The sequence below is a fragment of the Pinus tabuliformis genome, chromosome X (assembly GCF_031772625.1).
Source record: "Pinus tabuliformis cultivar Carrire ecotype Pingquan chromosome X, CPIR1, whole genome shotgun sequence".
Lineage (NCBI taxonomy): Eukaryota > Viridiplantae > Streptophyta > Pinopsida > Pinales > Pinaceae > Pinus > Pinus tabuliformis.
In genome coordinates, this window is record NC_142308.1 from 1,476,397,129 (window position 1) to 1,476,469,217 (window position 72,089).

Below are 72,089 nucleotides of genomic sequence, written 5' to 3' on the forward strand. Positions count from 1 at the left end.
ACGCAGGCTGCAACCTGCAAAGAGCTACAACTCTTTCTCGTTTTCCAGACTTCTCCTGGAAGGGAGCTACAACCCCCTACTTCTTTTCATGAAGAATCAAATGATCAACAAGTATACAACAGATACAGTCTACTACAGATATCAGATCAGTTATTACAGAAACAACCCAGAACACCTTATGAACAGAAATATACAGTTAACAGATCATCTTAAGACAGGGACGCATATTTTCTTTCTGTGGCCTGCGACTGGACGCAGTATACCTTATGCTGTTCTGCGTGCAGACGCACTGTTCCTTTTTGCTTGTCTGCGACCGACGCACACATCAACACTATCGCGCCGCGTCTTTCGCTTCAGAGACGCACCCAATACCACAGTCGCGCCGCGTCCTTCGCTTCAGAGACGCACCTGATCCTTTACTGTACTGCGTCCCGGCGCACTTTCCCTTCACTGAATCTGCGTCCCTTTAGATATAGAAGATAAGAGGACTTCAGAACCAACCCAAACACTCAGATCCACAGATCTGATCATGCGCCATATAGATCGTAGTCCATTAGAAGATTTACCCTTAAAGATATGGACTAGATCTCACCAAGAGATGATCAACCAAGATGATGCATAATCCAAATGAACTCCTTTGCTTTATATAGGCAAGCTTCTCCCCAAAGCGTGGAACAATACCACGAGCCGACACCATAGAAACACACAACCGTCGGCTAGATACCACACAAGAAACCCCCACGAGCTTTTCTCTACCTTGAAATGTGTGCACTGGGCGGACGCACCTTCTGAACGGCTGGCCAGCGTCCCTGGACGCGGGTTCTGTATGGTATACCTGCGGGGACGCACTTGCTGAACAAATTGCCTGCGTCCTTCTTGATTTACCACCTGAAAGAGTTTGCCATCAAGGACAACACCTGAATCATAATGCCAACAAACTCCCCCTTTGGACTTGATGGCAATCACATAATCTTCAGCTTCATCATTCCACATAATCTTCAGCTTCATCATTCTCCCCCTTTGACATCAAGGGCAAAGGGTATGCTCCCCCTATGCTCATGCTTCTCCAGATCTGTAACCAGAAATCCATCATGAAGGAGACAGAGACATATTGCAGCTTATTTCAAAGATCTCCTACTCCATAATGCCAACAATGCATTATGTGCTCCCCCTGAGCCAATACCATCAATAGGAAGATGATCAATAGTGAGATGATGCATCAACAACCCCCAGCTTTTGCCTGAGGTATTCAAAAGTGTCCCTGGGCAATGGTTTGGTGAAAATATCAGCAACTTGTTCCTTAGAAGGAACATACTCCAACTTGACCTTCTGTTCAAGTACTTGTTCCCGGAGAAAATGGTACTTGATTGGTATGTGCTTGGTTTTTGAATGCATAACCGGATTCTTTGAGATGCTGATTGCACTTGTGTTGTCACATAAGATAGGAATAGGAGGTGTACAAGTGATTTGATAATCCTGCAAAGTCTGCATCATCCAAAGAAGTTGGGTGCAACAAGATGCAGCCGCAACATATTCCGCTTCAGCTGTAGACAAGGCAATTGAACTCTGTTTCTTGCTGAACCAAGATACCAGTCTGGGACCCATAAAGAATGCACCACCACTTGTGCTTTTCCTGTCATCCACGCTTCCGGCCCAATCTGCATCTGTATAAGCATGAAGAGTGAGATCTGTATCTCTAGGATACCATAGGCCATAATTTTGAGTCCCTTGAAGATATTTGAAGATTCTCTTTACTGCTTGAAGATGAGTCTCCTTTGGATTTGCCTGAAACCTTCCAACTATTCCAACTGCATGCATGATGTCTGGTCGGGTACCTGTCAAATATAGAAGACTTCCAATCATAGATCTATAGGTTGGTTGATGAACTGCTGCAGATTCGTCATTTGCACTGAGACTACATCCTGTAACCATGGGTGTACATACTGGTTTTGCATCTTCCATGCCATATTTCTTCAAAATCTGCTTGAGATACTTGGTTTGAGATAAAAGGATTCCTCCTTTCTTTTGTTGGATTTGCAAACCAAGGAAGTATGTCAGTTCTCCTAGCAAGGACATCTCAAATTCTTTCTGCATGACTGAGGCAAAGCTTTGACTCATAGCTTCTTCATTACTGCCAAAAATAATGTCATCTACATACACAACAAGTATTAGTAATTTGTCATTTTCAACTTTTATATAAAGATTGCTATCTGCTGAACCTTTTGAAAAACCTTGTTGATGAAGATATTTGTCCAACCGGTAGTACCAAGCCCTTGGAGCTTGTTTGAGACCATAGAGAGCCTTTTTTAATCGGCATACAAGATTTGGATCGTTTCCAAGAATGAAACCATCTGGCTGTTCAATGTACACTTCTTCATCCAAATCTCCATTCAGAAAAGCTGATTTCACATCCATTTGAAATACTTTGAAGTTCTGACAACTTGAGAGAGCAAGAAACATTCGGATGGCCTCAAGTCTTGCAACAGGAGCAAAAGTTTCTTCAAAGTCTATTCCTTCTTGCTGTGCATACCCTTTACAAACAAGTCTGGCTTTGTTTCTAATTACTTCTCCATTTTCATTCAATTTATTTTTGAAAACCCATTTTGTTCCGATAACATTCTTATCCTTTGGTCTAGGAACCAGCTCCCAAGTGTTGTTCTTTTCGATTTGCTCAAGTTCTTCATCCATTGCTTTCACCCAACATTCATCTTTGCATGCTTCTTTCACATTTTGTGGTTCAGTAGAGGAGAGTAATGCCAAATAACTTGAAGCTTCTGCAACAGTTCTTCTAGTTTGTATACCTGCTTCTTTTTGTCCCATGATCTGAGATTCTGGATGGTTCTTTTGAACATATCTGGATGGAGTCTTTTCTTCTATTCTTGTTCTTTCTTCTGCTTCTTCGTGAGGTCCGTCTTGAAATTGTTCTTGCGGTTCTTCTTATTCATCATTCTGTCTTTGAGGGTAGCTTTCATCTTCTTCAATGTCTTCACGATGTATTTGCCTAGGAATGTATCCTTTCTCATCAACCACTACATCAATGCTTTCAACAATTCTGCCAAGTCTTTTATTGTAGCATTTGTATGCTTTGCTATGTGGAGAGTAGCCAAGAAGAATTCCTTCATCTGCTCTAGGATCAAGTTTGCCAAGCTGCTCCTCAGTATTTTTGATATAGCATTTGCTCCCAAAGATTTTGAAGTGCTTTACCGAAGGAGTTTTACCACTCCAGAGCTCATGAGGAGTTTGAGTGCTGTTCACTCGGACATTTGTCTTGTTGAGAATAATAACTGCCGCATGTGCAGCTTCACCCCAGAAGGTTGCAGGAGTTCCTGATTCATCAAGCATAGCACGAGCCATTTGCTGGATTGTTCTGTTCATTCTTTCCACTACTCCATTTTGCTGAGGAGTTCTAGCTGTAGAAAATTCTCTCCTTATTCCATGTTCATCACAGAAATCGAAAAATTCATTTGAAGTAAATTCTCCACCTCTGTCGGATCTGAGGCACTTAATCTTGTGACCTGATTCATTTTCAGCCAAGGCTTTGAAGGATTTGAATTTTTCGAAAGCTTCATCTTTGTGCTTCATAAGTCCTAACCAAACAAACCTGGAGAAATCGTCAATAAATAATATCAAGTATTCCTCTCCTCTAGGTGTTCTTTTTCTGAATGGTCCACATACATCTGTATGAACTAGCTCAAGAGGCATGCTGGCTGATCCTTCTTTTTCTGGAAAGTTAGTTCTAGTCTGTTTTCCAAACTGACATGATCTGCACATGGTGTTGTCAGGAATTTTGATATCTGGAAGATCGCGAACTGCCTGATATTTGCAAGCTTTCCTTATTTGTGAGAAGCTTAGATGTCCCAACCTTCGATGCCATAACCAGTGCTCTTCATCCTTGCTTAGATAGCATTGTTGTTGTTCTTCATCAAAAATGTATAGATTATTTGAAGTTCTTTTTCCTTTGAGAACTGTTTTACCTGTATCAAGATCACGAACAAGACATCCATTTGATCTGAATATAACCTCGGTTCTTTGATCACACATCTGGCTTACACTTAGAAGATTATGCTTTAGTCCATCAACAAACAAAACATTTCCAGCCTTAACATCTTCTTTTAAAGGAGCAATACCTTTTCCTTTTATAGTTGCAGGAGTATCATTTCCAAAAGAGACTTTCTTTCCCTTTTCTAAATTAGAATAAGATTCAAGTTTTTCTTTATCACCTGTCATGTGCTTTGAACATCCACTGTCAATGTACCATAGATTTTCTTGTCCTTCTGCATAGAATGCTATCCCACATCTTTCTGTTTGAGGTTCCTTTATTTTCCATGTTTTGGTGCCTGAGGTTTGTTCCTTTTTTGTTCTTGTACCTTTTTTTCCGGAAACCTGCTTCTGCATTCAACATCTTCATGTCCAAAATTATTGCAAATAGAGCATTCAACTTCATTTTCAAGAACTGAAAAATTGTTATAGGTCCTTTTTGTAATCCCTGTCATGCTTCTTTGTTTTTGAGCTTCCCTAGTCATGATTGTTTTATACGCAACACATTGGGCTGCTTTGTGACCAAAGTTATGGCAAGAAAAGCATTGTCCATTGAAGAAGTTTCTGCGATTATTGAATCTACCAGCCGACTGATTGTAATTTCTATTTTCATCTATTCTTGAACCAAATTGAGAAGATTTTACCTGTGGCTGGCTTTTGTTCACCCTTAAGCTGGATTGCCCCTGATAGTTTGAAGTTTGTCCCTGCTTTACCTGATGATCTTCCTTGTGTTCTTGCTCATTTCTTCTTGCAGCATCAAGATAACTTTTTGAAGTGGAAGCTTGAGAAGTTTCTCCATTGTAGCCCAGACCTGTCTTATTTAGTGGAGACCGCTGCACACTGATAATCTCATTCAACGTTTCAGATCCTTTGACAAACTTGAGATTAATAGTTTTTGTTTTCTCAATTTCTTTTCTAAGACCAAAAATTTCACCTTCTAATTTTTCAAGATGTTTTTCCTTTTCATCAATCTGAAATTGTAGAGTATCAATAATCATGTTCTTTTCTTCTATACATCTCTTGAGTCTAGTAATTTCATCATAAAGGTTATCCACATCTATAGCATCCTCATAATTATCATCTTCAAATGCCATTAACAATCTATATTTGTTACCTTGTTCATCTTCATCACTGTTTGATAAGCCATCGCTATCTTCATGGGTGTAGTAGCTTTTCTTATTTGTACCCTGTTTCTTGTTCCATCTAACTGGTTCCTTTCCTTTATCCTTATAAGAGCATTTTGCAGCATAATGACCTACTCTTCCACAAGCAAAACATTTGAAAGGTAGCTTACCTCTGAACCTTCCAGAACCCCTTTGAAGATTTCTGACAAAGTTTGATTCTTCTTCTTCTTCTTCTTCTGGAACATGACTTGCTTCATAGTGATCTTCTTTGCCTGATGCTTTAAAAGCAGCTTCCCTTCTGTCTGATGGCCCTCCCTTTCTCATTTCATAAGCAGTTAGAATTCCATGCAGCTGAGACATAGTGAGAACACGGAGATTTTCCTTTTCTTCTACTGCAGATACTTTAGATTCAAACTTGGGAGATAAAGATCTTAGAATCTTTTGAACTACTATAGTCTCTTTTATTTCTTCACCCAAATTTTTCATACAATTAACAATCTCATCTACCCGAAGAAAATAATTAGCCACACTTTCATCATTATACATCTTGAGAGTCTCATATTGAATCCTGAGAGTTTGAAGTTTAGCTTCTTTTACCTGTTCATCTCCTTCATAGCTGGTGATCATTTTGTCCCATATCTCTTTTGCTGATTTGAAGTGCATGACCTTCATGAACTCTGTTTGAGATATACTTCCTAATAGAGTACTGACTGCTTTTGCATTTGTTTCATACTGTTTTTTCTCAGCTGGATCTGTAGGAGTAACTGAAGGAAAGGCATAGCCTGATTCTACAATGTTCCAAACTTCTGTACCAAGAGATTGAAGATATGCAGTAACTCTTACCTTCCAATAATTGAAGTTTGTTCCATCGAAGACGGGTGGCCTGATTGATGCTTCTCTCTCGTAGTTGCTCATGATGATCGATCTACCTTCAAGCGATCAAGCTGTTCTGAAGGACCTGCTCTGATACCAATTGTTGGAAATAATACTGAGAGGGGGGGTGAATCAGTATTATCTAGCAATTTACCAAATCTTCCTTATTTGATCTTTTGAAATATTCTTGCATATCAGTACCATAAAACAATGAGCATGAATAAAGAAAATAGACAGTCACACCGAAGAACACAAGATGTAAGGTGGAAACCCAATGCGGGAGAAAAACCACCTGCTGCAATAATGTCTCTATCTTCTTTCAAGAAATTCTTTTTACAATGATTTTGTACTGGTGCAGTCCTTTACCAGCACGCAGGCTGCAACCTGCAAAGAGCTACAACTCTTTCTCGTTTTCCAGACTTCTCCTGGAAGGGAGCTACAACCCCCTACTTCTTTTCATGAAGAATCAAATGATCAACAAGTATACAACAGATACAGTCTACTACAGATATCAGATCAGTTATTACAGAAACAACCCAGAACACCTTATGAACAGAAATATACAGTTAACAGATCATCTTAAGACAGGGACGCATATTTTCTTTCTGTGGCCTGCGACTGGACGCAGTATACCTTATGCTGTTCTGCGTGCAGACGCACTGTTCCTTTTTGCTTGTCTGCGACCGACGCACACATCAACACTATCGCGCCGCGTCTTTCGCTTCAGAGACGCACCCAATACCACAGTCGCGCCGCGTCCTTCGCTTCAGAGACGCACCTGATCCTTTACTGTACTGCGTCCCGGCGCACTTTCCCTTCACTGAATCTGCGTCCCTTTAGATATAGAAGATAAGAGGACTTCAGAACCAACCCAAACACTCAGATCCACAGATCTGATCATGCGCCATATAGATCGTAGTCCATTAGAAGATTTACCCTTAAAGATATGGACTAGATCTCACCAAGATATGATCAACCAAGATGATGCATAATCCAAATGAACTCCTTTGCTTTATATAGGCAAGCTTCTCCCCAAAGCGTGGAACAATACCACGAGCCGACACCATAGAAACACACAACCGTCGGCTAGATACCACACAAGAAACCCCCACGAGCTTTTCTCTACCTTGAAATGTGTGCACTGGGCGGACGCACCTTCTGAACGGCTGGCCAGCGTCCCTAGACGCGGGTTCTGTATGGTATACCTGCGGGGACGCACTTGCTGAACAAATTGCCTGCGTCCTTCTTGATTTACCACCTGAAAGAGTTTGCCATCAAGGACAACACCTGAATCATAATGCCAACAATCAGCACATTATCTAGAGAGATGACTTAGAAATCGTCAGTACCTTGAAGTCTGCATGCATCAATGGCAGGTTTCTCGCCTTTGACGTCAGTTTACATCATTGACTTTCGATCGAAGGATTCCGTGAAATGTTCGACATCAACTCATTCATTCACATCTCATGGATTGTACTGGGTACTTTGAGAACCATTGACATTACTGGTGGTCTCTCTCACGCTTGTTAACAGTTTACATCATCGACTGGTAATCAAGTGGTTTCTACCATGTTCGACATCAAATCATTTAATCACATGGCTAGAATCGTACCAATTCGGGAAGTAGAAGTGAAGACCCTGGATCTAGTTTCTACCATCCAGGCTGCGAGGAGTTTTGTATTCATTATCTATGTAGACTAATCATAAAAAGATGGTTGCGCCCATACTGTGTCTACAAAAGTCTATGATTATGATGTACTACAAGATCATTTCTGTATCAGAGTAGTTTAGTCTGTTAGTTAAAGTTTTTATCCGAGTATGGGAATGCCTACCTCAGTGATGATATAATCTTATCCATGTATTTTGTGTTGAAAATTGCAGGTTCCAACCAGGTTCTCCACGAGATAATCCTCGAAATGATAAAGCGCTTCACCCTTCCTAGATAATACAAAACCCTAATATATTCCAGGCTTCGCACTTTAGGGGGCAATCTGTTACACTAAAAAATGTCACCATGGCTATTTACAGTCGGTATGGCTCAATCAACAGTCATACTACCCTTTTGAGCAAGTCTTATGCCTCTACTATTCATATCAAACTCCAAGAAAGAGAGAAAGTCTTTATAGAACATGTTTATCTCTGGGTACGCAGGTTCTCTCAAGCCTTGCCTGCGGGTACGCACCTTTTGTTCATAAGGTCTGCGTCCAAGGACGCTCTGTATCTAAAGGGGCAGGTGCGTCCCTCTGAAAAGGTTAAAATGCGCAAGTTTTATCTTCAAAAACTTACTTGTGGTCATTTCTAGAGCATTCTAGAAGATTCTTGGATGAGTATTGAGCGCCTCCAGATGGTTCATGCACTCCTATCAAAGAGGAACTTATCCCATCAATAAGGGAGTGATCCCATCCAAGGAGGGGATTATCCCATTGATGGTGGACCTGATTAACCTCCTCTTGAGCACTATAAATATAGGCATTGGGCCAGAAGGAAAAGAGGTTGGAGCTATACATTTTCTTTGGGTAAATGCTACAGGAATTAGGACTCCCATTTAGAACCTTGTGAGGAGAGATTGTCTTTGCTTGATTCTACTTGGAAGTGGGTGAGCTTTGTCAAAGTAGAGGAAAACCCTTGATGGACCCTGGGAGGAACTTGCACAACACCAAGGCCAGGTTGTAAGAGTTTCTTTGTTTCGTTATTAATACAAACTGGTTTATTTTTCTCAATAGCTTGTGTTAATGAGTTATTTCATGTGTTCCTTGGTCTGCATGTTGAATATATGTTTTATTATATGAAATGCAAGTGCTTGGTAATTGTTTGATTGTTTGTGGTTGCAGGAATAGATGTGAAGGAGGAGCTCATCCGGATCGGCAAGGACGGACTACAACAACAACGTTTTGGAATAAGGTAAGCCTAAACACTTGTAGTTTTCATGTTTTAAAAGGTATATTTAGAGAAAGATCACTCCATTTTGTCTTGTTTGTCGCTAGAGAGTTTAGACTCCTAGGGAGGTCAGTTGTGTCCGCACAAACGACTTTTTCCGCCACGACAAATATCATATTATCAGATTAAAAAAAAAATTGAATTTTTTTTTTTTTGATAAAGCAGTTTAGTTAATTTCTAACTTTATTTATTGGTTAATTATTTCTAATAATTGGTTTTAATTAATTATTATTATAAATTTATTGAATAAAATCATTGTTTGAATATTAACACATAAGAAAAATATTTTACAACAAAAGTGAAATAATGACACTAATCTCATACATGTATGCACACATATATGTATGCCCTTTAAATATATTATTTCGTTAAATTAATCTTCATTATACAAGGGCTTCCTTCTTAGGAAAATGGCCCTCCGAGGAAAAGTATAAACAACAAAACCTAGAGTTATTCTAACTGATCAAACCCTCTGTAAAACTTCTCCTTCAATATTGTTCGTTGTTGGATCATTCTCCCTTGCTATCCCTTGCTCTTCCTCCTTAGACTCTACACACTTGGATGAATATCATTCTCCACCCAATCACTGAGATCTCACTGTCTTATTGTCTTGTTCCCTATAGATGTGTCTTTTCCATTAAATTAGCCTTCTTTTTATAAGTTTGAGGTATTGGCCAAATTCACAACCCTAGTCTGCAAAGTGATTGACAATTGAGATTAGATCTCAACGTCATTTGACATGAACAATTGATATTCATTTATTTCACCAATGCAAATAACATTTTGCATTTCATTAGATTAACTCACTTTTTCTTGTAAAAGTCATTTTCTTTAATATTTCTATTAATTAAAATAATTGTTAAGGTTATATTTCCTTTTGGATGACTTCCACTCGTCAAGACACTTAAAATTGTGTGGAAGTACTTGTTTAGTGCTACTATCATCAAAACTCCCTCTTGGTGAGGAAGATACTTCTAGAATAACCATATGTAATTAGCTTCCCCTTTGACCTTGGCTAAAATGTCCCATGCATCATCCTTCAACATGGATTTCGTCCAAAGATCTTTATTCGTTGCCTCCTCAATGATGTTAATCATTAATCTTAGGTAGTTCAAAAACCTTTTAAGAGGCATGCTCTCCTGAAATGTGCTCCTAGGAGCCCCCACATGTTTCTTATCATCTCTTAATGTCTGCTCAAACCACCCGGGTCGTCAAAAGGAACTGGAAGTAGCTACTATCTCCTCCCAACCTAAAGGTTTAATCCCTAAATTGGAAGTCTCTACATGTTGTTCTCCCTTATGAGCCTCATGCTCTTCATCCTCTGTGACTACTGGTGGCAACTCATGAGACTTTCTAGATGCCAAGTTCCCCCCTAACTTAACATCTCTACTCAAAACTGTCATCCTCTGTGTTGATATGAAGATAATGTAAGGCTCCATCTTTGTCCTCTTCTCCACAAACACATGGAAGTATTATGGGAAACCAATGATCCTTAAATTTCCTATCTATTGATCCACTCCTATGAATTCCTCAAGAGTATTTTCCCCCAATATCCTCTAAGGACTCATGTTTTACACATATACTATAGTGTTGCATGCCTTTTCCCCAAAAACATAGATGGATCCTGGTCACGTATCATTTCCTTGGAAAAATCGATTATGGATCAATTCTTTCTCTTCACAAGCCCAATCTATTGAGGGTTGCACAAATTTGTCATATCCCTCTTGATCCCTACCTCCTTGTAGAAATCCTTGAAGTCATTGGAGGTGTACTCTTCCCCATTATTTGACCTCAATACCTTGGTTTTTCATGCTTATCTAGTTCTCAGCCTAAGTCTTGAAATCCTAAAATCCACTGAAGACCCCATCCGGTCTTCATGAAGAAGATCCAAGTTTTATTGGAATACTTATCAATAATAATGACATAGTATAATTCTCCTTGCATTGATTCCATTGACATCAATCCACACACATCTAAGTGACTTAGATCCAAAATCCCCTTAGACATACTCTCACTAGAGGAAAAAGCATCCTTAACATTCTTACTATGTACACACCCTCTATAAACACCATACTGCTCAACACTGAACATTGGGACACTAGGGACACTCTCTATCAATATTAGCAATTCCCCATGATGCAAAGTGTCCCATCCTCTTCTACCACAACCTGCACAGGTTTTCATTGTCATGTACCAAAGCCTAAACAAGTTTTCCCTTCAACCTATATAAGTCTCCCTCTCTAACCCGAATGGACACTACTATGTTTGGGCTAATATCCTTTGGATGAATGAGCACTTTCCTACTCCTAAACATTACCTCATATCCTTTACCCTCCATCACTAAGACTGAGAGAAAGTTATTATTCAGTCTTGATACAAATAGCACATCATTGGCTTCCAAAGTTCCTCCTAATTCGAGCTAGAATGATTCCCTCTCACTTCTTAGATGCAATACCATACAATCACATGTAACTATATGGATGAATTTGGTGACTATTTTCTATACCCATGTGCTACGTCATCTCTTGTGTGATTGCTTACTTTTGGTTGTGTTTTGTACAACATCATATCTCGTGTATGACATTGAAACTACAATTTTTTGCATCTATTGTCACCTATGTTGTTGTACTACATATGGCCACATATGATTCCTTTTATCTTTGCCTTCTACTATATAAACATCACCTCATTTCTTCCTACTTTTTTAGTATTATTATTTCCTCAAAAGGTTGGTCCTACACTAACCCTACAACTCTTGTATGATTTTCGGCTTCTATGCATATGTGAAGTACTTCATAAATTGCCCCCTTAGAGAGACAATTTTGATACCATGTTAATTTCTTACCCGAGCTTCTGGCTAATTATTTTCTACTAAATTCCTTTCTATAAATTATTTACTTTAGTAGATAAACTCAATAAAAGAATTGTTGCAATTTTAACATGTACATAAAAGGTAACAACATAAGAAAAATAATGACACCAATCTCATACATATGCACACATAAATATTTTCCCTTTAAATATGTTGTTTCATTACATTAATATTTAGCATATTGATGAGCACCAGTATTACAGCAAGAGTGCTACAACTCCTAGGGCCACCAACTTTAGTTTATCAACCCGGGGTTTGTACAAACTTGGAGGTGACAGTGTTGTATACACAAGTAAAAGTGATTGGTCTGCTCTTTGTCATTGTTCAGATCGCGATAGACCACTAGGGTTTTTCAATCCAGACTTTTATGGATTACAAAAGAAGCTTGATTACTAATGAGGGAAAGAGAAATCTACTCTAAGAGAAAGCTTGTTTACTACAGTAAGGAAAAAGATTGAAATCAAATTCTAAAAACACACCATTTTCTAACTAACTGCTAAGAGGCTATGCTTCAAAGGAATGCTAAGTTAACATGTATGCAATCCTATTATCCTAAGCATGAAAATTCAAAACATCAAACATTCTACTATTGTGCATATAAATGACTAAAACAAATATGTTTTTCTTTTTGTCCTTTTTTTATGCGAAAGTGTGCAATCTAATCTCTTTTGGTGAGGTGGCATGTGGCTTAGGGATGCTGGTGAATGGTTAGAAGGTTGGTGAGACTAGTAGGTGACATTTTCTAGCTTCCTATAAGCTTTTCCCTCAATTCGGCCTCAAAATAGGTCACTACAGGAAAATCTACAAGATGTCCTAATGCGTTCTACAAGATATCCTGAAAACCTACAAGATCCCCTGTATTTCTATAAGATACAACTGAGAGCAAAAGGATGGGTGCTGAAGGTGATGGAAGGTTTAGGGAAGGTGGTTGGTGGATGGAATGAGGCAAGGGAGTGCCTAGGACCACTTCAGAACTCAAAACCAAGGTTGGGAGATGGTTGAATTTGCTCAACAAGATTGGACAAGTTTCCTTGTGTAATGACGAAAATGGTGAGTGTTTTAGTGAAAGCAAGGAATGATCATGGATGGATGAAGTTGGAATGAGGTTGTTGAAAATGAAATCTTTCTCTACTTCTGAAACATCTGTGCTGCATCAAACATTGACATTTACCCAAAAATCATGTAAACAAGAAGAATTTCAATGATCTAGGAAAACATAATTTCATGGTCTAACTGCCTACTTCATGCATGAGGAAAACTTGCAGAATAAGATGGAACATGGATGAGATATAATGTAAGACTGAATATAGAAGAAATGATAACTAAATCCTACTCTTGCAAACTGATCAAATGCTGGCCTAAGTACAGAAAACCCTAAATTCCATGAGAAACTAGAATTCTGTCTTTTTGGGGCTGCATAGGAGTTCTTTCCTCAAACCATGATCCCTAAAGGAAGGAGTGTTGAAAATAGCAACAATAAATTCTAAAAATAGAAATGCTATAAATAGCATTGCTATAAATAGCATCTCAGATACCAGTGTTGGAAATAGCAACAAGGAATGATAAAATAGAAATGCTAAAAATAACATTGCTATAAATAGCATTTCGGGATAGATTCCAATTTTAATTAGTCCCTGAATTAAAATTCGAATTTGGTCTCGGCAGCTATTTGAAAAATAATTAATTAATTCATCTTGAGTTAATTAGTTGGGGAAAATCAAACATGAAGTCTTTGTGAAGACATGCAAGAGTTATCCCTTTGATTGAGGAAGTTATCCCTTATTTAAGGAGATCAGGATGAGTTGTACTTTGAGTTGTCATTAGTTAGCTCAGTTGACTGAGTTAAGTCTAGTTAGATTAGTTCCAACAGTCTGTGGAACTAATTGTGAGTTTAGTTAGTTAATGCATGCATGCATGTAACTACTGCACTTCAAATAACTGAATATTCTCTCATAAATAACTCATGCATGTCAGTTCAGTCAGAGACCCAGTTGAGATCAAAGGAAGGGACAATGTACTCTCAGTTGGAGGAATTTTCCTATAAAGGAAACTCATCCATGCAGAAGGAATTATCTCCTTCAGGACTATGCAGTTACTTTTGAGTTTAATGTGTTGTGTGAGAGCTAAATTCACACAGGTGGCACCATTAGACCCTAGGAGAGACTGCGCAAGGAAATAGGAGGCTTGGAGGGTAGAGGAGAAGGTTTGTAAGAAGCCTTTGACTGTCTATAAGCAGCAAAGGGATTGTGTTGAGAGCTGGATGGCTTGTGAGCTGAAGCTTTGTGTAATCTGAACATATTTTCACTTGTATGATAATACAGATAGCGAGGTTTTTAGCTGAGGCTTTCGCTAGAGTATTCTTCTGTGTTTCATGTGTGATTGAATCTTCTTCTTTGTTATATGTGTTCTGTTTGATCTTGCGCAAAATCGATTAAGCTTCTGCAAGTTTAATTGTAGAAGTAGATTAAGTATTTTTCTTTAGTACATTGCATAATCAATTTAATCTACAGTGAAATTTCTACAAGGAGTGAGGCAAAAACCACCTATTGATAGCTTTTTGATGTTCCTTTATCTCTTCTAAACTACTATTAAAGTAAAGCACAAATTGAAGTAAACTAATAAGCAAACTAATCATATCTACACTACTTGCAATGAAATAATTCTAAAGACAATTCAACCATTAATCTATGAAATCAATCTAAGCATATAAATACAAGAGGAGGAGCCTTTGCTATTAGAGTTGGGCCCTAACCCAAGAGATTTATCCCTCTTAGTGAAATCAGTGCTGGATCAAGGAAATGCTCATTCTCATGATCAAAACAGAAAATTACAAAACTTTTCACGATAACCTTGAAACAATTAACAAAACCTGGATTGACAATAAATGTGGAAGGGATTGAATCTATAACTCATATCTGAAAACCAACAATAACTTCATCGCAATAAATATAGCCATGATCTTATACACACATTTACATAAGGGTATTGACCTATAGCGATCTAGCATTTTTGGATGGTCTAATTTATTATTAAGTGAATTCAGGTTAGGTTAAGACTTCTAAGGACCTTACCTATCAACCAATACATCCAAAATTTTTGAAAGGTTCTCCCCCAACAATTCAAAGAAATCCAAATCAAATTCAGTAAACCACCCATCTAGACTAAGACACTTGTCCTTTTGAAAGCACTGGAGTACCCTCGAAAACTCCTCCATTGTATTTTTTTTTACAAAAACGGTTAGTTTTTATTTGAAAATCGGCAAAACAGCTGCCGAGGGCTTAAACATTGATACTTGAAGCAAGTCGGCGCTGACGACAAACCTTTGGTCTTTGATTTTTAGAAGCCCAAAAGGCAGGATTAAGGGGGAATTTTGTTTAAGCTGTAACTCCTTCTTCACTAGCTCTTCTTGGCACCTCAGCATGTATTTCAGGAGCTCAATCTCCCTCTTTCTATTGTTCCTTTTCTGCTCGTTCCATTTTTTCTGTTGTTCCTTTTCTGTTGTTCCTTTTCTGCTATTCCTTTTCTGCTGTATTTTCTGCTATTCCTTTTCTGTTGTTCCTTTTCTGTTGTTCCGTTTTTTTTGTTGTTCCTTTTTTGCTATTCCTTTAGATCGGTAGAAGAAAAAACCAAAGGGAGGAAAGCTCTGGAAGATCCTTGTTACAGTCGGCAGGGACAGTAGAATTGGTTTTTGAAAAGCCTGCTGAATGATTTACACTATGATTGCAGATAGGGAATTGAAAGGGGACTTGCTTTGTTCCAAAAATGCACCTTGGAGTTCCACTGCTTTTGCTTAGCTTGCAGATAGGAGACCCACCGTGCCGGAATGTTGGATCAACCCGTGAATCACTGCATTTTCTTTTTGAAATGTCTGGCGGATTGCTATGTCGTGATCTAGAATACCAAGATCGGTAAACAGGCCTTGAGGTGGCCCTCTTGAACTCCCCAGCACCTACCCAGTTGCAGCAGAGAGTTCCTTGAGGATGAGTCTACGCCACTTAACAGCAGGCAGCTCAAAAGGTTTGACCCCGAAGCTTTGGAGAAGCTGAACCAGTGAAATACAGAGGCCCGGAAATCTCCAGAATTAAGGAATGTTGCAGTTCAATTCAACCTCATTGACTAACAGGGATCTCCTGCTCTAAATAGAGGCTAGGTTGGCTGCCTCATCCACCTGAGAGTTTAATTTTCTCAGCACGTGATAGAAGGATATTTTGTGAAACTTGGGCAACACTAGTCTGATTTTTTGAGGATGGGGGCTAACTGCACCTGAGAAGGGATCTTTTGAGAGTTCATAGCCTGAATAATTAGTTTGGAGTCTCCAAAGACTGAGATGGAGAGTAGATTCCTCTTAAAAGCCAGAGTTAGACCTTGCCACAGAGCTAGAGCCTCCGCTCTATTGTTTGTTTCATGCCCCAGACCCCAAGTAAAGCACAGCTCAGTTGAGCCACTTGGGCTTAAGATAACTCCACCGCCACCCGCCTTTCCTGGATTGCCTTTAGAGGCCCCATCGAAGAAAAGGCAGTGGTCATCCAAAGCAGATCTCCATTTGATGAATTCATGTTCTTCCAGACGAATTTCCCAGTGAGAAGAGGCTTTAGCAGGAGGAATGGGTCTATTCTGATGATTAGGAACAAGCTCTTTTAACCATTGATCTTCCTCGCTGTCCAGAGTCATGCCATTTCTTATGGTGGGTTTGGTTTCTAAAGCCTCCCCCAACAGGGCTTTGATCTTAGTGATAATTCTGACCGGGTTGCAACTCTCCTCCCTAAAAATTCTGTTGTTCCTCTCCAGCCACAGTTTCCAGCATGTGAATTTGGGAATCCACATCCAGCCAGTCTTGAGAAGGTTTTTTTTGGAGAGACAGAATGGGGATAACTTGGCCCAGTTTCGAAGAAGGTCCTGAATATTTCCTAGAAGCTCCATATTGTCAGGTCCTAACATCAGGACACCCCTCCAAACTTCTTGAGCAAAGGGGCACAATAAGAACAGGTGGTTAGCCATTTCTTCATCCGAAACACAAAGAGGGCATCTGGAGGGACCTACCATAGTCCAGCAAAAGAAGTCAATTTTGGGGATAGCAGGAAAGCACCAGATAAATTTCCATTGAGTTGGCTCTGGGGGGACGCTAGGGACAACCATCAAACTTTTGTAACCTTCTACTGCTGAGTAAGAGCCTGAAAGAGAACCCCAGCCTCTTTTGTCCTTAGAAGAGGCCTTTAAGGGAGATTTTCCTTAAAGCAGATCCAACAATAACTTGGCTTCACCATCCAGCCAATGAGGGACCTCCCCCAAATTCCAACCATCCCATAGACTTTCTGCATCATTTATCCAATTGGATATGTCCCAAAGGGTTTCCAGATTGCTGGCCTGAAGCCAAACTCTGATATTTTCCAGATCTGCCATCTAATTCAAGGGCTGATCTCCAAGAATCGAGTCTTCCAAAATTTTTATTTTTTTCCCATTACCTGGGATCCAATAAAGCTTATGACTGAAATGTTTCATAGCTGTGAGACAAAGTTTGAAAACTGGGGATCCTTTGGATATTCTAGGAGGCTGGTCCAAACACCTCAAATGCTACCCATGGAAATATTTTTTCCACAGAACTCTCTTGCTCCAACTAGGATTCCTAGAGACAATTTTCCAAAGGAGCTTGGAGCCCAGAGCAAGATTTTGGGTTGCCAGATCCCGCATTTGTAGACCTCCTTCCAAGAATGGCTTCTTAATTGTGTCCCAATTTACTAAATGGAGCCTTCTTTCATTATTTTTCCCTCCCTCCCACATAAATCTTTTAAGGAGGCCATCCACTTTACTGATAAAGGTTTTAGGAGCTAGAAGAATGGAATTATGATAAACCGGGAGACTTATGAGAACATATTTCATTAGGATTACCTTCCTAGCATTATTCAAACATGAGGCTCCCCAAGCTTGTATTTTGAGTTTTAGCTTGTCTAGCAGGGGCATCCAGTGAGCTACCTTAGGATTTGATTTGAAGATTGGGATCCTAAGATACTTAAATGACTCAAAGGTCAAGGTTCTTTCCATTTCTAAAAGCCTTGCTATGTCTGTCAAATCCTTGGTCGAGTAGTTCTAGCCATAGATCGTGCTTTTTAGAAAGTTAATCTTGCTGCCTAAAACCTCCCTATAAATGTCCAGCTCTTTCTTGAAGGTTCTAGCAAAATTTATGCTAGCTCCTCCTAGTAATAAAGTATCATCAACAAACTGGGCATGATTTATGTCTTTAACATTTTGAGCCATTCTCAGGCCTGGCAGAGTTTGGATCTGTTGACAGTAGTCTAGCTGGAAGCTGAGCACCGAAGCTTGAATGGCGTAAAGAAGCGGGGACAAAGGGCAACCTTGTCTTAGCCCCCTCGAGGCCTAGAAGAATTCCGTTGAATGACCATTAACCAGAGGCGCTATCCAAGGGGAGGCAATGCAGGCTTTCACCCAAGTTATGAGAGCTTTTGAGAAGCCAAATTTCCCCATCACAGAGAACAGGAAATCATGTCTCACCCTATCAAAGGCATTTGTCAAATCTAGCTTAATCACCATGCCTTTCTCTTTTCGGTGACAGCTTGAATGAATTGCTTCTTGCACCAGCACAATATTGTCAAGAATCTTTCTCCCTTTTATGAATCCTCCTTGGTTTTCAGGGATGATGCTCGGCATAATTTTCTTAAGACGGTTGGCTATTATTTTTGTAATCAGCTTATAACTTGTATTACACAAAGAGATGGGCCTGAATCTGCTGAAATCGGTGGCGCCTTTGTCTTTCGGAATCAATGCAAGGAAGGCCGAGTTGGTGCTGCCTCCAATCTTGGTACAAGTCTAAGATTTATGGATCATTCTCAGAAGGTCTTTTTTAATTGTAGGCCAGCAAGTCAGATAGAACCTTGCTGTGAACCCATCAGGGCCCAGGGCTTTATCCGGATCCATGCAATCCAGAGCATTTTTAATCTCATTCATACTGATCGGAGCAGTCAGCATGATATTGTCGGAATCTTGGACACAGTGAGGAATAAGATCAATCAGATAGGCTTGAGAATCAATAGGAGGGTCTTCTGGGGCAGAATAAAGATCTTTGAAGAAGGAGTGGGCTACTCGCTTTATGCCATCAGAATCTTTAACCATAGTGTTTTGATAGTGAATTTCATTTACTATTTTGAAGTGCTTGCGTGCTTCAACTTGCTTATGGAAGCAGCTTGTATTTTTGTCTCCGGCCTGTAACCAAAGATTTCTGGACTTCTGTCTCCAGAAATCTTCTTCATCCCTACTTGCTCTATGGAGGTCTTTTTGCAGCTCTACTTCTTTTTGAAGAAGGATTTGCGTTATATTGGAATTCTCCATTATTAATTGGTGGCTTGCTAAGTTGTCATGCATCTCCTTTCTTTTGGCAGTGGGCGTTTTCAACCTTTTAGCCCACTCCTTGAGCTCCTGTTTAAGTCTCCTCATTTTTTCTTCCCACACAAAGAAAGGGGAACCTTGAACTTGCCGGTTCCAGGCCTCGGTGCCCACCTCTTGGAATCCTTCTTGATGAATCCAAAGAGAACTGAATCTAAAGGGAATGGGGCTAAGATTTCCCTCAAAGGAGAGCTCGAGCAGAATGGGTTTATGGTCAGAGGTGTAGTTCGGCAGAATTTTATAGGTGGCCATTAGACCACAAGTCAAGAAGGAGGATTGGACAAGAAATCTGTCCAGACGAGCAGCAATGTGGCCTGGGCCTAACCTTTTGTTTGACCAGGTGAATTTCCCAGATGTGGGCTTGATATCCTCCAAATCCCAATCTAGAATGAGGTCTTCAACCCATTCTCTAGCTAGGTCCCTAACCAGGGAACCCCTCTTTTTCTCTTTTGCAGCTAGCGTAACATTCAGATCACCTACAATAATAATATTTTTTGGATTGTGCAAGAAAAGATAGGACTGGAGCGAGTCCCAACAAATTTTTTTCTCAGAGGGTAAAACCGGAGCATAAAGATTGAACATACTTACTTGGTGGCCAGATTCTTTATGGAGGAGCTTAGTGAGTAGCCAATGGGGGCAACATTCTTCGTGAATCAGATCATATTTGGAGCTGTCCCAAAAGGAGGCAATCCCTCCAGAGGCGCCTCTGGCACTGACTGCTCTCCCTTGGCCTTTATGCCAGAAAACTTTGCTTTCTTGGAGGAGTAGAAGGTCCTCCAGTTTTGTCTCCTGGATGAGAAGGATTTTAGGCGAGTACATCCTCACAATGTCTTTCAGAGCTTCTTCTTTCAACTTGCTGCCTAATCCTCTGCAATTCCAGGAGACGTATTTCATTATTTACTAGCTTGGGAGGTTGTGGCTCCTTTTGGAGCCTTACCATGCTTGCGCCTAGATCTGGTATTCATCATTCCTTTGAGAGTTTTCTGAGAACCTTGGAGAACATCCAAATAAGTTTTCTCCTCTCTCTGTTTCTTCTTGGATTTTCAACCCTTGGATGACTTGATAGGAGTGACTTGCGAGCTATCTGAATCTAAGACTCCATCTTCTGAATCTCCCTCAGAATCGGAGCCCAGATTGATGTGCTCCTCATTTTCTTCTTTTTCCCCTTGTTCATCCTCTGATGGAGGAAGAGATGACTTTGCTTTAGCTTCTTTCACTTTCTTCGACGGGTCTTCTGGTTCCTCTTGGATCCCAATGGCATCTGTCTTCTCCCCAGAGGAAGAACCCTCTTTAGGAACTTCTTTGGCTTTTGGTTTGGGCTGGGGCTTCACCAATGGCCCTGAATTTTTCTTCTCAGTTAGTTTTGGGACTGCTTTGCCCTTTTTTATTTCTTTCCATCCTTCTTCGTCAACTTTGTCCCCAGTTGGAGCTTTTGGGCAATTTCTTTGGAAGTGTCCATGTTCGTGACAGGTTCTGCATTTGAACGACAATTGCTCATAATCTAGTTTTTGATAGTGATGCCATTCTCTGACTGTAACTTTTACTGCTTCGGGCAGTCCAGCTTCCAGATTGACTTCCACATATATTCTTGCACAGGTATATTGACCCTTGTTATCTGCTTTGTCAATGAAACGGCTGAGACCATTTCCAATCTTCTGCAAGGTGTGATAGCTCTAGCAATGGATCGGAAGATTGGGAAGCTGAACCCAAACTGGGACCTCTTTAGGGGAATCGATTGAGGGATCAAAGTTAGGGGTCCACTTATTAAGATACAGATCCTGATTTCCCATAAAATACAGACTGTTTCTGAAAACCAAATCTCGATCTTCTTTGGAGGTGAACTCAAAAATGAAATACCCTCTTCCGACAGCATAGCAGATCACATTATTTTCCAGCTGGGGCCTCTAGTTGCATTGAATCTAGTCATATGTTGTTTTTGTTGATGGCCATCATCCCATAAATTGTCCTGCCAACCCTCTGTCAGCCAGGGCTAGGGCGATTTTTATCGGTTAGTCTTCTGGCAGGGCGATCTGAGGAATTTCCTCCAGATTTTTGATAAATTTAGGGACTTCTGGAGTCAAACATTTCTTCCCTTTCTGAAAAAGCAATCTTCTGAAAGCTTCTTCTAAAGAGATAGGCGGGGTTGGAGAAGGCTCCCCACCGCCTGCCGCACTCATGGCGGCGGCTATGCTCCTCTGTGATCACAAAATGCTATCGTTGTGCCAGCAACAACATTGGCCGGAGAAGAGGGGCAAAGCCCGATTGCGGGGATGCCGAGAGGGGAGGTTGAGAGCCCAGCAATAGGGGCTACCAGGTAGGAGGCCTGCAGAGGGCTACTGGGGGTGAGGAAGCAAGGGCACGAGAGCTCCAGATCAGAATGCGCGCGATCCCGAAAACTCCTCCATTGTAACTAATAAGAAAATGTCCTCATTTTCCACTTCCTCAATCATTCTAGGGAAAAAATAGATCGCCTTTAAAATTTCATTGATATTGGCCCTCTCATAATCCTTGAAGATGTCTAGGAAGTGTGAACACCTAGAGCTACTAGTCCCTTCAATCCTCTAACTTTTTCCCCCTCTAGGTCCTTCAATTATCATATAATGTTTTGGCACTTCCTAAGTTTGTGAATTTGTGGAAAATATTAGTGTTCTAGTCTCTTGAAGGCATCCATGTGGCTCTAATTTTAATGTGGGAACCGTTATCCTTGTCCCAGAAGAGCCTATTTTTCTAAAATCGTAAGTTCTTGGTTTTCCATAAAACCTATTAATCAAACAAACCAACAAAATTATCCTTATATAATACTTACAGACTATGTTCCACTATCTTGAAATGTCCCTCTTGGGTCTTGAACCTTTATGCTACCCAAGGCAACAATTTGTTTTTACCAACCTTAATGAGCTTGTCAATTATATGCAAGTTGAATCCTTAGAATGCACATCAATGGATTTCCAATAAGACTTCACTATCTCCTAGAATTCACCATTTTTTTTAACACTAGGGATTTACTTATATGGATCCTTCAAATTTTCGTCTTCCATACCTAGTTCTAGGAAAATTGAAAATTTATCATAGCACCGTAAGGTATCCACCCATCACCTGAAACTTGTTCACTCGTCCTAAAAATCAAGATTTACTAGAAATCTATCCAAAGTACTCAGTGACCCTACCCATCCTAGCTTTGTCGTTTTTCCATGTGCACTTCAATTCTAGTGGCTTTATGTCTACCCATCTAATTTTCTCATAGCAATCAAGAAAAAAATCAAGCAACCTTTTATGGTGAGCGGTTGAACCATAAACCTCCCCTCTATTAAGTGTAAGGTTAAAGTCTCCACCAATGATCAGATTTTTTTCTTCACCCACTATGCCAAGAATAACCTCAACCAAAAAACTCATTTATCGTCTTAGAGGCCATAGACATTCAACAAAGTCAAAATAAACAAAAAACTCTTACACCAAACCTCTATAGAGAGTCCTAAAAACACAACAAAAGAGTTGATTAAAGAAAGGTTCAAAGACGAGTTGGTGATAATTCCTCCTGAAGACCCGTTCACATCCAATGTAAGAAAATCCCAACCCACCAATAATTTTGTCAAGTCTATCCATGCCCATATTTTTTTTATATAAACAACACATATGGATTATTATAATATAACATCTGCTTGAGAGTCAAGTTTTTGGCCTGACCCCCTAGGTCTATAGACATAAGCTTCACAGGGTAAACCCGACAAGAGTTTTATCTACTTTAAGAAGCCCATATATGAGTCATTATTTACCATGAATCACTTCCTTAGTTTCTCATTCCTATGTTTTCTTCAGAGTCAACTTTTTTCCTATCCAAGACCCCCTAGCTCCTTTTGGGTGTCTTGCCCTAATCCTCCTAAGACTTGGGATTCTTACAAGGTCATCTAAGGCATAAGGTGGGAATGGCCTCCCCCATGAATCCTAGAAGCATATGACCCTTCGAAATACTCTTCACCAAAAAACAAACCCCCTTAGCACTAAGCCAAAATTCTTAGTCAGGTTTACTATTAAGGGGGCCCTGTCATGTAATTTGACACCAAAATCCAAGTGTCTTATATGGTTAGGGTTAACTGGCCCTAGCTTCTCAATGCAAAGCATGTCTACATCACCCCTAACTTTAGTAACTAATGTCCAAAAACAAAATTTGAATTTTAAGAGTAAGATGGAGAGGAATTACCGATGCAAATGTCATTTGTTGCCATACAAGATCTAGATTGCGTAGTTGTGATGCCAAGAATTTTAATGATCCTAAGGTGTTAAGAGGGTTCCCCACCAGATCATCTCAAGAGCGAGATTCCATGCCCAAAGGGATTGAGATGTCCGCAACCACCAAATCCTATTGTTGTAACATATGCTCTCCCCCCTTCTCGACAAAATCCCTACCTAGTCTTTCTTCATTTCCAGGGTTAGATGACTTCTCTAGGAATTCCTTCACCTTTGTATAAGGAGATAACCCTTCATCCTAATGGACCAAATTTTATTTTTGAAAGTGATATCAAAATATTGGATTATATGGTCATAGGTATGGCAATGCACACAATAGAATATGAAGTTCACATAGCCAAGTATCTATGTGTAGATCTTATTCCTTATCACCATGTCCAAGGACTTGCATAACCCTTGATTAACATCAATTTTGACCAATATTTTTTCTACTAAACTGATATTACTGGATTTATAACTATCATAAGAGAGAATTAACTTACCCAAAGTATCCCAAATATCCTTCAATGAGAGGTCCAACCAATGTTCGATCAACAAGCTTGACAATTTAATCCATACCCATGTAAACTTCATAAATTCATCCTTTGCATCAAAACACAAGTACCATTGTTTAAGGGATATATATGCCCTATCCAAAAACCAATATTCCTTTAATAGCTTGTGCGCATCCTTATCAAATATGAAGATAAACCCTACCTAGCCCTCAGTGAGTTGATGAAAAATTGGCCCATAGCCCATAAAAGCCACGTGGTTTTCCTAGATCCAATCATTTAATCATCTACTGGAGAGTCTTCAACCTATGAATTTTCCTACTAGCATCTTCTTTGCCAATAACCCAAGCTAGCTGACGTTGATGTCATCTCCAATTACCAAAGAAATGTCACCCTTGCATGATTTTATCACCCATTTCTTCTTTTATTTGTAAGCTTCCCCACCATGTGGAACCTCACCACCCCAAAATTTTCCTACCAACACTTGAGACCCAATAATCCCTATGTTTGTCTTGTCTACTCTCAACACTAAAATTCAACCATAACCTACTATCTGTGGGCAAGGAACTCCCTTCGAGCTGACACCAGTAATGCTCTTACATAAGCCATTACTACTCACTAGCAAGGTGCTTAGGACCTTGTGATTGTCATCGTTCCTCCTCAATGTGTTGACAGGAAGAGATGTTGTACATGACCACTAACCTTCAATAAATTCCACATGACCTTGTGCCAATGAATTGGTTGACTCTCCACCTACCACTAAATATGGAAATGGATACAGAACAAACCCTAAATAACTATATTTGAAATCTTTGAAAACCAATATTTTAGTGCCACCCATGGTAACCAAAATGTCCTCCATTAGTGAGCTCTCCAAATAATCGACAAATTGGAGGTGGTGGTCCATGTAAAAGTTGTATTTCTCATTACTACCATCTCCATCATGTTTGATTGTATTGCATGGTTGGGCGTTCCATCAATTATCTAATATTACACCAAAATAAATTCGTTATTATTCCTGTCGTAGTAGGATATAACACATTCAAAAAATGCGTTGACCGAAATTCTTTGAATTGGACCAAAACATTAAAGCCCCATCTGTAATGTTAACCTTACAATTAAAAAATAATTTATTTACTGGATTATTTTAAATCTATTTTGTTAGGCTATGATTGGTTGGCTTCACTATAGTATTATTAAGTCATGATTGTAGACTTGTACTTCACCAACTTTAGCTCATACTGTTGACTCCAGCATGAAACATCATAGAACCACATGATTATTTACCGAGGATTAACTTGTCGCATCACATGACAGGAAAAGACTAAATTACAATATAGTTAATAAACCAAGGAATTAACTTGTGGCATCTCCTTCACATGCTTTACAACCTCTTTCACTCTCTTTAGACCAACTGTACTTATTTCACCTGAACAAGAATTCATTCTGAGTTTGAAGGCTTTTCTGCAATGTAAGTGCTTCGAGTGGGAGATGTCTTGAATCATTTATGATGTCTTTTGGAGTCTTACTCTCAAATTTCAATCTCCTGCCTGCAGCAAGTACAATATCAAGAAATCTCCTACATGCAGCAAGTACAATATCAAGCAGGGGGAGTTCAGGGTTTGAATCCCTAAATGAATGTAGATATTTTCAAAATTTTCTCTTGTTCCAAGTATTGTTGTGATTCGCAACATGGAATCCAGTAGCAAGAAAGGGCCATTCGTGTTGAATTTATTCACGATGAGGCATGGAGAAAGGATGGACAACTACGATCCGGAGTGGATTCACTCGGCATAGAGGCCCTGGGATCCTCCATTGGCCGACGCTGGCAAAATAAATGCTCGGGAGATGGGCGAAACCTTGAGAACACAGGGGTAGAATATAACTAGGGTGATTTGTTCCCCATTCTTGCGTTGTATTCAGACTGTGACCGAGGTCGTTATAACTCTCTGCATTGTGCTAGATCAACCCCTTGCCATCTATCCTTCTAATGTCAAAGCAACGAAGTTTGAATATGGTTTTCTTTTAGGTTTCGCTTTGCAATGGCATATTTATTGAAATTTTGGTAGGCTTAAGTGCATTTAGTTCGAGTCTATTCTTTCAATGTTTATTAAAGATTTTGCAAGCTTTTCAAGCCAACAATACAAATATCAAAATGGTGAATTATTTCCATTGTCAAATAGAGGTTTTCAACTACAAGTAAAATTAAGAAAGTGCAGGTGCAATGTCCTTAAGTGTCATGTTAAATTCATGTTGAATATTTTGGAAATTATCCTTTTTTAATTCAAAAATTTTAAATGTTATATATTTTGGTCTATTTAATTATTTTGTATTTTCGAATCTTTATTTAAATATTTTACATTTTTAAATTTATATTCAATTTCAATTTTTAAAGTAAAACAATTATAAAATTACGGCATAAATTCTCAAATAACATATAAAATTATATCATATAAAAAACAATATCAATTAATATATATTAACTACGGTTACTAACCACATTTCTTAATATATTTATACTAATTTATTAATAATCACATCTTAATTTTGATTCCAAAATCTCACTTTTAATTACACTCGTTATATCTTTCATGTGAAAATGTATATTGTTAAATGGTTGAGATCATGGACGAACTTCAACGATGACAATTTTGAACAATATACTTGTGGACTAGACTGAAAATCCATTGATATAATTCCCACCAACTTGATAGAATTCCCACCAACTTGTCACAAAATGAAATGTTCTTATTCAAAAGTTATAAATGGTATCAACTTTGTTCATCATGAGCATCTTGATCATTAAATACTTGAAATCACAATCTTTTAAATATACCTAATTTTCATGCAATATTGTGATGTAATGGTAAACAAAATTACTATTATACATTATTTAAATTACATTTTTTAAAATTTCCCCAAATTCTCCTTTTGAATGTAATGTTCCACTTTGAATTATAATTTAAAGAATTTTATTAAATTATCTTAGTGAATGAACCATTCCACTTTGAGAAATATGGAGGAAATTAAAAAAATGTAATGATTAGCTAAATTATTATTTTACACCACTTAGATTACATAAATTTTAATCTAGATTTTAAAGATATTTTTTTCAAGTTAGTGAAATAATGGTTAGTTAAATTATTATTTTATATTTTTTAAATGATATTTTTAATAATACTTTATTCATTTTGAAAAGTTATAAGGTAATTAATGCAAATGTAAATTTTTTATATATTTTTTTTACAATATATTGGAATCTAGTTATGTAAATGATGGTCAAATTGTACTAGTCAATTTTGCCTAAAATCAAATAAAAATTAATATCTTCAAATAAAAAATCACAATTTAAAAAAATAAAAATAAAAATCATATCATCTAAAATTAATAATGTGATTGTGCCTAGTATTACAACTTCAACATTTTCTTAATTTATTAGTTCGTTTATTGTGCTAGATAAAAATCTCTTCTTGAGAGTTAATTTCACTTAATTTAGTTTGTTTATTATGTTGGATAAAAATCTCTTCTTGAGAGTTAATTTCACTTGTGCAAAAAATATATATTTTTTGTTCATGTTTAGTATATTTAAATATATTTGTGAGGCTATCTTTAGCATATTTGAATGTTCATCTTTAGCATTTGTATTTGTGCAAATGTAATATTGTGTAAAAATAGAATTTGATGTGATATATATATATATATATATATATATAGTTAGCCAATTTCCAATGCAACATAACAATATATTTATACTATTTTTTTTATATTCTCTTAATGTAATAAGGTAGAAACATTTTTTGGGTTGGAAGTATGGTTTTAGGATTTTGCCTTTATTGATTTATATTCTAATTCAACTATACTTATACTAAGCAAGAATACCTACAATGTAATCCTTGTTCAAATATAATCAAACTTCAATAATTAAACTAAATGACAAAAAATCACTAGCTATACAACCTTGTTTGATATCTTTTTATTTCATTTCATAATACCTTAAAACCATTGAAAAAGAAATATTAAATCAATAATTTAAATAATTATAAAACACATTATACACCACACTCAAACTTGACGTATAAAATCCAACATTAAACCCACCAGTCATCGTTGATGCATGGTTATTCATATCGCTTCCTTATGGTCTTGTGGTCCCCTCACTTAGCCGTGCTGACGTCCCCAACTATTATAATACGCTCCAACTTGGATTTATGTTACCCACTTTTATCATAAAATGTTCAAATTTACTCCAATCTTCTCCATTTTATAAAATGCAAAGTCGTTGATTGAAACTTTGTAGAAATAAATGTATGTATTGGTTGGTGGTCTTCCATTTGAAAATAAAATACTGTGGGTGGTCTTGTGACTAGAAAATAAAAAACTGATAGTGATGATCGGTGGTCTTCCGCTGATAATTATACAATTTTCTTTTGTATAATTATTATAATTTTTAATATAAAATTAAAATATTAATCATATAAATTAAATATTGTTTTATTATTTATTCCTAATTAATTAAATAAATGGTGATTTTTTATTATTAATATAATTTTTAGAAGAAATAAAATAACTATTTTTTTAAAACTATTTCATATTATTTTTAGTAAATATTTTTTATTATTATTTATTTATAATTTATTAAATAAATTGTGATATTTTATTATCAAACTGATAATTTAAAAAAAAAAAAAAATAACCCAAAAATTACCTATTTCACAATATATTTATCATAGAAGTTTATTATTACACAACTAATATTAATTATTAAAATTATATATAATAAATTTTTTATGGGTCAATTTTACACGACTAATATTAATTATTGAAATTATATATAATAATCTTTACTTGGTACTTGTATAAGCCATTTGAATATACAATAACTCATTTAAATATCTAAACTTATCACATTACCTGTGTTTTTATTTAAAGAAATCGGTAATATTATATTTTATGTTTTAAAATTTTAAAATTAATAATTAAATTATTTGTAAAATATTTAATTATATTATTAATTTTAAATTTAATTTATGTATTTTTGTATCGCATTCACTAAATACGGAAATGGATGTGAAACAAACCCTAACTAACTGTATTTGGAAATCTTTGAAAACCAATATTTTAGTGCCACCAATGGTAACCAAAATGTCAACAAACCCTAACTAACTATATTTGGAAATCTTTGAAAACCAATATTTTAATGCCACCAATAGTAACCAAAATATCCTTCATTAGAGTGAACCAAACCCTTTTTTTTTTCAGAGAGAAAATCAAGATATATTATATTCAGGAAATATAATGAGCATGTACATATAGAGCCAAAACACATAAGCCTTCTGATACAGGCCTGTAACATGAACCATAAGAGGATATCCAGAAAAAAACAAAATAACCGAGAATATGCTTCCAAAAAGATATGGAAGAAGTTCCGCATGGTGCAGCAATTAGACTATATAAGAAGAAGAGATAGATCCAGATAAATGAAAACATAAAGAGCGGAGCCAAAATTATTCAAGCCTGTTGAAGCATTGCAGATATAACATCCAGCGTAGAGGCAATAGGAGACTTGGAATCCTAGAAGATGCAGGCATTCCTCCACTTCCAGAGACACCAACACGTGATGATAAAAAGAGATCTCCATTCTAGACGCTGGGCACTCCACCACATAAACCCCTCCTGTACAGAAGAGAAAACGTTGTGAGGAAATCCATAAGAAACGGAGAGATCATACCATATTTGCGCCGTTGTTGGGCAGTGGAAGAACATGTGGGCATTGGTTTCTGAAGCCTGGCAGCACATGACACATCGACTTGGACCAGCCCATCCCTTTCGCTGGAGCACCTCCCATGTGAGATTCCAATTGGAGAACAACAACCATGAAAATAATATTGCCTTGAGCGGGCCTGTGGCTTTCCAAAAATTTCGCTGGGAAAAAAGGAGAGTGAACCAAACCCTAACTCACTATATTTGGAAATCTTTGAAAACCAATATTTTAGTGCCACCAATGGTAACCAAAATGTCTTCCATTAACGAGTTTTTCAAATAATCGACAAGTTCAAGGTCGTGGTCCATGTAAAAGTTGTATGTCCCATTAGTCCCATCTCCATCATGTTCAATCGTATTTCCCATTAGTCCCATCTCCATCATGTTAAATTGTAAATTGTATTGCATGGTTGAACATTCCATTAATTATATAATATTACATCAAAATAACTTTGTTATTTGTTTTTTATTTTTTTATTTTTTATTTCGTTTAGTGCTGTTTTGGAATTATTGGAAAGAAAAATATTAAACCAATAATTTAAACAAACAAGTGCTATTGGGAGATCAACGAGAATGATGCATTGCAAGGCATAAATAACATTAAAGATATTGTTACTTCTAAGTTCAAAGAAAAAATGTGGCGGGAGAAAGATTTAGTGGCTAAAAGAAAATTAAGTTATTATAAGAAGGTCATCATCCCCACCCTAGAAGATCAAAAGTATCTCTCTATTTTAACTAGCTCAAAGAAGAAAATTAATATAGCAAAGATTAGAACGAATTCTCATGAACTCCATAGTGAAACAGGTCGATGGGCAGTTCCTAAAATGCCATGGATGGAAAGGATCTGCCATATATGTGATAATAGGAACATCGAGCATGAAAACCACTTCCTCTTAGAGTGCCCCGCGTACAACCACATTAGATCTCAGTTTCACAATCTTTTTTACAATACTGACCTTCCTAGCCTTTTACAATGTCAAAATTATAGTGAGCTCAGGAGGCTTCTCTCCAAGCTTTTTGAGCATAGGAATAAAATCTTAAATCAAATTAAATAATTTGTTTGGTTCGATAGACCAATGTTTGGTCTCAGCGGACGTTAACCACCACCACCATCATCATCATCAGTAGCTAATACCTACAACTTAATTTAAATATGGTTAATTTGAAATTAAAAAAAATAATAAATAACCAAAATTGCATATATCATTTTGCAAAAATAAAGTATGGAAGATATCATTTTGTATAAATATTTGTAATTTTTTTATTATTAATATATTTATTTCTAAACTAATAAAAATAGTTAAAAATAATTTTCCATTTCTATAATTTATTAAACTCAAATTTAATTAAATAATTTTTATATAATTATATTTTTAAATTAATAAATATTTTATATATGATTAAATCATATTTTGAATGCTAAGATAAAATGTCTATTACGTGATTGGCTAATCTAAAAAACAATATTTTTGATATCATTCAGAAGTATCAAAAATATATTTTTACTTTTGAAAAAAATGAATAAAATTAATATTTCCTATTAGAAAATAAATTTAAATTAGAAATAAAATTTATCCCCTAACAATTTGTCATTCTACTTGTTGTGTTGTACAACAACCCCCCATTTCATAAAAAATTTATACAAAATGATAATATAAAATGGGTCCCTTTTAAATTTAAACTTAGCTAGATGTGCAAATAAATTGGTATTAACCCATCATAAGTGAACCCTTTTTAAAAGGCTTAAGGTAAATGAATCATTTTAAAAGCCTTTTGAATAGAAATAAAAGTGTGACTTCAAAAAAATTATAAAACTCTTCGTTATTGCAATAAAGCGATCGGAAGATCACATATCGAAATAAAAAAGGAAACTTACGAAAAAGCACATTGATTCTCTCCGATCCGAAAAGGCAATCGCAATCGGAGATCGGAGATATCAAATGCCAAACACAATATAAAGCAGCCCTTTAATTCCTCCGATGCGATAAAGCATATCGCAATTGGCAATCAGCAATCGGCGAAATCACAATGACAGAATAATAAAGCCCGAACCTATCCTCCGATTGTGATGTATTAATGAGGCGCACATCTCGAGAATATGTTTAAAAGGTTTGCATGCATTGTATCACCTTTTGGTGATCAGAGATATTTAAAAACATTAAAGCCTTTCCCTTAACATTTTCGATCACCGATTTTCGATTTACCTCTGATTATCCATCAAAGAAATCTAAGCCATGTTTGAATGAATCATTCGGCATATAAACGACATGATGCGCATTTAAAACCTTCTTACCACGATTGGCTGGTTAAGCGGCTAATCAGTGAAGCAGTTAAGGGTAGATCTTTCCTTTAGATTTTATCCGCGACAATCTTACTATAATCCATTATCACCTACTGATCAACGTAACTCTTTTTCATTATCATATTGGTCTGTAGCAGCATTTCTCTGTATCACGGTTTTTCAATCGCTTGTGCAGAATTCCGCTGAAATCAGAAATTTGAAACAAATGGGAAAGAAATCCGTAGCAACAACTCCTACAGCAACAGTGCATCTAGCCAAAGATCCCGGACCAAGCAAAAAAGGGTTAATCTCAGACACTATGTGCCTCGATCTAGGAAACACTAGCTGGGAGAGCATCTACAATCTAATAGAAGCAGAAGAGCCTAAGGAAATATCAGAGGAAGCCACAACTGACTTGAGTAACAAATCGGAAGCATCCCTCAAAAATTTAGCTTGTTCATATCTACACAGAATAACACCGTGAGAAAAAATCCTTCCATATATTGACGTAGTAAGATGGGTAGTAGAAGAAATTCCAATCTCAAACAGAACATTTTGTACAGCGGATGGGAGGATATTTGGCTCATTTCAGCTTGATGATCTAAGGAAAATGTACCACTTACCTGAGCCTGAAAAGCGGTATAACAAAGCCTTCCTTGAAAAATTTGCAAATGAAAACGAGTCAAAGTCGACCCCGATTAAGCAGTGGAGACATTTTCTCGAGAAGCACAAGCACGAATCATTAGGTAAGTACTCTGTGGACTCATTGGCTTCTCCTTACTATTATGCCGGAGCTATGATGTGTAGAATGTGGGGAATACATGACTCTGCTAAGTTCACCATTGAAATGGTCCCTCTGATGGAGGCAGCAATCAATAGCTATGTGATGGATTGGGCAAACATTTTGTCCGACAAATTAGCCACAGCGATTCTCGAATTTAGATCAAATGCACATAAAACTACCAGGACCATTCCCCCTTTTTATTATAATGTCTATATTATGGATACTCTTTGCTTTAATTCTGAATATCCGATACTCGGATGGAGATGGACTCCCCAAGACCCTAAGACAATCCATATTTATCATCAACTATTATGGAAGGCTCACTACAAAAATCATTTGTATAAAATTTGCAATGGTTTTATGTTGCCTGTGTATTATGCTATTTTTGATAAGCCTGCCCCCAGGATTTCCGAGGAAGCAGGGATCGACTTGACTGCAGTAGGTAATTGGTTCGGAGAAGACAAATTTACTTATATAAGGCTTTTTGGTAGCCTTACAAGACCCCATGTCCTTCCCCTGTATGTGCCTGATAAGCTGTTAGCTTGGGAATTGACTTATCAGATAACAACAGAAGGGACATCCAAAACCCTTAGAAATTCCAAGAAACAGGTTTTGCCTACATTCCTTTTAAGATGCGATGTTTTCACTCTTCATGATTACAAACATGCAGAAAAGGAGGCAAAAAAATACAAATGCTAAATCTTCCAACAATTCCCAACAGGCAGTATGATCCAAGAAAAGTTGCCTATAATGTTCTTGAACAAGCCAAAATCACAAAGTTTGATCATGAAAAGGATGACTTCGATGACCTATTTTCCTCAGCTGAATCACTATTTCAGGTAAAATCATTGGCCAGGATCAGGTATCAAGATGAAGGGCTGGAAATGTTTAATATGCTTAGAGAACAGATTTTGCAAACTCTGCCTCTAGACTTATTAGCCACCACCCCAACAATACAATCAAGCGAGCCCGAATAACAAATTGTTAACAAATTTCCTGTGGTGGGAAAAATTCCTGAGAAAGAAAAAATGCCAGAACAGGAGAAAGAACAGGGAAAAGGCAGGGAACACATGGAGATAGATACTCAGATTGATCCCAAGCTTCTTAAAGAATGGCAACAGTTTGATTCCATTATAAGCAATCTTGAGAATTTGCAGGGTTTTAGCATGCCTAAAGTGACAATTGGTCACAAGAGAGCAACAAATATGGTTCCAACTGAAGGAACCAGTGGCCTACCCATAAGGCAAGATGTAAAGATAATTCCTAAGGATCCATCGGATGAAATCGTTTTGCATATAGAAGAAACACCACCTTTAGATGTCTTCTATAGCCCTAAGCATAAGACTGTAGTAAAAAGACAAAGGAAAAAGAGAAGGATTGATCAATCTTCCCTTTTACCTGCACAGACAGAGATGGCTAATGTGGTATGGAAAGAAGAATTCAATCCTTCCGAAGACCTCACAAAACTCTCTCAATATGCCGGGGCATACTCGGCAGCTACTATGGATAAAGCATCAGAGGTTAGCAATTTACTCAAAGAAAAAGATCAGACAATTGTTTCATTGGAGGCACAGGTATCCGAAAGACAGCAGAGGATAGAGCAGTTAGAACAACAGTTGGCAGCACAACAGCAATTAAACAATCAACTAAACGAGAAATTGCTCAAGGAGAAGCAAAGGATAGACCAAAGTGCAGTTCAGAAACAAAAGGAACTATCCCTAGCACTGGCCAAGCTGAAATCAATGAATGAACAAATGAGTAAAACAAAAGATGAGCAAATCGCTCAACTATCACAACAAATAGAAAAGTTCAAAAGTTTTCCTCAACCAGCAGAGTTCAGATCCGAAGCTCTCCAGATCAATAAAGCATTGATTAAACAATTAAATTTACTATGTCATAATATTTCCCTTGCTGAGCCCCTCTGTGAGATTTCTTCATCAATGATTAACAAATCAGTTGATGCAAGGCAAAATTTGGAACAGGCCGATGAGACATTAACAAAATTTCTTGTCTGGCAAGAAACCAGTGAAGGGCAAGCTGCAAATCTGCCTAGAATTCTAGAATCACACGAGGAAATTATTTCCTAGAATGGCAATCACAATTGATGAAAGCAGAAAGGGAAACTTCAAGATGTAGATCAGCAACTGGTAACTTGATTGAGTTAATTAATGATACTCTTTATCTATCTAATTTGATTTCAAAGTGCACTCCAGGTAAATTGCCATCAGCTAAAGCACTGGAACAATCATGCAAATAGGATTTAGAACAGAATGAGAGATTAATAGCAGGCATCCAAAGTTTAACTTGGCACCTTTTGGTTCTTCCTAGTTAAACCATACTGTCAAAAAGCAGCACTGAAATGTTTAACCGATGCAATCGGTTACATGATTCCTGAAACTCATAATGCTACGTATTCAGCCCAACTGCATTCACGTCTGAGTCACCCTCCAAAATTGCAACCAATGCTTGTAATCTACCAGCTCAAGCCAAAGGAAGAACGGCCGAAATGGTGATACATTCTACCGACTGCAAGCATACTCATTTCAAGGAGATTTTTCTGATTTGGTTATACCACATCATAGCATTTTTATTTCATAATCAGTTATCTTAGATAGTATTTATAGACCCTTTCATGTCTTTAGAAAGGGTCCTTAATTTTTGTATCAAAACTTGGATCAGGAGTCACACTATTTTGCTTCTGATATATATTTTTTTATGAAGACTGGGCCTATATTCTGAATTTTAATGAAGAATATTTTGATGAAATATGCACTACTGCGTTTTGTGAGAGCATTTTTAAGTTTGAAGACGTAATCTGAATGAGATTGATATCGGGAAGGATTCAAATTACATATGGTACTATTATCTATGTATTTTCTCCATTCTTTTATATGAATCAGCGTTTATTCAATCTTGCTATCATTTGATATATGTATGCGTTTTAACAGCAGTCCTTATACATATCACTATTGAATGTTTAAGGAATGTTATTCTTTCAATCATATTTATGTCAATGATATATGAAGAATAGTGTAATAATGTTATAATGATTACTTTGTTCAACTACTTGAACAAAGTAATTATCATATGAATTAATGTCTTTATGTAACAATAGAGTCATCTATATGCCTATTTGTAGATAAAGATCATCAAAAGTTACACTAAAGTGGAAATTTCCCGGGATAGATTAGTGGTTTATAATTTTGCATTTTAGAATAAATCATCTATCATTATCATTAGATAATAGAAAATCAACCACTTATCCATCCTATTTACAAATCATTGGGAAACTGGTCCCATTATATCCAGTCGGAGCCACCACACCAAACGGAAAATGAGCTGCCTTTAGGGTCATGATCGGGTGGTTTTCCTTGATGTTGATGCAACGATTTTCGAGGCATCAACATTTTTGGTGCTAGAAGGAGGGCATGAACTGTGAATGGCGAGAAAACCCAAACCTACAACCCATTTTGAGAGTAAATCTCCCTCCACCTCACCTCCGACTTCTCCTTTGCATGCTGGAACTCCAGTCTTCAAACGAGAAGAAGAGGAAACAACTACCACTGCTCAAACCTAACATATCCTAGAACGATTAACTCTAGAGTCTCCTAAAGTACAGTCTCTTATCCATAAACTTCAAGGCTTCTCAATATCACCACAGAAATCTGAGGTTTCTCAAGGCAGTGAGACTTCGCAATTCATTCCACCTCACCACCTCACCAGACTTCAGAGTGGGAAGCTTGGTATTGAACCTATTGAGTTGCCTTTACCTAAAAGGAAAAGGGCAAGAAAAGCAACTGAAGGATATGATAGTGAGACTATCTCATCATCATCCTCCATTTCATCTTCTCCAGTGCGAAGAAAACCATCCGCTCCTCCATTACAGATTGTTGTTTAACAGGGATCTAGAACTTCAACATCTCAACCCCCTCAGGCTTCAATATCTTCTCCTTCCCAATCATCTGGAACTTCATCAGCAATATCATCAGGTAGTAGTTCAACAATGGCACAAAATCCATGTAATAATCTTGTTGCAGTCACCATGCCTGCACCATTACACCCATTGCTAGCACATCTTGAAAAATGGTTGCCGAAATTTAATCCAGATACAGTAATACAAGCCGATGAGCATATTAACAACTTCATGTTGGTAGTTAACTTAAAAGGAGTTACTGAAGAAGATGTCATTGTTAGACTTTTCCCTTATACCTTACAAGGATCAGCTGGATCTTGGTATTTTTCCTTGCCATCAGGATCCATTACAAGTTGGAACAATTTTCAAGAACAATTCTTGACTAAATATGGTGATGACAGATCTCTAACAACATTAATCAATGATCTTTCGAATCTTAGGATAGAATCCAAAGAACCTATAAAAACGTTCAACTCATGGTTTAATAAACTCTTAAATAAGATTCCAACTGTCTCTAAACCTATTGAGAAAATCAAAATCGAATGGTACATAATAGCTTTACCTTCGAATATAGCTATTTTTGTAGATAGAGCTGCAAAACCAACTCTAGCTAAAAATATGAAAGAGGAAATTGCTGTAGAGAAACGCATTATTGCTTTAGAAAAGAAGGCTGCTCTTGAAGATAGAAAATCCAAAAAAGTCTCTTTCAAATATGATTCAAAGAAGAAAATGGCTAAAGATCCATATGATATGGAGGGTCTCCAAAAAGTTCTCAAGACTATGTCAAATGAAATGGTAGAAATCAAGAAGCAAGTAGCTGAGACTTCAACAAAAAGGCCATTTAGAAACTTTAAGAAACCTGAATCAAAACCACCAAATGCTATATCCAATGCAGACTCAGATTCTGAAGAAGAAGAAGAAGAAACAGTCTTATCATCTGAAGAACCTGAAGAAGAAGAAATTATAGAATGTCATGGGATGTGGGACTTTATTTTGTCTAATTCCGATACAGAAAAATGAACATGAAGCTTTCTCTCTAACTACCGGAAGTAAGGGTACTACTGATCCTGTTCAAATAACTCAGAAGAAAAGGAATGCAGAGACTACTACCAAAGAAAAGGTTCCCACAAAGAAGTCCACAACGATACCTTCTCAAACTCAGCCATCAGCTTCAAATCCACCTCCAACATCTAAAACATTAGTAGTTACAGATTTTATGGACTACAACATTATTGAAGACATGAAGAAAACAAAAGAAAATATCACTATGTTTGAGCTTAGTGAACTCAAACATCAACAAAAATTGTTGCTTAAAGAGTTAGATGTTGTACCTTTTTCCCCTCTTCCAAATGTTGTATTGTCCAAATCTGCTAATGAGGCAGGTAAACCACCTCGTGGTAGAGTAGAGGCTATTGATGCTGTTTTAATCTGGGATAGATCAAATTCCCATACTCCTCCTTTCCTCTTAATCTACGAGATTTATAATAGAAATCTACACAACTGTTTGATTGACTTAGGGGCTTCCTCGAATATAATGCTAGCTTCAGTTTGTTCCAAATTAAACATTGAACCCCAAAAGTTAGCAATTCATATTGTCCAGTTGGATAGAACAAAAGTACAGGTTTTAGGAGAAATCAACTCAGTTACTATTAGGTTATCAGTGGATCCAAGAGTGGTTCAGAGAATTGATATTTTAATCACTGATATACCTGAATTCTATGGTTTGATTTTGAGTAGAGACTTGTTTGAGAAACTTCATGGTTATATTTCTGCCGATTGGTCTCATATGTGGCTGCCTTATAAAGGAAAGACAAATCAGATCAAGATTGATCGAGAGAAACACATAACCAATACTGTTAGTGAGTTCGAACAATAAAATCAACCAATAGCATTCAATAACAATATTTTGGGGAATTACTCATCTGAATCATTCTTTGCAATTTTATCGCTCAACCATCACCTTTCTCAGTTAATAATTTCACATCTCAAATCATAAAAATTTCACAAACAGATACATCAAGATGTGTTAAAATTGTTGAGGAAACTGTAAATATAATTGTAGATAAATCTTTTTTTTGGTCATTATATTTTGATGGGTCTAAATCTAGTGAAGGTGCAGGAGCAGGATGTATTTTAGTTAGTCCCGAGGGAGAAAATATCATGTTATCATGCAGGTTAGAATTTGAATGCACAAACAATACAGCTGAATATGAAGCCTTAATTCAAGGACTCTACAAAGCAATTGGTCTTAAAGTTCAATATTTGAAAGTGTTCGGTGATTCAGAAATTGTTATAAAACAAGTCAAGAATACTATTCATTGCCTTTCCAGTCACCTTAAACACTATCAGTATTTGGTGCAGGACCTTATATCTCAATTTTTAGCATTCAATATTTCTCCCATCCCCAGGTCCCAAAATGCAGCAACAAATTTACTAGCTAATGTCGCTTCCAAACTCCTTCCATCTAAAGATTACAGTCCTGATAGATTCTCAGTAGAATTAATTTTTAGACCATAAATTCTTGTTAATGTCACTAATTGGTGAGTGTTCAATTACAATCAAGACATTTTAAATTTCTTAACTTCTGACAAGTCCTATGATGATCAAATTATTGATGAAAGTGACCATGACCTTCAAATGAAGGAAAAGCTTGAAGAAAACTCAATACCTAAACCAGTGGTTAAACTTGAAGATCTTTATGACATCAAAGACAGGTTTAAACAGGTTACTAATTCAAAGCTCCAAAGTTCTACTTTGAGATTTGAATTGATAAACCTAGGTACTGAGCATAATCCACAAAACATCAATTTGGGATTAGGACTTTCTTCAAAAGAAAGAATTGCATTCATTAGATTATTGCATAAATATAAAAATGTCTTCACTTGGAAATATGATGATTTGAAAACATATGACACATTTATTATTCAACATACTATTCCAATGCTTTCTGAACAAAAACCAGTACAACAGAAGTTAAGGAAGATTCATCCTAACTTAGAGAGTCAAATAAAAGATGAATTAAACAAACTCTTGAAATCTAAGATAATTTTTCCTGTTAGACAGTCAAACTGAGTGTCCAATATGGTGCCAGTACGGAAGAAAAATGAAGACATTAGAATTTGTATTGATTTCAGAAATCTTAACAAAGCAAGCCAAAAGGATAACTTCCCTTTACCTACCATGGAGCAAACACTCCATTCAGTAGCAGGTTCTGAACTGATGTCCTTCTTAGATGGTTTTTCAGGGTATAATCAAATCTTGGTCCACCCTGACAACAGACTTAAAAATACCTTTAGAACCAAGTGGGGAACTTATGCCTATCAAAAAATGCCTTTCGGACTAATCAATGCTGGAGCTACATTCCAAAGAGCGATGGACATAGCATTCAAAGGATTGATCAATAAATCAGTAGTTGTCTATTTAGATGATATTACTGTGTTCTCCAAGAAAAGATCAAATCATTTACATGATCTGAAACAAATCTTTGAATGCTGCAAAAGGTATGGTATCTCACTCAATCCAAAGAAGTCCTTTTTTGCTCTTGATCAAGGTAAGCTCTTGGGCTTCATTGTTTCAAAGGATGGTATTTATATTGATCCAGATAGAATCAAAGAGATTTTTGATATTCCATTCCCTCATAATAAAAAATCCATGCAGTCATTTTTAGGTCAAATTAACTTTGTAAAAAGATTTGTTCCAGATTTCTCCCAGATTGTTTTGCCATTACAAACCATGATCAAGAAAAATTCAGTGTTTAAATGGGGGCCTGCAGAAAAAGAGGCATTTGATTCCATCAAACAATCAATCATAAATGCCCCTGCTTTAAGCACTCCTAATTTTTCAAATCATTTCATGTTATATACCTTTGCATCTAATTCATCTTATGTAGCAGTGCTGATGCAAATTAACGATCAAAACTTGGAAGCACCAATTTCATTTGATAGTTCAAACCTTCAAGGTGCTGAAATTAATTACTCAGAAGTTGAAAAACAAGCCTTTGTTGTGTACAAAGCCATTAAACACTACAAACCCTTTCTCTTAAAAGCTCACACAAAAGTTATAGTCCCTTTTTCGGCAGTAAGACAGTTACTAGTTCAAAGGGAATTAGGAGAAAAGAGAGCAAATTGGGTCATAGCATTACAAGAATATGAGTTGGAAATCAAACCAGCAAAAATTGTCAAAGGCAAAAGTTTTTGCAAGTTGTTAGCAAGAGCTTCAAATATTCAGGAATCTGAAGGTACAAAAGATACTGAAGAAATCAATCAGATAAGTACCACTAATCCTGAATCTCAATACGCAGATCTGATTTTCTATTTGAAAAATGGATATGCCCCTTCTAATCTTTCCTATAAAAACAAACGTGCCATAAGATTGAAAGAAAAAAATTTCATAATTATAAATGATGTATTGTTTAGACAAAATTATGATTCAATTTTGTTAAGATGCTTAGAAAAACCTGAAGCGCAAAAGGTTTTGCAAGAGCTACATGATGGACCAGCAGGGGGACATTTTGGAGTTAATACAGCAGCTCACAAAATCATTCATGCTGGGTATTACTAGCCCACCTTGTTCAGAGATACTCATGAATATGTAAGGAAATGCAAAAGTTGTCAAACTACTAGTGGAAAACAAAGGAAGCCAGTTTTCCCTTTGCAACCAGTCAACATTGAACAACCTTTTGAACAATGGGGATTGGATATCATTGGAGAAATCACTCCACATTCATCCAAACAGCATAAGTATATCCTTACAGCTACCGATTACTTTACTAAGTGGGTTGAGGGAATTCCTTTGAAGACAACAAACTCTGAAGCAATCATTGAATTCATAGATCAGTTCATTAGTACCAGGTTTGGTGTTCCAAATGCTCTTATTTTTTATAATGCATATTACTTATCTGGAAATTCTATATTTGAGTTTTCTATCAAAAGGGGATTTAAATTGAATTATTCTGCAAACTACTACCCTTAGGGTAATGGTTTAGCAAAATCCACCAATAAAAATCTTATCAAAATCATTAAGAGAACTATTGAGCAGAAACATAAAAACTGGCATAAGTCTTTGATATTTGCCCTATGGGCTAATCGAATAACACAGAAGGCCTCCATAGCCACTTCTCCATTTAATCTAGTATATGGAAATGAATTTGTCATACCAGCAAACTTAATACTTCCATCACTAGCTTTAGTGCAGTTTATTGAAGAAAGTCCCTCATCTTCTATTCAACCAAGACATGATCAAATCTTGAAACTAGAAGAAGAAAGGGAGAAAACCCGAATTATACATGCAAAACATCAGTAGATTATTAAGTCATCTTTTGATGCAACTTCAACTGGTTCAAAACATTTACAAGTTGGTGATTTAGTTTTGAAATGGGACAAAGCCCACGAGGATAAAGGAAAACATACTAAGTTCCAGAAGATGTGGCTTGGACCATTCCAAATCAGCGAGAAGATAAGCCCTTCTACATTCATATTGAAAGATTTATCAGGAAAGAGAGATTCTCTTCCTGTCAATGGCCTTATTCTGAAAAATTCTTCAACTGAGGAGGTAACCCCTTCTCCCTTTGTAAATATTCAATTTTTAGCAGGATTTGTGTGAATAAATTAGTTTGTTTGAAAATCCTAGGAAATAAACTTGTGAAAAGCCTCCCATTGGTCTTTGCTATATTGAAAAAGTTACTCAAAAGAAAATAGTTTTGATATTTACTTTTAAGAAATGGAAGCCTTAAAGAAAAAAGAAAATTCTAGAAAATTAGGTATAATTAGATTCTGAAAACCCCCCTTTATTTTTGTGAAATCTTCTTAAAACTTAGAAATAATGTAAATCATTTTAACGTTTAGAAGCCTGAAAACAGTTATCAATACAAAACAGAAACCGATTCAATCTTAGCATCTTCAACTCTCACCCAGTCATCCATATTCTCTTAAGGAGAAAATTGTTCATCCCATCCATCAAAGTTTATAATTACTCAGAGTGTAATTCTAAAATATATTTGATATAAAAGATAAGAGGTCTTATTACAAGCTTGCTTACCATGATCATAGGGGAATAGTTCAACTGACATTACCAACATTGCATACCAAAACAAAGTAATGGTTTATAATTATAAGAAAAGGGGTCTCATCACGAGCCAGCTTGTTTAGTTAAATTACAACCAGTGAATGGCATCGTCAACAGCTGGCCACCAAACCAGGACATGGATTTTTATCTTACAAAAATAAGGAAAAGGGAAAAAGTAATACAAAAAATACGGAAACATATCTTTTGGATTATTCTTTTTAATTATACTCTAAAATGGATGGAATAATGAATGATTAAATGGTTAAAAGGTAACCCTATCGAGACTATAGACGTTTGCTGGCAACAGAGGCTCTACCTATGACAAATGAGTAATTATAAAAGGTAAGTTGGAAAAATATTTTGTTTTATCATTATCAACCATTTAAGGTTTATTTAAAGCTTAGAATGTATTTAATTTTAAGAAGAGAAAAGAAATAGCAAAAATAGTTATAATTATATTCAGAATTTATGATTACCTAGTTATATTATATTTCCTCTATCAAGTAAGGTTTCCATATTAAGAAAGTTAAAGTATTATATTACTTTCTCAGAGATAACTGTTTGTCCCAGTGAATCGCCAATTGTTGTGCTGTACAACAACCCCCCATTTCATAAAGTTTTTATACAAAATCATAATATGAAATCGGTCCCTTTTAAATTTAAACTTAGCTAGATGTGTAAATAAATTGGTATTAACCCATCATAAGTGAACCCTTATTAAAAGGCTTAAGGTAAATGAATCATTTTAAAAGCCTTTTGAATAGAAATAAAAGTGAGACTTCAAAAAATATGTAAAACTCTTCGTTATTTTAATAAAGCGATCGGAAGATCTCATATCGCAATAACAAAGGAAACTTACGAAAAAGCACATTCATTCTCTCCGATCAGAAATGGCAATCGCAATCGGAGATCAGAGATATCAAACGCCAAACACAATATAAAGCAGCCCTTTAATTCCTCTGATGTGATAAAACATATCGCAATCGGCAAATCGGCGATGACAACAACGAGCCAATACATGATTGAAGGCGGGCTCACATCCTTCGATGCAATAAAGCATATCACAATCAGCAATCGGCAATTGGCGAAATCAAATGACATAATAATAAAGCCCGAACCTATCCTCCGATTGCGGTGTATTAATGGGGTGCACATCTCGAGAATATATTTATAAGGTTTGCATGCATTGTATCACCTTTTGGTAATTGGAGATATTTAAAAACATTAAATCCTTTCCCTTAACGTTGCTGATCACCGATTTTCGATTTACCTCTGATTATCCATCAAATAAATCTAAGCCACACTTGAATAAATCATTTGGCATATAAACAACATGATGGGCATTTAAAACCTTCTTACTACGATTGACAGGTTAAGCGGCTAATCAATGAAGTAGTTAAGGGTAGATCTTTCCTTTATATTTTATCTGTGGAAATCTTACTATAATCCATTATCACCTGCTGATCAACATAACTCTTTTTCATTATCATATTGGTCTGTAGCAGCATTTCTCTATATCACAGTTTTTCAATCGCTTGTGTAGAGTTCCACTGAAATCAGAAATTTGAAACAAATGGGAAAGAAATCAAAGAAATCCGCAGCAACGGCTCCTACAGCAACAGTGCAGCCAGCCAAAGATCTCGAACCAAGCAAAAAAGGGTTAATCTCAGACACTACGTGCCTCGGTCTAGGAAACACTAGCTGGGAGAGCATCTACAATCTAATAGAAGTAGAAGAGCCTGAGGAAATATCAGAGGAAGCCACAGCTGACTCGAGTAACAAATCGGAAGCATCCCTCAAAGATTTAGCTTGTTCATATCTGCACAGAATAGCAGCGCGAGAAAAAATCCTTCCATATACTGACGTAGTGAGATGGGTAGTAGAAGAAATTCCAGTCTCAAATAGAACATTTTGTATAGCTGACGGGAGGATATTTGGCTCGTTTCAGCCTGATGATCTAAGGAAAATGTATCACTTACCTGAGCCTGAAAAGTGATATAACAAAGCCTTCCTTGAAAAATTTGCAAATGAAAACGAGTCAGAGTCGACCCCAATTAAGCAGTGGAGACATTTTCCCGAGAAGCACAAGCACGAATCATTAGGTAAGTACTCTGTCGATTCTTTGGCTTCTCCTTACTATTATGCTGAAGCTATGATGTGTAGAATGTGGGGAATACATGACTCTGCTAAGTTCACCATTGAAATGGTCCCTCTGATGGAGGCAGAAATCAATAGCTATGTGATGGATTGAGCAAACATTTTGTCTGACAAATTAGCCACAACAATTCTCGAATTTAAATCAAATGCACGTAAAACTACCAGGACCATTCCCCCTTTTTATTACAGGGCCTATATTATGGATACTCTTTGCTTTAATTCTGAATATCCGATACTCGGATGGATATGGACTCCCCAAGACCCTAAGCCAATCCATATTTATCATCAACTATTATGGAAGGCTCACTATAGAAATCAATTGTATAAAATTTGCAATGGTTTTATGTTGCCTGTGTATTATGCTATTTTTGATAAGCATGCCCCTAGGATTTCCGAGGAAGCAAGGATCGACTTGACTGTAGTAGGTAATTGGTTCGGAGAAGACAAATTTACTTAAATAAGGCTTTTTGGTAGCCTTACAAGACCCCATGTCCTTCCCCTGTATGTGCCCAATAAGATGTTAGCTCAGGAATTGGCCTATCAAATAACAACAAAAGGGACATCCAAAACCCTTAGAAATTCCAAGAAATAGGTTTGGCCTACATTCCCTTTAAGATGTGGTGTTTTCACTCTTCATGATTACAAACATGCAGAAAATGAGGCAGAAAAAATACAAATGCTAAATCTTGCAACAATTCCCAACATGCAATATGATCCAAGAAAAGTTGCCTATAATGTTCTTGAACAAACCAAATTCACAAAATTTGATCATGAAAAAGATGACTTCGATGACCTATTTTCCTCAGCTGAATCACTATTTCAGGTAAAATCATTGGCCAGGATCAGGTATCAAGATGAAGGGCTGGAAATGTTTAATATGCTTAGAGAACAAAGGTTGTGAACTCTACCTCTAGACTTATTAGCCAACACCCCAACAATCCAATCAAGCGAGCCCGAACAACAAACTGTTGACAAATCTCCTGCAGTGGGAAAAGTACCTGAGAAATAAAAAGTGCCAGAACAGGGGAAAGAACAGGGAAAAGGCAATGAACACATGGAGATAGATACTCAAATTGATCCCAAGCTTCTTAAAGAATGGAAATAGTTCGATTCCATTATAAGAAATCCTGAGAATTTACAGGGTTTTAGCACACCTGAAGTGACAAATGGTCACAAGACAACAACAAATATGGTTCTAACTGAAGGAACCAACGGCCTACTCATAAGTCAAGATGTAGAGATAATTCCTAAGGATCCATCGGATGAAATCGTTTTGCATATAGAAGAAATACCACCTTTAGATGTCTTCTATAGCCCTAAGCATAGGGCTGTAGTAGAAAGACAGAGGAAAAAGAGAAGGATTGATCAATATTCCCTTTTACTTGCACATATAGAGATGGCCAATGTGGTATGGAAAGAAGAATTCAATCCTTCCGAATACCTCACAAAACTCTCTCAATATGCCGGGGCATACTCGGCAGCTACTATGGGTAAAGCATCAGAGGTTAGAAATTTAATCGAATAAAAAGATCAGACAATTGTTTCATTGGAGGCACAGGTCTCCAAAAGACAGCAGAGGATAGAGCAGTTAGAACAATAGTTGGCAGCACAACAGCAATTAAACAATCAACTAAATAAGCAATTGCTCAAGGAGAAGCAAAGGATAGACCAAAGTGTAGTTCAAAAACAAAAGGAACTATCCCTAGCACTAGCCAAGCTGAAATCAATGAATGAACAAATGAGTAAAACAAAAGATGAGAAAATCGCTCAACTATCACAACAAATAGAAAAGTTCAAAAGTTTCCCTCAACTAGCAGAGTTCAGATCTGAAGCTCTCCAGATCAATAAAGCATTGATTAAACAATTAAATTTAATATGTCATAATTTCCCTTGCTAAGCCCCTCTGTGAGATTTCTTCATCAATGATTAACAAATCAGTTGACACAATGCAAAATTTGGAACATGCCGATGAGACATTAACAAACTTTCTTGCCTGGCAAGAAACCAGTGAAGGGCAAGCTGCAAATCTGCCTAGAATTCTAGAATCACACAAGGAAATTCTTTTCCTAAATTGGTAATCACAATTGAAGAAATTAGAAAGGGAAACTTCAAGATGTAGATCAACAACTGGCAACTTGATTGATTTAATTAATGATACTCTTTATCTGTCTAATTTTATTTCAGAGTGCACTCCAAGTAAATTGCCATTAGCTAAAGCACTGGAACAATCATGCAAACAGGATTTAGAATAGAAGGAGAGATTAATAGAAAGCATCCAAAGTTTAAGTTGGGACACCTTTTGGTTCTTCCTAGTCAAAGCATACAGTCAAAAGGCAGCACTGAAATGTTTAACCGATGCAATCGGTTACATGATTCCTGAAATTCATGATGCTACATATTTAGCCCAACTGCATTCACGTCTGAGTCACCCTCCAAAATTGCAACCAATGCTTGCTATCTGCCAGCTCAAGCCAAAGGATGATCGGCCAAAACAGTGAATCATTCTATCGACTGCAAGCATACTCATTTCAAGGAGATTTTCATGATTTGGTTATACCACATCATAGCATTTTTATTTCATAATCAGTTAGCTTAGATAGTATTTATAGACCCTTTCATGTCTTTAGAAAGGGTCCTTAATTTTTGTATCAAAACTTGGATCGGGAGTCACACTATTGTGCTTCTGATATATATATTTTTTATGAAGACTGGGCCTATATTCTAAATTTTAATGAAGAATACTTTGATGAGATATGCACTACTGCTTTTTGTGAGAGTATTTCTAAGTTTGAAGATGGAATCTGAATGCGATTGATATCGGGAAGGATTCAAATTACATATGGTACTATTATCTATGTCTTTGCTCCATTCTTTTATATGAATCAACGTTTATTCAATCTTGCTATCATTTGATATATGTATGTGTTTTAACAACAGTCCTTATACTTATCACTATTGAATGTTTAAGGAATGTTATTCTTTCAATCATATTTATATCAATGATATATGAAGAATATTGTAATAATGTTATAATGATTACTTTGTTCAACTACTTGAACAAAGTAATTATCATATGAATTAATGTATTTATTTACCAATAGAGTCATCTATATGCCTATTTGTAGATAAAGATCATCAAAAATTACACTAAAGTGGAAATTTCTCGGGATAGATTAGTTGTTTATAATTTTGCATTTTAGAATAAATCATCCATCATTATCATTAAATAATAGAAAATCAGTCACTTATCCATCCTATTTACAAATTATTGGGAAACTGGTCCCATTATATCCAGTCGGAGCCACCACACCAAACAGAAAAAGAGCTGCCTTTAAGGTCCGGACCGGGTGGTTTTCCCCGATGTTGATGCAGTGATTTTCGAGGCATCAACACTACTCTAAATATAAAAGGAAATAATTTTTAAAAATATATTCTTAATATATTTATTTAAAAAAAAAAAATCAATTTCTATAATAAATTTAATTTAATATTTTGTTATATAATTATATTTTTAAATTAATGGATCTTTTATGTATGACTAAAGCACAAACATGCATTGATAAGTGTATAAATGAGATGTACAAATGAACTCATCTATTTGAGAGCCTCTCTTATTTTAGGAGGTTAGAGGAAGATGGAAAAGAAGGAAGGAGTAACTATGTTTTTTTACTTGGTCCCAATCGTGGTTTTTTTCATGGTTCTAGGTTGTTGCTTTATGTTAATGTTTTTATTTGGCGCTTTTATTGAAAGCTCTAAAGCATATACAACATGTAATTTTATTTTTTAATAAAATTACCATTTTTCCTTGGGGAAAGTGTGTAAAAACTAAATTTTATAACTCTAAAAGAATTATACAAATATGTTTAAAAGTGTGTAAGCTATTAGATTTAAAAGACAAAATGCATCATTTCACTTGCATATTTTGTTTAAAAAAATTGAAAAACACTTTCCATTGTACTATTTGAAATCCAAATATTTTGCAAAAAGTTTCAAAATATACTCTAAGAAATTATAAACCTCTTTGTTTTGAGAAAATTTGGCAAACCAAAAATAAGTTAAACAATAACACTAATGAAAAACACATTTATAAAATATATGTTGTATATTAATTTTCCATTATTCTAATTTTTATCTCTTTAAAATTTTATTTAAAAATTTAAAATAATACTAGTTTTGAAGCTACTATGGTTTTATTATGGTTAAAAACTAATCAAGAGTCATGCAAACAAACTAATCCATTTATGTGGGAGACAATGCACAATTATGCATTTTCAAATATGTAAAAAATTATGGTAGAAAGCTAATCAACAATCATGCACATAAACTAATCCACTTATGTGTTGGACATTGCACAAATATGCATTTTCAAATGTGTAAGACTTCCAATACAAAATAAAAATTAAGATAATATCAATGTCAAGTTTGTGTTGTTTCAGTGTTATTATGGTAAAAATCTAATATGTAAAAAAGGTAATACAATTCGAAGTTTGTGTTGTTTCAATATTAACATGGTAAAAGACTAATATCTAAAAAAAAATAGATATTTTGCAAATCTAAACATTTGAAAAAACATGTTTAAATTTTTTGTATATTGCTAGACTTACAATAAGAAATAAAAAAAAATTAGAATAATACCAATTTTTGTATTGTTTCAGTATTAACATCGTAAAAGGCTAATATCTAAAAAAAATAGATATTTTGCAAATCTAAACATTTGAAAAAACATGTTTAAATTTTTTTGTATATTGCTAGACTTACACTAAGAAATAAAAAATTTAGATAATATCAATTTGAAGTAAAACTTCGATACATTGTTAGACTTATATTGCAAAATAAAAAATCAAGGTAATACCAATATTGAAATTTGTATCTCTTTCAATATTATTATTTGTAAAAATCTAATCAATGTTCATGAACAAAAACTAACAACATCTTTAAAATTTCTGCGTCGTTAAAATTAAATACAAAATGCTCCTCTTACCTCTTTGGCATTTTGTTAAAAAATATTTTAAAATAACTTTAGATTTTAAAACTTAAAAATCAAAACTGAACACTTTATTTAGAAAAAAATTAAAAACACTTTCTAAGTAATCATAAATCTCACTATTTTGAAAAAATGTAGCAAACCAATAATCTATCAATTTGTTGAAATCTAGTTGGAAAAGCCAACTAAAATCCCATCTACATTGTAGCTGTGCTTTTATAAAAAAATGTGTTGAAAACTATAATTTACATAAAGACTTGTTGACTACCTGAGAAAGAGATTAAAAAAATGCAGTTAGCTAAAAAACAAATTTGTTTCTCTTAGATACAGAGAGTAGCACCAATCAAATATGAAGCTTGCATGATTTATAAGAACATGCTTTGATTAAATTCTTCCATGCTTTCAAATAAATTGAAAATAAAACTCATCCCCATATAAAATGAATAATTTACTATTGAGTAAAAACAATGATAAACTTGAATAGATGTTCTCATTCAAATCATCTCAGATACTTCATTTATTCCATCCAAAATGATTTTTAAAACAAAGTTACTACCCATCCATTATTTAAATGATAGCTTTTATGAGTAATAACCACTAAATTTCTACAATACTTTACAAAAAATCCGCCTATTAATGAGATTTGGACAACACAATAGTGGTTGGGCACAAGTGCCTTTGTCACTACATGGGATATTACTGCACTTTGGGGGATAGTCATCTCAACGGTTGTTAAAGTACAAGGATCCCAAAAGATTAAAAAAAATAATGATTAATTGAAATTTAAAAATTTAACAATAATCTAAATAAATAAATAAAAATTACAAAGATTGCCAACTTGTCACAAGTTGTCATTTTCCAAATCTATAGTATTGAGTGCCCATAATAATGGCAAGAGGTCTTTAAGATTTGGAGTAGAATGAAGAATGATATGTGTATATATAAGACAATGGGGGAAATTACACACAATTAAATTTTATTAATTTCTTATTTTTAGAATACTTTTTTACTAATTTCATTATATTCATTGAAAGGAAAGTTTTATTGTAAAGTTGCTCCTTCAAAAATTATAGAAAGGTAAACGGAAAAAATAAAGTCAAATTAAAATATAACAATAAACAAAAAAAATATGATTAATAGAATTGATATTGAAAATAGAGAAAAAAAAATGGGGCCAAAGAAAAAGGCAAAAAACTAAAAAGAAAATATTGGAAAATGTTTTTAGAATATTTTTCCCTCTTTAAATTTTAGCATATAATATGGAGAAAAAGCTAAAATTGAGGGAAATGGAAATAATAGAAAAAGGGGAAAAAAATCAAATAAAAAGGAAAAAAATAAAAACAAAACAAAAAATTAGTAACTAATAGAAAAAAAAAAAGTCATTTCAAGTAATTTTAAATTGAAAATATTGTAAAAAAATTATAATTCATGAAAATAGAAATAATAGAAAAAAGTTGAAAAAAATAAAAAGAGAAAAAAACAAATAATTAATAATTGATAAAAATGAAATTTATTAAACAACCCATAATAAGTAGGTCTTTCCCCTATCTATTCTTCTTATAGAAGTAGGTATTTCCGCTATCGAAAGCCTAGCTATGACTAGGCTTCTGTTGTACAAGCACAAGCTCAATAACATAGGAGATCATAGACTTCCCAAGCTAGCTTTAAATTCCAGCCAAAACCATCTAAGGCTCAAACGAGGGTGGTATAAAGACACGAGGGCCTGGATAAACCATTGGGAGATCAACAAGAATGATGCACTGCGAAACATTAATAACATTAAAAATACTGTTACTTCTAAGTTCAAAGAAAAAATGTGGTGTGAGAAAGATTTAGCGGCTAAAAGAAATTTGAGTTATTATAAGAAGGTCATCAACCCCACCCTAGAAGATCAAAAGTATCTCTCTGTTTTAGCTAGCTCAAAGAAGAAAATTAATTTAGCAAAGTTTAGAACGAACTCTCATGAGCTCCATACTGAAATAGGTCGTTGGACAGTTCCTAAAACACCATGAACGGAAAGAATCTGCCATCTCTGTGATAATAGGAACATTGAGGATTAAAACCACTTCCTCTTAGAGTGCCCTGTGTACAACCACATTAGATCTCAATTTCATAATCTTTGTCGCAATATTGACCTTCCTAGCCTTCTACGATGTCAAAATTATAGTGAGCTTGGGAGGCTTCTCTCCAAGATTTTTGAGCATAGAAATAAAATCTTAAATCAAACTAAATAATTTGTTTCTTTAGGTCTGATAGACCAAAGTTTGGTCTCAGTGGACGTTAACCACCATCATTATCATCATCATCAAAACCTCAACCAATCACCTTACAAATAAATAAATTTATATAATAATAAAAAATAACAAAAAAATTCTTAATATTAAACCATTAATAAATACCATAATTTTTTTGGTCAAAACAAATTAATACAAAATCAAAGAAAAACCCTATAATAAAACCCCAACCAATCACCTTACAAATAAATAAATTTATATAATAATAGAAAATAACAAAAAAAATTCTTAATATTAAACTATTAATAAATACCATAAAATTTTTTTGGTCAAAACAAATAAATACAAAATCAAAGAAAAAACTAAATGTATTATACTATACCTATGGCAAATATAATAATTATAAAACTCATTATACATCACACTAACCACAGTCAAACTTGACCTATAAAATCCAACAGTAAACCCTTATGTGCCTTATATTCGAGAGGAAAAAGCTAAAGTACAGAGGTTCGTTAGTAGTTTACCTTTGACCATGAGAGAAAGAATTGAGTTTGACAATCCAAAAACGATGGATGAGATAATACATAAAACCAAGATTTGTTACCAGCAAAGTAAACAGAAGGGAGAAATACTAGGTAAAAGGTGGGTTGATAAGAGAAGCAACAAGTTAGCTGGAAATACTAAAGAAAATCGAGGTGGTGGTAACAAAGGATTTGCCAAAGGGAAAAACAACAGAAATATACAGAAGAATCCACTCAGATCAAAGCCAACCAATGAGTCTAGAATCTGCGAACAACCTAGAAAAATAGACAATGAAGGGACAGCAAGGCCTCCAATGCAATGTTGGGGCTGTGGTGGGCCTCATTATGTAAAAAACTACTCTCAACGAAAAGGAACCGAACAGGTTTCCCAGAGCTATGAAGCATCTACAGTTGGCGATGTAGGACATAGTTTACTAAAGATTGTTGCCCTGGAATATCGTCAGGCAGAGTACCAGCCGACCATGGTGGAGTTTGAAGGTAAGATCTTAGACCTTGCTGTAACTGTTTTAATTGATCCTGGAGCTACGTTACGTTATATTAGTCCTAAGGTTGTGGAGCATTGTAAATTGCAACCTGTTAAATTTAAAGACCCTTGGATAGTACAGCTAGCAACAGGGGCAAATAGACGAGTGCTTGCTAAGGTCAAAAACTGCCCTTTAAAGATAGCAGGACAGCTAGTGATGGTCCATTTAAACATGCTTCCCCTTGGTTTATATGATGTACTGATTGGTATAGACTAGTTAGAAAAACACTGGTCCGTTATAAACTGTAAAACAAAGACTATCTGTTATAAAGATGAGCTTGGAGCAAAGCAAGAGATGCAAGGAATTAAGCATCCAGTGCAGATTCGGCCAATAACCGCCTCTCAGTTGGAAAAATGCATTAGGAAAGGATGTCAGATTTATGCCATCCAAGTAGGTTATGCCAACTCGAAAAATAAAACAACCACATTGGAAAACATTCTGGTGATACAAGAATTTGCTAATGTGTTTCTGGAAGAGATTCCTGGACTACCATCTACGGGAGACATATATTTTACCATCGAATTGGTGCCAGGAGCAGCCCCGGTATCCCGAGTACGATACATAATGAGAACACTAGAATTGACAGAGTTAAAAATGCAATTACATGAGCTGTTAGACAAAAACTACATTCGCCCCAGTGTGTCACCCTAGGGAGCTCTGATGTTGCTCGTTAAGAAGAAAGACGGGACCCTTCGCATGTGTATGGATTATCGTCAATTGAATAAATTGACGATCAAAAATAAGTATCCTCTACTCCGTATTGATGAACTTTTTTATCAAGTAAAAGGAGCAGCGATATTCTCAAAGATTGATTTGCGATCAGGGTATCATCAAATCAGGATTAAAGAAGAAGACATAGCTAAAACTACTTTTAGAACACGATATGGTCATTATGAGTTTGTGGTGTTACCCTTTGGGTTAACCAACGCCCCGCAACCTTTATGTGTTTAATGAATAGCATATTTCATCAGTATTTGGATAAGTTTGTGCTAATTTTTATTGATGATATACTGGTATATTCCGGAACTATGGAGGAGCATAAGGAGCACCTCAGAATGGTACTGCAAACCCCCGAGAACACCAATATATGCCAAGTTCAACAAATGTGATTTCTTTAAGGAACAAATACAATATTTGGGGCATATAATCACTAAAGAAGGGATCGCGGTGGATCCTGAAAAGATAAGGACCATAATGGAATCGCCAGTACCAAAAGATGTGGCAGACATTAGATCCTTCATGGGACTAGCAGGTTATTACAGACGTTTTGTAGAAGAATTTTTGAGAGTAGATTATCCTATCACTTCCTTACAGAAAAAAGGAAGAACCTTTAGATGAACCCCAGAATGCCAAAAAAATTTTGAGCAACTTAAGTATCTGCTCACCACTGCACCCATTCTAAGCATAGTCGATCCTAGTAAAGAATATGTGGTGTGCACAGACGCAAGTAAGGAAGGGGTAGGAGGCGTGTTAATGCAAGAAGGGAAGGTAATTGCTTACGAGTCAAGAAAATTAAAAGAGCATGAGCAGAAATATTCCGCTTATGATCTGGAATTGGCAGCCGTCATTCATGCTTTAAAAATGTGGCAACATTATCTTATGGAAAGAAAATTTTTATTATTGACAGACCACCATAGTCTGACCAATTGTTTTAGCCAACCCACCTTAAATGCTAGGCAAGCACGGTGGGTGGATTTCTTAAGTGGTTTTGATTTCGAGATCAAGCATTTGAAAGGGAAAGAGAATCGAGTGGCGGATGCTTTAAGTCGAAAATTACAATGTCTATATGAGATTTCTTACAGCAAAGGGAAAAGCCTCTTCGAAGAAATGATTAAAAAGGCAGCAGAACAAGATACCACATATCAACAAATAAAACAGCAAGTTCAACACTCAACCAACAAGGAAAAACAACAAGGTTATTCTTTGGATACTGCTGGAATGTTGTATTATAAGAAAAGGTTGTATGTGCCCAATCAAAACAACATTAAAAACTTGATTTTGGATGAATCTCATAAAAATCACTATGTTGGACACCCAGGATATCAGAAAATGATCACTGCACTCCAAAAGGAATACTATTGGCTAGGTATGAAGAAAGATGTGGTTGAGTACTTGACACTTTTTCTGGAGTGCCAACAAATAAAAACAAAACACCAACACCCTGCAGGGTTATTACAACCATTACCCATTCCGGAATGGAAGTGGGAAACCATCTCTATGGACTTCATAACAGGTTTGCCCAAGTCAAAGAAAAATAACGACTCCATCATGGCGGTGGTGGACAAGTTAAGTAAATCAGCACATTTTATACCTGTGCAATCTACTTATAGAGCTGTGCAGATTGCCCATATTTCTATGCAGAATATATTTAGGCTACATGGGTTACCAAAAACAATAATTTCAGACCGTGATGTAAAATTTACATCGGTCTTTTGGAAAACATTGTTTGGAGAATTGGAAACTCAACTGAATTTCAGTACAGCTTATCACCCTCAGACTGACAGACAAACAGAACGGGTGAACCATGTGGTGCAAGACATGTTAAGAGCATATGTAATGCAGCAACCAACCAAGTGGGAAGATTATCTACACTTGGTCGAGTTCACGTACAATAATGGCTATCATACATCATTGCAAATGAGCTCATTTGAAGGATTGTACGGGCGGAAATGTCGCATGCCCTCAAGCTAGGGTGGACCGGAAGACAGATTGATGTTAGGACCCGAAATACTTAAGGAAATGGAGGAAATGGTTAAGAAGGTACAATCCAATCTAAAGGCAGCTCAGGATAGGCAAAAGAACTTTGTTGACTGGAAAAGGAAGTTTAAGGAATATCAAGTCGGTGATCATGTGTATGTGATAATTCGAGCAAAACAGAGCACATTACAATGGAGTGGGTGGGCTAAGTTGGCACCCCGATTTTGTGGACCTTTTTAGGTCTTAGCAAGAATTGGGCCGGTAGCATACCAGCTCACTCTACCGAGTCATATACGGGTCTACAACGTCTTCCATGTTTCCATGTTAAAAAATATGTTTATGATCCTAAGCATGTAATCAGCTGGCAGGATATACAGGTAAGAAATAGCTCTGGTAGATCAATCTAAATGAGTTTTTTTTTTTAAACTAATTTAAGATGTTGCATGTTTCAGGTTGAGCCGGAAGGAGAAATCTTGGTCGAGCCACTGAACATCCTCGACCGGAGAGAAGTAATGCTGCGAAAACGAGCTATTACCCAAGTTAACGTGCAATGGCAGCACTTTGGGCCTGATGAGGCCACCTGGGAGGATGAACAGCTTTTGAAAGAAGCATATCCACAGTTGTTTGAGGCTGGAAAATATCAGGACAATGTTTGCTTTCAGGGGGGGGAGATGTAATGTCCCCAGAGATAAAACTGTAAATATTTTATTTACTTTTATAAAAGAAACAAGTTAAACAATATTGTTATTTTCTGTTATTGAAATAATATTATTAATTTTTCTAAAGATCAGGAAATGATTGAAGAGTAACAGATTTTTTAACTTCTGAGGAAAGAAGTGGAAAATACTATTGTCTGAAAAACCCTAACTACCTCCCCTAACTAGAAGGCTCCAGAGAAAAGGAGTGTAGGGGATGGAAAAGCCGTGCTAATAGGTTAGATGGTAAGGGGCCATGCTAGGTCTGGTGAGAACCAGATAGCGTGGGCACGTAGTGCGAAAATTTGCAGCAGATTGTGGTCTCGCAAGCAGGGTTGAGGAGAGACTTGGTCGCGAAGACGAGTCTCATGGACGGGAGGAAGACAAGCAAGAAGCAAAAGGTGACAAAGTTCTGAGAACCCATTGCTCAAGAAATTACAGGTATGCAGAAGCTATGATAACTTCATTATGTAAGGAACTTCTGTTTTTTTTTAAAGGCTGAGAGTGATGTAGAGGCAGTGGACCTCCACTTATTAAATTAATTAGTATGACTGGTAGCAGGAATATGTGTATTGTTAATTAAGTTAAAGGGAAGTCTTTATGCAGCCCTCAGAACTTGTTAAAAATGTACAGAGTAATTTAACCTTGTTTGTTTGAACCACGAATTGGCAGAGAGGAATTATTCTGACTAACAGGCTATCTGTATTCTGATAACCAAAACGAAATCTCAGTGAATGAGTCGATAGGAAAACCAAAGGGGAAACTTCCTGTGATTATACACTGCTTGCACATCCTTAGCTTAAGAAAAATTCTAAGGATATGGGTCAAGAATGGAAAACAACCCATACTTATATTAACTGTGTGCATTTTATCTTCACAAAGATTGTTATATTCTCTCATAACTATAATGTTTTGTTTTAGGAATTATTCGGTGTCGAAATAAATCTTTTAGTAAAAGCAGAGAATTCTAGATAGCTGGAGTAGAAGCTGAGTGACTGAGAGTCAACTGTTTAATTTAAGGCTTTTCTGTGGGAAGAGTGCTGATAAATTTAGGAAGCCATGTAAAAGTCGAGACCATGTGTGGTACGCAGTCTATAGAAGCCAAATAAAACAAAGAACAATTTATTTATGAATAGCAGGAAAACGTTAACTCAAGAACTGTAATGTGTATGACTCTGTAATCACTAGAGTAGCATGGTAGAGCCTCCCCTCAAATGAGGCATAACCCTACTCAGAAATCGTAAAGATAACAATAATATACTAATGCCAAGAACCCGAAGGTCCCAGAAGTAAGAACATCGAATAATGGACCTATAAGATAATTCTCTTCTGCTAAGCGAACACAAATAAATTCATTTAACCCAGAAAGAGAATATGAATTGCCTCAGCAAGGAGTGCCATGTACATTAAAATAAACTTAAATGCAACAAAATCTCGTTTCCATGAAAACTAATATATGTGTGTGTGTGTGTGTGTGTGTGTGTGTGAAAATAAAAGAGTCGTAAATAGAATGAAATAGTTCCAGTACTTTTAAGAAATATTTTTCATAAATTAGTATAGACTCAAAAGAATAACCGAACCATACACTCCGCATAGCGGACCCTAGAGATCTATCACGAGGTCGGTCAAATATCCAGACATAATAGGAGTAAACTGAAGCCGCAGTGAAGTCAGCATTATAACAACCAGAGAATCCTGCTTACAAGAACAGGGCAAACCCCAAAATAATTGATACAGGGCTGAGGCTTCCTCGCCCTAGACTATCTAAAACTAACATCGTAAACAACTACAACAATGAGGAAAAGCAAAACCCTCGATTAAGCGACAAGAAGACCGGAAAATAGCTCTAGCAAAGAAACTCACATTCAATACCCAGATCTGAGGAAGAGGATTATCCCTAGAATGATAAAAAGCAAGACCATGACTTAAAATGTATAAACCCTTCTTCTTACAAAGCGAGATAGCCGGTGAGGCTAAGAGCTTACCCAGAATTATGTTGGAAGCCAAGCCAGGAATGAGGTCGCCCCACTGTCATGACAGAGATTATCGCGGCATCTTCGCCATCCTAACTACAAAAGATTAACAATTTCGTGAATTAGGAAAAAAATCCTGGCAGGAATTTTACAGAGATGACAAATATGATAGACATAGAACAACTCATACTTTCACTTGGAATCTGGCATGAATACATCTCGACCCTGGCCTGGAAACCCTCGACTGCTGCTACAACATGCTGAGTGCATCACGCATTTGAACCTTAGAATGATCTACCCTCAGGCAGAGCAGAGGTGCTGGGCAGAGCGCCAAAACAAAGCGTAGAAAATGACCCTCAAACCCTGTTCGAGAGCATGATAAGCCACCCACAATGATTACAGCCGTGCGATCAACAAGCATAAGTCTACACCGTCGATAAAAATAAGGATCCCGAGAAACCCTGTCCCAGCTGTACCATCCATTAAATCAGCGTGACAGCAAAATTAAATAACAGAGGTCCGGAGGGTGGTAAATCCAACGCACAAGCTGAGTTGTCTCATTGTGGCAAGGGTGTATGTGATAAGGCTGTAATGGACTAACAGTGTCATAAATGTCAACTTGCTAGCTTCAACCTTTGTTAGAACAAGCTTTTAATCTAACCTCGTCCTGTATAAACAACATTTATATAATTGGATAATTCGTATTAAGGATAGAAGTAGGTAAATTCTTCATAACCAGTAATGGTACAGTAAAAACAAAATTATTATGGTTTACTTTAATTTTAATATAAATAATGGAGATATGACAAAATAAAATAACTAATTTTTTTTATCTATTCCATCTTATTTTTAGTAAATATTTTTTGTTATTATTTATTTATAATTAATTAAATAAATTGTGATATTTCATTATCAAACTAATATTTTTTTAAAGAAATAAAATAACCCAAAAGTTACCTAATTCACAATATTTTTATCATAAAAGTTTATGGTTACACAACTAATATTAATTATTAAAACTATATATAATAAAAAAAAATTGGGTCAATTTTACATCACTAATATTAATTATTGAAATTATATATAATAATCTTTACTTTATGTTAATGGTACTTGTATAAGCCATTTGAATATACAATAACTCATTTAAATCTCTAAACTTATCACATTACATGCGTTTTTATTTAAAAAAAATCGGTAATATTATATTTTATGTTTTAAAATTTTAAAATTAATAATTAAATTATTTGTAAAATATTTAATTATATTATTAATTTAAATTTAATTTATGTATTTTTTATCGCATTCACTAAATACGAAAATGGATGTGAAACAAACCCTAACTAACTATATTGGGAAATCTTTCGAAACCAATATTTTAGTGCCACTGATGGTAACCAAAATGTCCTCCATTAGGGCGAAACGAACCCTAACTAACTATATTTGGAAATCTTTGAAAACCAATATTTTAGTGACACCAATGGTAACCAAAATGTCCTCCACTAGCGCGAAACAAACCCTAACTAACTATATTTTGAAATATTTGAAAACCAATATTTTAATGCCACCAATGGTAATGAAAATATCCGAGTTTTCCAAATAATCGACAAGTTCAAGGTCGTGGTCCATGTAAAAGTTGTATGTCCCATTAGTCCCATCTCCATCATGTTCAATTGTATTGCATGGTTGAACATTTCATTAATTATATAATATTATATCAAAATAATTTCGTTATTTGATTTTATTTTTTTTTAATTTTGTTTCGTGGTGCTTTGGAATTATTGGAAAGAAAAATATTAAACTAAAAATCTAAATAAACAAGTGCTACATAGTAGCTAGTACCTACAATTTAATTTAAATATAGTTAAATTGAAATTAAGAAAAATAATAATAAATAACCAAAATTACATATATCATTTTGCAAAAATAGAGTAAGATATCATTTTGTATAAATATTTGTAATTTTTTTATTATTAATATATTTATTTTTAAATTAATAAAAATAGTTAGAAATAATTTTCCAATTTCTATATTTTATTAAACTCAAATTTAATTAAATAATTTTTATATAATTATATTTTCAAATTAATAAATATTTTATGTTGGGTCCCTATAATACTAGTGATTACCCCATTACTATTGTAGTTATACCCCTTATTTATATTGTTGTGCCCTATTACCCCCATGTTGTTATTTCTGTGCCCCATAGAATCCCTCTATTGTTATTTTTGTGGCTTTATATTATTATTGTTAGGTCGGTTGGATTATATTGTGACTCCTTAGACTCCTATATATAGAAAGGAGGTTTTGTCATTTGAATCATCCAAGAATTTTTCATTTATGTAATGTAAAGGAGGTTTCCCCCTCGAAGAGGCTGAATTATAAGGCGTTGATCTATCTTTTCTATCTTTTCTTGAGCTGGTTTCATAACATTTGGTATCAGAACTTTGGATTCTAGGGTTTCGCTGCTCCAAACAGGTCATCGTGGAATTTTCACTATAAATTTTTTTCTGTGACGTTTCAGAAGTCGCAAAAAAAACCCTTTTGAGAAGAAATAGCGTTGAACCTTGGGTCCAAATTTCAAAGCTTTTCGCACGATATTTGCGGAGATATGATCTGAGGAATTTGGTCTTTTTGCAGACTCCTGAATTACATTCAAAACAGGTGACCTGGGGAAAATCGTCATAGCTTTCTCTCTGGGGATCGGATTGAAATTTCATAAGAAGTTGCAGAAAGAGGACGGACTGTAGTTTCTTGTGTACATGTTTCAGATCCATAGGTTGAAACAGCGACTCGTGGCACGTTGTACAAGTTCGCTCTACTGAACTAGTCTAGAAGCAAGTCACTGTGGGAGATTTCACATAACTCTTCCTTGGAGAATCCAATTTGGGTCAGACTTGTGGCATTGGAAAGAGGACGCAGAAGGCTACTACATATCACAATTTCAGAACTGGATGCTCCGAAATTACAGAGATACATCAGATTCAATATCAGGCTTCTATAAAGTGAAAAAAGGTGTGTAGGTTTTTTTAAATTTTTGCGTAAGCTTGGTTTAACGGAATTCAAAGGGCATAGTAAAGCATTATTATCGGTAATTGATGTCCTGAGGAAAGAAAATGCAAACACCTAGTAAGGAACCTGAAAGCTCTAGCATGACTCATGAAGAAGATGAAGAAATGCTACATGATATATCAAAATTACAAGAACAAGTGCAACAAATGTCACGCTCACAAAAGCTAACTGAAGCTAAGATAAATGGTGTGGAATCTAAGATAAATGGCGTGGAATCTAAGATAAAGGGCATGGAAGCTAAGATGGATGATTCGAAGACAGGTTTGAAGAGAGACATGGCAGACTTGAAGACGGATTTGAAGACAGACATGGCAGATTTGAAGACAGATTTGACAAAATTTCTACAAGAAATACTTACTAATGGTGAAAAGGTTGTAAAGGAAACTCATGATGTGAACAAAATTAATGTTAATCATGATTCCATAGACTCTAATGTTGGATCGAAGACCCACCATATTCCAAAAATCGATATGAGGAAGTTTGATGGAAAGGATCCCGCCACATGGATATTACAGATGGAGCAGTTCTTCGATCTCAATAATGTGTAAAACACACAAAAGGTACGTATGGCAACTGTATATTTGGAACCAAATCAGTTTGTATGGTATCAATGGCTTTGCTCTCGTAAAAAATTTATCACTTGGGCAATTTTTATGGAAGAATTGATAGCACATTATGAAGATACAAAAAGCAACACTTTCTTTAGCCAATTGATAAGTCTCAAACAAAAGGGTTCAGTAATGGAGCACATTGAGGAGTTCCAAAAATTAAACATAAGGGTAAAAGATATTCCAGAGGAGCATAGGATTGATGTGTTCATAGGATCTTTAAAGGATAATATCCAAAATGATGTTCGCCTTTGGGAACCTGATTCATTAGAGAAGGCATTCAGGTTAGCAAGAAAAATGGAAAGCAAAATTATGGCAACCAGGAAGCATACCACTCACAACTATAAAGACGGAAGTGTTGTTGCCCCTAGTCTTCCACAACATATAAGGTTGACACCACAACAATTGGAAGAAAAAAAAGCAAAAGGGCTTTGTTACAATTGTGATAGCAAATACACTAAAGGTCATAAGTGTGCTGAGAAGAAATTATTCTACATAGATTATGAAGAGGAAGAAGAAAAGGAGCAAGAAAGGTCAAAAGAAGAAGATATACTCCAGGAACAAAGCCTAAATGAAGAACAAATAAATCCGACCATATCTTGTAATGCATTGGCGGGAATTACCACTCCTCAAACCATCAAGATAGAAGGAAAAATCAAGAAGAAAAAGGTAATAGTGTTGATTGATTCAGGAAGCACCCACAATTTTATTCATTGTAGGGTAGCAAAAGAATTGAATTGCTTCCTATATCCAGCACCAGAGTGTCAAGTGATGATTGCAAATGGAGGAACAATAAATTTCTTTGGAAGGTGCCATAATATCAAGCTATCCATGGGAGAATATGTATTGACTAGCCCAATGCTTTCCATTCCAATGGGAGGTGTTGATGTTGTACTAGGAGTCCAATGGCTACAATCCTTGGGTACAATAGCTTTTAATTTTCAAGAACTTTTCATCAAATTTTCTACAGAAGGAAAGGAAGTTGAATTAAGGGGTATTGCAGGGAAACCAGGAAAGATAATCAGCTCTAATGGTATGACAAAGCTTCTAAAAAAGGAGCAAAGAGGTGTAATTGCACAATTATGTTCGCTAGATGTTTCCACATCGGAATCATCTATTTCTCCAGATCTCCAAAAAGTCCTGGACAATCATTCCAAGGTATTTGAGACTCCCAAATGTCTCCCACCTATGCGTCATCATGATCATGCTATTCATCTGATTCCAGGAAGTGTTCCTCCAAACATCAGGCCATATAGATATCCCTATGTCCAAAAAAGTGAAATTGAACGTATGGTTGCAGAAATGTTAGAGGCTGGTATAATTCAACCAAGTCAAAGTTCTTTCTCTGCTCCAGTAGTATTGGTGCACAAGAAGGATGGATCATGGCGCATGTGTCCGGATTATAGGGAGCTCAACAAGCTCACTATTAAAGATAAGTTCCCCATTCCTGTCATTGATGAATTACTGGATGAATTGCATGGATCAATTTACTTCACCAAGTTGGATCTTCATTCGGGATATCATCAAATCAGAATGAAGATTGAAGACATTCCGAAAACGGCATTTAGAACTCATGAGGGTCATTATGAATTTTTGGTCATGCCTTTTGGCCTTACCAATGCACCTTCAACATTTCAAGGTTTGATGAATTCAATTTTCAAACCATTCCTTAGAAAATTTGTGTTAGTATTTTTTGATGATATACTAATCTACAGCAAGTCTTGGAAGGATCATGTTGAACATGTTGACAAGGTGCTACAACTATTGGAGGAGATACAATTATAGCAAAAAGATCCAAATGTTTCTTTGGAGTCCAGGAGGTGGAATATTTGGGTCATATTGTATCTCATGAAGGAGTTAAGGTAGACCCTAGCAAAATTAAAGCCATTAAGGAATGGAAAATCCCCACATCCATAAAGCATCTGCGAGGATTTCTTGGGTTGACAGGGTATTATCACAAATTTATTAAGAATTATGGAAGAATAGCAGCACCTCTAACAACAATATTGAAGAAAGATGCATTTTCATGGACTCCGGAAGCAACAAAGGCCTTTGAACATCTTAAAGAGGCAATGTGCCAAGCACCGGTCTTAGCTACACCAGACTTCACAAAAACCTTTATTGTGGAATGTGATGCTTCAGGAAATGGAATTGGTGCTCTTCTAATGCAAGATGAAAGACCCATTGCTTTTGAAATTCGTCCAATCAAGGGAAAGTTTTTAAGCAAAGCTATTTATGAGAAGGAAATGTTGGCAATACTCCATGCACTTAAGAAATGGCGACCCTACCTAATGGGAAGACACTTCAAGGTAAAAACGGTTCATGATAGCCTTAAATACTTTTTATAACAAAGATTATCCTCTGAAGAGCAACAAAATTGGGTCACAAAGATGTTGGGTTATGACTTTGAAATCATCTACAAAAGAGGGAAGCAAAATGTGGTGGCAGATGCACTCTCAAGAAAGGATGAGGATGTGGAAGCATTGTTGTGTGCCATTTCTATTATCCAACCAGATTGGATAAACGAAGCAAGGGAGGAATGGAAGAATGATGAAGAAGTGTGGGCACTTATTCGAAAGCTACAACAAGATTCCAGTACGTCTGATACATTTAGCTGGAAAAATGATTCGTTATGGTACAAAGATCACTTATACCTCTGTAAGAATTCCCAGCTAAAACAAAAGATTCTTATGGAATTGCACACTTCTCCCTTAGGAGGGCACTCAGGATTTTTAAAAACTTACCATAGGGTTAAGAAGGAATTTTTTTGGGATGGCCTTAAATCAGATATTCAAAAGTTTGTGGCCGAATGTTTGGTTTGCCAACAAAATAAAGTTGAAACAATTAAGACACCGGTTCTATTACAACCTTTATCCATTCCAAGCCAACGTTGGGAGGAGGTTTCAATGGATTTTATCACAGGCTTACCCAAGTCTAAGGGAAAGAGTGTAATCATGGTGGTAGTTGACAGACTTACCAAGTATGCACACTTTTGTGCATTATCACATCCATTTAAAGCCAGTACAGTTTATACTGCATTTATGGAAACAATTCAAAAGCTACATGGAAACCCAAAGATTATTGTAAGTGACAGAGATCCCATTTTCACTAGAAATTTTTGGACAGAATTATTTTCTTGTCTTGGTACTCAGTTAGCTCATAGCTCATCTTATCATCCTCAATCTGATGGGCAAACTGAGATAGTAAACAAATGTTTGGAAGGATATCTTCGTTGCTTTGTTTCTGATAAACAGACACAATGGGTCAAATGGTTGCCTCTGGCTGAATGGTGGTATAACACTTCCTTCCATACAGCAACAAAAATGACCCCATTTATGACACTTTATGGGTATCAACCACCATCCATCACATCATATTTAAGAGAAAATTCTAAGGTTCAAGCAGTGGAACATCACATCGAACATCAACAACAAGTCCTCCAACTCTTAAAGGATAACCTCGTGTTGGCACAAAATAGAATGAAACAACGGGCAGATCAACATCGCAGTGAAAGAAGTTTTGATGTAGGTGATTGGGTATTCCTACGGCTACAACCATATAAGCAAATGTACCTAAAGCAAGCTAAGAAGGATAATAAATTATCACCAAAGTATTATGGTCCGTACAAGGTGTTGCAAAAGATTGGTACTATGGCATACAAATTGGAGCTTCCTGCAGCTTCTCGATTGCACCCAGTTTTCCATGTTTCATGTTTAAAGAATGTTATAGGCGACAAGCTCCCAGTTCAAACAATATTGCCAGAACTTGACGAGGAAGGAAAAATTATATTGGAACCGGAAGCAGTCACAGAAACAAGAACTCGACAGCTACGAAATCGATCAATTTCAGAGTATCTTATCAAGTGGAAGAACTTATCCGCTGAAGATTCCACATGGGAGGATGAGAATTTTATGCAGAAGTATCCAGAACTACTCAAGCATTGAGGACAACACTTTTTTGAAGGAGAGGGGCATGTTGGGTCCCTATAATACTAGTGATTACCCCATTACTATTGTAGTTATACCCCTTATTTATATTGTTGTGCCCGTATTACCCCCATGTTGTTATTTATGTGCCCCATAGAATCCCTCTATTGTTATTTTTGTGGCTTTATATTATTATTGTTAGGTCGGCTGGATTATATTGTGATTCCTTAGACTCCTATATATAGAAAGGAGGTTTTGTCATTTAAATCATCCAAGAATTGTTCATTTATGTAATGTAAAGGAGGTTGCCCCCTCGAAGAGGCTGAATTCTAAGGCGTTGATCTATCTTTTCTATCTTTTCTTGAGCTGGTTTCATAACAATTTATATATGATTAAATCATATTTTGAATACTAAGATAAAATGTCTATTAAGTGATTGGCTAATCTTAAAAACAATATTTTTTGATATCCATTCAGAAATATCAAAAATATATTTTTACTTTTGAAAAAAATTAATAAAATTAATATTTCGTATTAGAAATTAAATTTAACTTAGAAACAAAATTTATCCCCTAACAATTTGTCATTCTACTCTAAATATAAAAGGAAATCATTTTTAAAAATATATTCTTAATATATTTATTTTTAAAATAATAAAAAAAATAAAAATAAATTTTCAATTTCTATAATAAATTTAATTTAATATTTTGTTATAATTATATTTTTAAATTAATGGATCTTTTATGTATGACTAAAGCACAAACATGCATTGATAAGTGTATAAATGAGACGTACAAATGAACTCATCTATTTGAGAGCCACTCTTATTTTAGGAGGCTAGAGGAAGATGGAAAAGAAGAAAAGAAGGAAGGAGTAACTAAGTTTTTTTACTTGGTCCCAATGGTGGTTTTTTTCATGGTTCTAGGTTGTTGCTTTATGTCAATGTTTTTATTTGGTGCTTTATTGAAAGCTCTAGAGCATATACAACATGTAATTTTATTTTTTAATAAAATTACCATTTTTCCTTGGGGAAAAGTGTGTAAAAACTAAATATTACAACTCTAAAAAAATTATACAAATATGTTTAAAAGTGTGTAAGCTATTAGATTTAAAAGAAAAAATGCATCATTTCACTTGCATATTTGGTAAGAAAAAATTGAAAAACACTTTCCATTGTACTATTTGAAATCCAAATATTTTGCAAAAACATTTCAAAATATACTCTAAGAAATTATAGACCTCATTGTTTTGAGAAAATGTGGCAAACCAAAAATAAGTTAAACAATAACACTAATGAAAAACACATTTATAAACTATATGTTGTATATTAATTTTCCATTATTCTAATTTTTATCTCTTTAAAATTTTATTTAAAATTTTAAAATAATACTAGTTTTGAAGCTATTGTGGTTTTATTATGGTAAAAAACTAATCGAGAGTCATGCAAACAATCTAATCCATTTATGTGGGAGACAATGCACAAATATGCATTTTCAAATATGTAAATATTATGGTGGAAAGCTAATCAACAATCATGCACAAAAACTAATCCACTTATGTGTTGAACATTGCACAAATATGCATTTTCAAATGTGTAAGACTTTCAATACAAAATAAAAATTAAGATAATATTAATTTCAAGTTTGTGTTGTTTCAGTGTTATTATGGTAAAAATCTAATATGTAAAAAAGGTAATACCAATTTGAAGTTTGTGTTGTTTCAGTATTAACATGGTAAGACTAATATCTAAAAAAAAAAATAGATATTTTGCAAATCTAAACATTTGAAAAAACATGTTTAAATTTTTTGTATATTGCTAGACTTACAATAAGAAATAAAAAAACAAAAAAAAAAAGAAAAAAAAAATAGAATAATACCAAATTTTGTATTGTTTCAGTTTTAACATCGTAAAATGCTATTGTCTAAAAAACGATAGATATTTTGCAAATCTAAACATTTGAAAAAACACGTTTAATTTTTTTTGTATATTTCTAGACTTACACTAAGAAATAAAAAATTTAGATAATATCAATTTGAAGTAAAACTTCGATACATTGTTAGACTTATATTGCAAAATAAAAAATCAAGGCAATACCAATATTGAAATTTGTATCTCTTTCAATATTATTATTTGTAAAAATCTAATCAATGTTCATGAACAAAAGCTAACAACATCTTTAAAACTTTTGCGTCGTTAAAATTAAATACAAAATGTTCCTCTTACCTCTTTGGCATTTTGTTAAAAAATATTTTAAAATAACTTTAGATTTTAAAACTTAAAAGTCAAAACTGAACACTTTATTTAGAAAAAAATTAAAAACACTTTCTAAGAAATCATAAATCTCACTATTTTGAGAAAATGTAGCAAACCAATAATCTATCAATTTGTTGAAATCTAGTTGAAAAATCCAACTAAAATCCCATCTACATTGTGGCTTTGCTTTTATAAAAAAATGTGTTGAAAACTATAATTTACATAAAAACTTGTTAACTACCTGAGAAAGAGATTAAAAAAATACAGTTAGCTAAAAAACAAATTTGTTTCTCTCAGATACAGAGAGTAACACCAATCAAATATGAAGCTTTCATGATTTCTAAGAACATGCTTTGATTAAATTCTTCCATGCTTTCAAAGAAATTGAAAATAAAACTCATCACCGTATAAAATGAATAATTTACTATTGACTAAAAACAATGATAAACATGAAGAGATGTTTTAAAAAGTTGGTAGCAGTTATCAATTAGTTCTCTGCTACAACCTCATTAAAAAAAACTGTTAGTAATGGTTGGTGGTCTTCCACTAGAAAAAAAACTGTTAGTGATGGTGGGTGGTCTTCCACTAGAAAATTAAAAAAAAAAATGTTAGTGACGGTTGGTGGTCTTCCACTAGAAAATAAAAATCTGTTAGTGATGGTCGGTGGTCATGATTGCGAAGCAGAAGTCTTGGAAAATTTACAAAAATGCAAGAGTTTGATGTGAGACTTTCTTTCACCTTTTTTGTTTTTTTAAATTGTGAGACGTGATTTTTTTTAGATGTATTATTTCGATGTAAAGTGGATTCTTTAATATAAAATTAAAATATTAATTATATAAATTAAATATTGTTTTATTATTTGTTTATAATTAATTAGATAAATGGTGATCTTTCATTATTAAATATAATTTTTGAAAGAAATAAAATAACCAAAAAATTATCTATTTCACACTATTTTTATTTAATATTTTTTTAATAATTAATTACATAAATTGTGATTTTTCATTATCAAAGTGATAATGTTTTTGAAGAAATAAAATAACCCAAAGATTAATTATTTGTCGATATCTTTATTGTAAAAACGCCTTGTTGCACAACTAATATTAATTATTAAAATCATATATAATAATCAATTTATCAATTTTACACAACTAATATCAATTATTGAAGTTATATATAAGCCATTTGAATATACAATAACTCATTTAAATGGCTAAACCTATCACATTACATATGTTTTTTTATTTTAAAAACGTTTAGTAATTATATTTTATATTTTAAAATTAATAATTAAATTATTTGTAAAATATTTTATTATATTATTATTTTTAAATTAACTTTGTATATTTTTATTTTAATTAAAAATAATAAATAATTTTTTATGATTCAAATTTATATTAAATTTAAAGATATATTAATTTATAAATAAAATTAATAAAAAATGTCTTAAAAGAATAAATTGAGAATATAACAATAACTTACATTTCAAAAATAAATATAGGATCTCAACGATTCAAATTTGATCAAGATAAGATATGTGGTGCAACACTTAATAATACACAATGGATAACATAACATATACAATGATGACATCTCAAATGAAACCATGTGCAAGTAGCACATACAATTATGACATCTCAAATGAAACCATGTGCAAGTAGCCTACAGTCAAAACTTGTTCCAGAAAGATAGAGAAAGGACCTGGAACAATATTGAACATGATCATGGAAAAGATTGAGGTCGTTGAGAAAAAGCAATTTGCAAATTAAATTTGATTTGACTCATTTTTAACAAACTCTCCAGGACCTAGTAAACTTACAATCAAAATGCATTTGAAAGAGACAGCGAAAGTTACTAGGAGGCGTCAATGTTATGAGACAGGGAAGGAGGAGGTTCACTCATTGTGATATGTTACTTTGGAAAAACACTTCTAACATTCAACATTACAAATAGATGCATGATTAAGGTGTTGTAGGGTTATCATGCGAGCTTTGGACACTAGACATGGGACCTCTTCCTATGAATGTGAAGGAACTTAAAGTAAGAACTATTGAAATTGTTGCATATTGGATTGGGAAATAGGTATCTAGTCAATCATCAACAATGGTTAAACATCACTAGAGGAAAATGGTTAAACATCTCTAGTCCTCACAATCCATGAGTGTCAAACATCTCTAGCCCTGATAATTCATGAGCATCTAGAAAAAACCAAGTAAATACCTAAAAGGAAAAAATTATTTTTCCTCTAATATCGTAATAGGGCATCAAAATATATAAAGTGGTCCTCAATATTAAGATTTAAGAAGTAAGTTTGGAAAATACAACGTTATTGACAAATATGGTTACTAGTCTAAATGAAAAACTAATGGGAGCAAACTCTACACTAATTAAGAGGTAACCTTAGGCTGCAAGGGAGCTAGAATTTGGTGTACCCTAGGTATAAATTGTGTCCTTTTTTGCACTTGAGATATAAGTCTGACTAGCTTCGAATTTTGGGAAAGAGCAACTGTATAAGATTTGAAAATGTGGACCCAATGTACGCTCTACAAATCTCAAATGAGTGCCCTTGTTTATTTTTCTCTTAGAGAGATAAGGAACATCCATTAAAAAACGAGGTGAAGCAAGGAAGAGAATCTTGCATATCACCTTGAATCGATCTTATGGTATGCGTGCTTCATAGAGGATTTGATAGAAATATACATATATATTAGAATACCTCTTTGTGAGTTTCCCATCCCATTGAGTCTATGTATCATCATGATTACATGAAGTATCATTGAGGTAATCAGTGGGGTTGCGCCATTCTACAATAATCATATCATGAATCATTTATCTCTTTTCATGAAGTTGTTTGGATAATCGTCATGATAAGCACTCTCTCCCCTAAATGTATGCCCTCCTCACCCCCCAAACCTTATACACATATAGGAGGGTAGGTGTGACGAATGGTTGAATGACTTGAATCCTCGACTGAATGTCCCTAAATGGACACTAAAAACATTGTTTTTCAAGAGTTTTTAGAGCCACATATCCCTTACTAAGTCAAGTATTTACTACTAGAGTCAAGCTAAAGTTTGGTCTAGAGAAGACAACCCCCAATATACATACAAGAAAAACTACTACAAGCCTCTTACCTTTGTATGTAAGATTCACATCTCTTGACTCCCTTTTAGGGATCTTAAAGGCCATGAATTTTGTTTTCCTAGATTAACCTAACATTGATGAGTGAGTGTCACAAAAGGAAGTTAGGATTTTAAGTTGTCTCTAGAGCCCCCTCACTAGGTGCAGCATGGGGATCATGTCATTTACAAATAAGAAAATATTGATGGATACTTTGATGAGAATGAAACCATCTAAGGTAATCATTGACTATGTTATGATTCCTCTATTTTATCATTGGAAAGTCTAAAAAGTGTAGGAGAAAGTGGGCATTCTTGTTTTACTCCTACATTGATCTAGACCTCCTCTATTTATTAGTCCTCATTTAAACTATGCCAACACTGGCTTTCTAAAGTGTCATAACAATCAATACTACCAAGAGTGGAAGACCCAAACCCTTAACCCTATTCGTGAACAAGTTCCATGACATTGTATCAAATCAAATTCCAAAAAGAAACAATGTACTTTACACTCATTGGCCTTAA